The 72,089-nt window shown below is 42.8% G+C and overlaps 3 protein-coding genes, 1 long non-coding RNA gene and 2 pseudogenes across 4 annotated transcripts; 5 read left to right on the top strand and 1 right to left on the bottom strand.

The window, feature by feature from the left end:
* Window positions 1-936: 936 nt before the first annotated feature.
* Window positions 937-6,012, bottom strand: LOC133901058 (uncharacterized; annotated as a pseudogene).
* A 7,428-nt stretch (window positions 6,013-13,440) lies between these two features.
* Window positions 13,441-15,121, top strand: LOC133899897 (receptor-like protein EIX2). The gene has a single exon (XM_062340930.1). It carries the CDS (start codon window positions 13,885-13,887, stop codon window positions 15,118-15,120), a length of 1,236 nt encoding a protein of 411 aa, XP_062196914.1. The 5' UTR covers window positions 13,441-13,884; the 3' UTR covers window position 15,121.
* A 318-nt stretch (window positions 15,122-15,439) lies between these two features.
* Window positions 15,440-16,845, top strand: LOC133899895 (receptor-like protein EIX2). Its single transcript, XM_062340929.1, has one exon. It carries the CDS (start codon window positions 15,440-15,442, stop codon window positions 16,742-16,744), a length of 1,305 nt encoding a protein of 434 aa, XP_062196913.1. The 3' UTR covers window positions 16,745-16,845.
* A 5,410-nt stretch (window positions 16,846-22,255) lies between these two features.
* On the top strand, window positions 22,256-25,380 carry LOC133900735 (probable CoA ligase CCL6). The gene is made up of 6 exons (XM_062341959.1): window positions 22,256-24,101; window positions 24,201-24,308; window positions 24,410-24,549; window positions 24,649-24,831; window positions 24,936-25,055; window positions 25,157-25,380. Exons 1-6 carry the CDS (start codon window positions 23,921-23,923, stop codon window positions 25,208-25,210), a joined length of 786 nt encoding a protein of 261 aa, XP_062197943.1. The 5' UTR covers window positions 22,256-23,920; the 3' UTR covers window positions 25,211-25,380.
* Window positions 25,381-48,943: 23,563 nt separating this feature from the next.
* LOC133899904 (receptor-like protein EIX2) lies at window positions 48,944-52,063 on the top strand (annotated as a pseudogene).
* Window positions 52,064-55,923: 3,860 nt separating this feature from the next.
* On the top strand, window positions 55,924-57,939 carry LOC133900855 (uncharacterized). The gene is made up of 5 exons (XR_009906601.1): window positions 55,924-56,827; window positions 56,925-57,003; window positions 57,157-57,280; window positions 57,475-57,720; window positions 57,822-57,939. It is a non-coding gene; the product is annotated as an uncharacterized LOC133900855 (long non-coding RNA).
* Window positions 57,940-72,089: the final 14,150 nt, after the last annotated feature.

Raw genomic sequence — 72,089 nt, 5'->3', positions numbered from 1 at the left:
TCTACGTGCCAGGACATCTCCAGGACTTATATAGGCAGCGGTACCTTACTAGTAATGGCTGTAATTATCCTCAATAAACAGCCATAAACATCACTAGTAACCACTTAATAAACAGCTACAAATAGCACTAGAGACCACTGAAATAAAAAACAATTAACCTCATTAATTTCACTTATGGCTGACACAAATAGAAAGAGAAATAGCTTTGGAATTTTCAAAATTAGATCTCTTAATAAGCCAAATTCTAACAACTTCCACAGCAGCTCCGCCAGACCGCACATGCAGGATAGACAGAGTAAGTCAAGCGCGCATCCAGTGCAGCAACAAGCTTCGACTCCGCAACACAACTCAGATGGATTGTGTGTTTATCTATGAATACATGACCTGTCAATCAGTCATTGTGATTCAAACAGAAACTGCAACCAGCAACGTTGGGAAGAACAAGGAATGAAGAGTACAAGTGGATGCACGGGCAAACCAGTTTCTGCGGTCCATTGTTGTGACTCACGCAGAAAGTTCTCATAAACAGAGTACCTCACTTTTTTCGTGATTTATTACAAATTACTCTAATTGAGTTCTTGATAATGAAACAAAACTTATCTAGTACAAGTATGATTAAAGCATGCAGGATTTATATTCGTGTTACGTGGCAGTTTTATATTCGCGTTACGCAGCAGAAGCTAGCCTCTACTTTGCAGTGACATGAACTCCAGTGCATTGTTCTCTCTTTAATAAACTCCAGAGTACCAATGTGCTATGCATAGTCACTTTCTCGAGTACCAATATGCTATGCATAGTCCTCTAACTCTCGGCCATAACGACCGTTAAAATCATGCTGCTGTGTCATGAGCTTTGGTCGGATAAATATGAAAGGAACGCAGGGCACGCCATCAATATACATAACTGATAAAAAACAACAATTCACATTCAACCTCCTCATTGCTTCAATGTTATTGGTGTGAAGTGTCTGCTCCTTTCATCTGCCATTGTTGGCACGCTGGGAGGAAGAGAAACATACATTCCAGGCTGTATGGCGCGATCTTTCTTCGGTTCGATCAGGCCATTTCGTTCTTGTTGCAGATTAACCAGTGACTCAAAATTTTTCTTTCTGTTCATCTCTAACTCAGAATTAATGGAGCAATTCCTTTTCCTCTTCACCCAGGTCAATTGTTAATGATGCCTAAAGGTGAACGGGTAAAAGAGAAGAGTTATAGTGGGTCTAACTGAGGTAAGATAAGAATGACAATATGATAGAGGACAATGCTTAAGTGATTTAACCTCAAAATATCATGATCAAGACTTAGATGCAGTGAAATTAAACAGGTAATGTCTGAAACTGAAGAAATGGTTCATTTACGTGAATTATATCCGATACGTAGTTACGTACCAGCCGGGAAGTATTTGCACCCAACAGATCACGTACATGCTCAATATCCTTCTCATCGAACACTTTGCGGCAAACTGGACAAAATCCTTTGTGCTGATTCACATTATAATGCTTGTCTGAGCTGGACAAATCCAATCCTTTAGAAGCATCAATAACTAGTTGCAAAAGTCAAGATTAACAACGTTTACCCTATGGAACCAACGAACAAAAATGCCAACTACATGTATGGACGAATTTGCATTACTTATTTGGAGCCTTGAGGCCTTGATAGAATGCCATTTGTCATTGTCATCCAGAAATAAACAATCTCAAAATGTTGTAGGTTTAATATGCTTCATCGCAATAGTAAGTCAGTAAACTAATACCAACAGAATGTAACTAACCTTATTGTTTCAGAATGGACTAGAAGCCTAGAATCTAAGTGCAATTCACAAAAGGCAGCATACACTTGACTTTGTATCAGGCAAAAAGTGAATGAAAAACTGCCATGGTATAATATGAATAGCAGACATCAACCTAACTGATCTTTGTAACCATATTTAGTTCAGGAGTACATGAAACAGTTCTACGAAATATTCTCAAAAACTCAAATAGAAAGGGAATAATCGTCCATTGTCTGAGACAACAATTGTTACCATGCATACAAACAGACATTTATTACAAAAGTCATTGATTATAGAATTCATTGATACCAATTGACAAGTGGTTCTGGGGGCATGTGCGACATTAAGAGGGTGAGTTAGTGTGTTTTGCGAAAAATTGACACATAATTTTGTTTATAAGCACAAACCTAGCGTCATTTCTTACTCTTTCATCACTTAGTACAATTAAACTAAACCTACAAAATCATCTTATAACATTTCTCAAGCAGAAAATATCATCTGATAGTTGCTTAAAGATATCACTGTTTGAGGGGCACTAGTGCAGCATACAATTTGAAGGCATCAAGGCACTATATATTATCGCCTCCCTTCCCATGTAAATACTGAGTAAGCAGTAAAGCGAGCTATGTCTAATGCTACACATCAAGCACATCATTTCAAAATATATGTACAAATGCAAGTAGTGTTTCGACTAACATGTTATGAGTGTGAAAAATCTTTTGAACATTGTGATATGGAACAAATATTGCTCTGTATTGTACAAAAAGCAAAAGATAAAGAATACCTCGCACAATGTCACAAGCATTGGGTAGTTAGAAAGCTCTTATTCATTGTTCTTGATGCTGCTAATAAGATATGCTTGTCGATTCTCATCAAGGCTCTTACTTTGCACAGCATAAATATGAGGTGGTTCCTTTGGATACTGCAAACCCAATGCCATAAAAACATAGGGCATTAACATTTAACACTGAGCCAAAATATAACCAACTCCGAACTATTATGAGCAAGGTTGTTTCTGGGAGAATGGTAGCAGCATATAATGATACTGTATAATAAAGTTACAAGCATGCTAGATATCAATATTTAGCACTCATATGAGCTTTGTAATTTGATATGCTTACGACATAGGGTTACATGTGAAATTTAGTGTGTCCCTAAGTCAGAATAAGTGCTCCCTATTATTCATATTACATACATTTAATTCTAAACCTATAATACCACAAGCATTACAACATTGCTATCAAGTTTCAACATGCTGAAACCCTATTAGTACTTCCAAGACACTCAAAATTTCAGAGAAAAGATATTGTTGGGTGTTGACATTATTGCAAAACAAAGGTTATCAAAACAGCAAGTTATCCTTATGTATCACTGAAACATACCCTTTTACATGTAAAAGAAAAATGGTTAATGCTTTAAGCTAACATGGCATATTGTTGAACATTACTACCTGTATGGACGACGTTTACCATACGGAACCAACGAACAAAAATGCTAACTACATGTATGGACGAATTTACATTACTTATTTGGAGCCTTGAGGCCTTGATAGAATGCCATTTGTCATTGTCATCGAGAAATAAACAAGCTCAAAATGTTGTAGGTTTAATATGCTTCATCGCAATAGTAAGTCAGTAAACTAATGCCACCAGAATGTAACTAACCTTATTGTTTCAGAATGGACTAGAAGCCTAGAATCTAAGTGCAATTCACAAAAGGCAGCGTACACTTGACTTTGTATCAGGCAAAAAGTGAATGAAAAATTGCCATGGTATAATATGAATAGCAGACATCGACCTAACTGATCTTTGTAACCAGATTTAGTTCAGGAGTCCATGAAACAGTTCTACAAAATATGCTCAAAAACTCAAATAGAAAGGGAAAAGGGCAAAAGAAATAATTTCCGCACCACCAGTGGTTACTGCTGTATTACATTCCTTAAGGTTCGCATCATCCTGTTGGAGCCATTCCCACCATCTCATAATGCAGTCACTGCAATGTCAAAGTATAAGATACCCCTAGAAAGAATAAATTGCTTACAATATTGCACAATTCTGTAAATGCAAAAGATAAGTCATCAACCTATGGAAGGAGTGGTAGCATGACATCAACTTCATAAATGGCAATGCAGAACCATCCTTATCCTCTCCCACTAAAGGATATAGATACAGTGGACAATCCCCTGCTGGATGATTCATATTTGAGAGGATCTCTCCAGCTTCCTGCATGTGAAGTTACTTATCATGTGAAAAAAAGAAAAAGAGTAAATTTCACAAAACTACACTACAATTGGAAAAACTATCACAAAACTACACTTTAAAAAACAGTTTCACAAAACTACACTTTTATTGACATAAGTATCACAGAACTAAAGTTTTAGGAGTCAATTTAAAAAATCTACACTTATTTTGTCAGTTCATGTCACAAAACTACACATTTGTGCTCATTTTGTATCGCAAAACTACACTTTTTTTTAGGCTTTAAAGTGTAGTTTTGTGATACAAAATGACAATAAATGTGCAGTTTAGTGATATGGCATGGCAATAGTAGTGTAGCTTGGTGAACTTGATTCACAAAAATGTAGTTTTGCAATAAAGACTATCAATAAAAGTGTAGTTTTGTGAAACTAGTTTTTTAAAGTGTAGTTTTTCGATAGTTTTCCAATCTTGGTGTAGTTTTGTGAAAATTACTCAAAGAAAAATGGAATGATTGTCCATCATCTGAGACAACAATTGTTACCATTCATACAAACAAACTTTTACTACAAAATTCATTGATACCAACTGACAAGTGGTTTTGGGGGCATGTGGGACATTAAGAGGGTGAGTTAGTGTGTTTTGCGAAAAATTGACACATAATTTTGTTTATAAGCACAAGCCTGGCGTCATTTCTTACTCTTTCGTCACTTAGTACAATTAAACTAAACCTACAAAATCATGTTATAACATTTCTCAGGCAGAAAATATCATCTCATAGTTGCTTAAAGATATCACGGTTTGAGGGGCACTAGTGCAGCATACAATTTGAAGGCATCAAGGCACTATATCTTATTGCCTCCCTTCCCATGTAAATACTGAGTAAGCAGTAAAGCGAACTATGTCTAATGCTACACATCAAGCACGTCATTATAAAATATATGTGAAAATGCAATTAGTGTTTCGACTAACATGTTATGAGTGTGAAAAATCTTTTGAACATTGTGATATGGAACAAATCTTGCTCTGTATTGTACAGAAAGCAAAAGATAAAGAATACCTCACACAACGTCACAAGCATTGGGTAGTTAGAAAGCTCTTGTGCCTTGTTCTTGATGCTGCTAATAAGATATGCTTGTCGATTTTCATCAAGGCCCTTACTTTCCACAGCATAAATATAAGGTGGTTCCTTCGGATACTACAAAACCAATGCCATAAAAACATAGGGCATTAACCTTTAACACTGAGCCAAAATATAGCCAACTCCCAACTATTATGAGCAAGGTTGTCTGGGAGAATGGTAGCAAACTCCAGGGGGAAAAGGTACAAACTACATCCACCTAAGCATAGTGGCTCTTGTGCTTACAATCTCAGCCTTCCAGGTACAATTTCCCACATAGAGGTTCATACATTAATCATAACACAGTGTAAAGGTAACTCAACACCTAAGCAGAAACCCCTGTTTGCCTGCTAAGACAGCGGCATCAGGCCAATCATGGAAACACATTGCAACAACCTACCAGTTAACTAACATAATAGCATCAGGATCATGACATTATATATGCAATACACCCAAAAATGAATCGATCTGTAAGTCCACAAGCACTAACCATACAAAATTAAAATACCTCAACAGATCAATTCGTAAACGAAAGAGGCCTAAACTTCAACTACTCACTAATCCCCCCTCTTGTCCGACAGCTATGGTTTACCTCAGACCAGGCGGCGACTCCACCACCGGCTACTACCTACCAACTACTCCCTCCCGGGCACAGCAGAGGGCCGACCAGCCAGTCGGCCAGCCGATCAGTCGCGCGAGTCCTATGCGACCCGCGAAAATAAGACACAAGCAGGGATTGGGCGCCTTGCGGCCCGTGAGGAAGAGGATTAGTTGCGTGTGGGATGAGGCGAGGTGCTACGAGGAGTTGTCAGCGGTGCGAGGCCGTACGTGGACAACGAGGTGGGGAGGGAGGTCGCGGAGCACGCGGATGTCGTCTCCGTACACCGCCACCACCACCTCTAGCTCCTCCCGCACCTCCACCGCCATCGCCTTCAGTCGCCGAGGATATTTTTTCTTCCCCCTCCCTCTCTCTGAGAAAAAAACAGCTACGGAATTGGGCGTGTGTAAGAACAACGGTAGTGTCGGGGCCAGAACGCACCCAACCCGAAATCAGAAACATAAAATCCGATCCAACCCCAAAATTTATATCGAGTGCAAAATTATTCTCAGCTCCAACCCCAATGAGACCCGAAACACGATAGAAAACTCGAAACCCGATCTATTCTAGAGCGTTGCATACATCATTGGCAAGTGGGCCATGGCCGGTAGGCGTTGGGTGATGCACCATGAACATTGAACACCATATGTTGGGCTATATTCGGAATTTCAGGGCTCATAGGGCACCCATGGATGCAAAATTACATCTTTAATCTGAACCTAACCCGAATCAGGGTCCGGCCATATAGCCTCTCGGGATGATTTTGACACTCAACCCTGTCCTTGTTGGGTCTAAAACCCACAGGATCCAACCAGATCCGGCCCACTACCATTTTTACGTGTGTCGCGTTTGTGACTTGTGAGGCAAGGGGAGTTGGCCCAAGGCTAGTGAGGTGCGGAAGGGATTGGGTTGGGCTGATCTGGGCTCAGGTGAATTGGGCTTGAATGGGCCTTCGCCATCTAGGTTGAGCTAAGTAGTTATGCGCTTGTATCAGGCGCTGTTTGTTTTTTTATTCTGATTATAGATTGTAGCCTAAAAGTAAAAGTAAAAATAAATTGTCATAATTTAAAAGTTGATTCTTATAATTCATGATTTTTACAAAATTGTACTATTCATAATTTGATGGAGGAGCTTCTTCCCAGAATCTAGATTGTAACCTTCCTCAGCAAAAATAAACAGAGCCTCACTCCATCTTCATTACTAAATGAACTCAATCTTGAATGAGCATCGTGGCCGTGTTATTTTTTGCACAAAAGGTGTGTTTATTTTTTTAGATGAACATGCAGAAGGACTGCCTATTTTTTAAACGAACAGGGAGAGTTTAGTTTATATTTTGCCAGAACACAGTTGCGCGAGTTTGACTTATTATGCGAGTTATGAATTATTAATACTAGTGTTTGGTTTACTGCTGTAACAGTTTTAGCATGACACTCTTTTAGCGGCGAATGTTTTTCAGTAGCATGCACGCACTACGCAACTTGGTATAGTCAAGTCTTCAACAGAAGTTATCTTGAAAAAGGTCTTCAAAAGAAGGAAGGAAGGAAGTCGCGGGTCAATGTCGAGAGTATATGAAAGCCGAAAAGAAGCATGACCTGCGTTTGCCGCAGAAATTCAACACAAAAACGAAAATCTAAGCTACTATCAGACACTCTGCATTTGTTACACTAAGAACATGGCACAAAGCTTATACAGCAAGTGTATCCTCATACACTAAGAAAATATAGTATCCTCATTTGCCGCAGAAAAGATGCATGAACGGTATGCATATATTTAGCTACGCCTGCATTTTAACCCTCATTTCCTTTTTGAAGAAGTTTATCTCCATTTGATTTCATGAATGTTGTTGGCATCTTCTAGTCGCCAATCACCATATAAGATAGCGTTTGGTTGATTGAACGAAGTTGAATGGGATGAGATTATCCTGTATAGGATGGTCCTGAATGAGATGGTTCTGAATAAGATGGTACAAGTATGTTGTTTAGTTAGATGTATAAAATGGTACATGAATGTGTCTGGTTTGATATATGGAATGATACGAGAACGTGTTTAGTTGCTTAAAAGCTATGTATTATATCCATATATAACTTAATTATTTTACAATAATAATAATTTTTATATTTATTATTATCAATAAACTATACTAATTAGTATTAATTATGACTAATTTTAGTTAATCATAACTTAAGTTGTCAATGATTATCACTAAATAGCCACAGTAATAATTAGTTATGTTAATAATATCTAATTGTAACTAATGTTTAACTAAAATCCTTAATTATCACTAACCATAAATGATTAGCGGAGTTGACATAATCTGTACGGAATCGTTCGGCTGATTTTTTCGCACGAAAGCGTACAATATCTGAATAGAATCTTTCTGAAATCTATACCACTCCGTATAAAATGGTTTGGTTTGAACCAAACGCATGAACGAGGCCTCGTCCTCGACTATCACATCCAAGATGAGGCTCGTACCCCCAACCAAATATAACCTAAATTATATGGTAGGAGGTAGTCGTCGAACGACTCGGACCGAAGACTACACTACTGCACACTGGTACTCTCCCTGTTTTAAAATACATAACATATTATGATTAAAAAAGTGAAACTTAGTAAATTTTGATCAATAATTAGTCAAATTATACGCATATTTTAGTATACAAATGATGTATCAATAGATTTGTATTTGACATATCTTCTATTACAATATTAATTTCGTAGCAATTGATAATATATTGTAAGGAAAATTAATAGTCAAAATATATACTTTAGACTTTCTCGAATCCTAGTATCACACTATAAATACAGGGGTGGCCTGAGATAGAGCAACCCAGGGCATGACTTTTGGCATGGCCCAAAGCACGGCACGACACGAAATATTTTGGGCCGGGCCGGCACGACACGAACATGAGGGCCTTGCCATGCCTAGGACTTTGGCACGGTGGGCGTGCCAGCACGACACGATGGCTTGGGCACGGGACGAAAATGGCACGATACAATCTGTTTGGCTATTTTCCCGTACTTATCCTCTAATCTCTCTAATACAAAGCGTGAGACACTAAGACCCTATTTGTTTGGTGAGAGATGGTAAGAGATAACTATGTAAGAATAAGAGACACAAGTGTGAGATGGTATGTGAGATGGTAAGAGATAAGCATGTAAATATTGTCAGGCGATATGAAGCATGAGAGAGATGTGTGTGAGTATGAGAGACACAAGTGTGAGATGATAAAAGATAAATATGTAAGTATTGTCAGACGACATGAGACAGGGTCGTGCCTAGGTCGGTATGGTACGATAACGGCACGACGTGCCGAGGGCCGTGCTTAGACCTTCCTAGAGTTGACTCGTACTGACATGACACGGTATAATAAGCCGATCATGTCTAATGAGCATGTCTAATGAGCATGGCATAATGTGACACGAGGCACAATAGGACCGGACCATACTTGCACGGCACGGCTAAGTCCCAGCTCTAGCCTAAGCAGTACTGCTCTACTCATCAACAGACCATGCGTTAGCTACCGGCCATGCGTCCCAGCACCACGCTCCTGCTCCTCCTCCTCGTAGCAGCCGTTGTCACCTTCTCCCCGACCAGCCATGGGCTGGCTCATCATGCAACAGCACCAGCACCGTCGGCTGCTTGGCGCACGAGAGGGACGCCCAGTTAGAGTTCAAGGGAGGCATCGCTAGCGTGGTGGTGAGATGACCGTGAGTAGAACTGCTGCCGGTGGAGAGGCGTCCGGTGCAGCAACCGGAGCCAGAGCGATCACGCCCTTGAACTTTGACTCTGTAATCTGAATGGTGATAGTTTCAGTCAACTTTTTTATGAGGAAACGTCTTTGGTCGGTCAGATAAGTCCCTCCTTGCTATCCTTGCATCATCTTGAGTCACTTGATTTTGTAGCTATAAATTATATAATTATTTATAGTTACAAAATATATATATAGCGTGAAATCATTTTGAATTATAAATTCTAGTCAGATAATTTGATTAAATATTAATTAAAATACATAAAATTTATTTTTTAAAAAAATATGTCTATTATTTCTAAACGAATATAGTATCATTTTTTGTGAGGATGCCACCTCAGCTGGGCAATCTCTCAAAGTTGCAACTCATCTCAGTCCGTGAAATGCGCTCCACTGATACCTCTCGGTCGTCGCCGTACACCGCCTCCATCCCCAGCCGCACGCTCGCAGCTCCTCCACAGCCGCTCTTCTGCTTTAAGTGTGCAAGTTGAGCATGACCGGGTTGGGGCAGAGATTGGGCCCAGTCTAGGAAGATTGGGTTGGGTTGGGCCTTCGCAACCTAAGATGGGCCAGGGCCAAGTACAATTGCACACTTCTACTACAATTCCAACTAGGCAAAAGCCCAATCACCAAACCAATGAATGAATATAATCTAGGAATTCCTATAATCTAAGAGACAGTTAGGCCTTACCGCCCTCTGACAAGAGGTAAACCCCGTGCATGAACAGTATCCGGTGAACAGTAAAAATATTGATGTTCTGTTGCTACAAAATCCTAAAACTTTTTGTACGTGTTCCATAATCCATGTGCAACCTATTTTAATTGAATTTACCCAAAAATCATATGTAGAATTTAAACTAAAATTCTCCAAAAAGACTACTTTTATAACTTCTAACAATTATTAATGCCTCAAATAAATTTCTAAAAATCTGGTAAAATTCACTAATATTCTTCTTATGTGATGTGATAATTTCTAAAATTATCTTCAGCACTAGGTTTATATATGTTTGAATTCAAATTAAGTTAAAAGAAGAATATCATATGAAATTATAAAAATACATATAAATGGTGCATTACAAAGGAACTCACTTTTTTACCACATAATATAGGTCTGAAAATAATTTTATAAATTATCACATCACGTAAGAAGAATATTAGTGAATTTTAGAAATTTTTAGAAATTTATTTGAGGCACTAACAATTGTTAGAAGTTATAAAAGTAGCCTTTTTTGGAGAATTTTAGTTTAAATTCTACACATGATTTTTGGGTAAATTCAATTAAAATGGGTTGAACATGGATTATGGAACACATACAAAAAGTTTTAGGATTTTTGTAGCAACAGAACATCACTATTTTAAACAGATAATATATAAGAGAAATTGAAATTCGGAGTACTGTTCACCGCGTGCTGTTCGTAGCGCCTATTTTCGTATCCGAGGTATACTTATTTTCGTAAATCTTTTCATCCGAGGTATATTTAAATAAATTTTTATGTTAAAAAATATAAAAATAAAAAAAGCTCGTGAGACTTACAGGAACCAAAGGTCACACAACCATAAGAATTCAAGATAATAGACATGCTCACATGGACCAGTGTATCAGTCTACTTGACAAGTATAGCAATTTTAACACAGGCCCGGTCCAGATGGAGCCCGGTGCCGCGTGAAGCCGAATCGGTGGTTCCTCTTCTTCCGGAGGTGGCCTTCTTGTATTCATGAGCTCTTGCTCAAAGATTGTAAGACTCAGTACACACTTCACCATATCTAGGCTTGGATGGTGCATATGTTTAGGATTAGATGGTGTATAAAAAGATAAAATTGAATTGTTAATAACTAATATTTTATTTTTTCCGTGGTGCCAGTGCAGTGCTACTGTAGTTTCGTCCCTGATGGTAACAACTCTGGTGGTTAATTAATCAAACTCTCTCTTCCCCCCACACCCCCCCCCCCACACAAAAAAATTAACAGAGGCCGACTATAACAGAATACTTACGAACACACGGCACAAATTAAACATTTAGCTGATGATAAGCATATTGTTATTGATAAACGTCCACTGAACATCAGAAAAAGCAGGTCCACAGCCCACAGAAACACATTTGGCAGTCACCATTGTTTGAAGCTGATACACAGCTTTGCAAAGGACTAGCACCGCAATCATTCTACTACCACTTAATGACGACCGAACTCAAAATGCACCAGGAACTGCAAATGAGCCTACACACTATGTCAATAAGTCTGTTCTCCGTCGCAAAAGGAAATGAGCACACAGTCGGACAGGCAAAAGAAAAGGTTATGCTCATAAGATCAAGTGTTCATGGCTTGTTGGACCGAGAACGCAGCCTGCTTGCAACACAGTCGGGGCTTCTTCGTTCAACATACTTCCTCTTCCTTGGCAGCGCTGGCTTTGATGGAGTGGCAAAATCAGCATCCTTATTGGCTTGATCATCCTGAGAATCAGATGTCACCACAGACTCGCTTATGCTATCGTCCTTGTCACCATCAGAGTTCTTCACTTGGCGGTAAGTTGCTTTGTTTTGCTTAGCTTTGCTGCTTGTTTCTGCATCCTCTAGGCCCTCCTTGGCAACCGGGGAATCATGATCAGAAATGCATGAGGATTCTGATTTAGATGGCAACTTGTTCGAGGAGTCAGCAGAGCTTGAATCCTCCGAGTTAGCTGATGATCGCTTTGTTGCGATTAGATAGTGTGCCACAGATGGATTTGGATCAATAACAAATTGATATATGCATACTAACTACATGAAAATTCAGTCCATTATTTAGCTTTCTTCCTAGTTTTGTACCGCTATAAACTAACTGCAATGACAACAAGAAAGCATTTAGTCCCAATCAAGTTGGGGTGGGCTAGATATGAAAGCCAACAAGAACCACATGAACCAAAAAGGAAAGATATTAACACAATAAAAATAGCACAAACTAACTACAATGAATAGATAAATTTCAAATTACTTATGCTTCAAATGGCAGTTTGTGCTTTCCAATTGTAAAAGGGTATGTATGTTAGTATATATACCTTCCTATATTCTTATTATATAATTTACTAATTTCTAAAATTATTTTTATCCTTATTTTATATGGTGAAAAAGTTATTTCCTTTGTAATGCTCCATTTATATGCTCTATTTATATACTTACAAAAGAACTTACTTTTTCACCATATAACCTAGGGCTGAAAATAATTTGAGAAATTAGTCCATCATATAATAAAAATATTAGTGATTTTTTCCAGATTTTTGGAATTTTATTTGACGCCCTAACAATTGTTAGGAGTTATAAAAGTAGCTTTTTTGGATAATTTTAGTTTAAATTCTACAAATTCTTTTTAGGTGAATCCAATTAAATGGGTTTAACATGGATTATGGAACACGAACAGAAAGTTCTAGAATTTTTGGAATAATAGAAGACCACGTTGGATGAATCCAATTAAAATCTAATTTTGTGTGAAATTGATGTATAATAATTGTAGTTTTGTGTTACTAGTCACAATACTAGTAGTTTTATGTTACAAATAGTATAATACTTGTAAATTTATACAAATCACTTATTTAATTAACTAATTAATTATTTTGATCTAATCAAAATAACTAGTTAATTGATTGAGTTGAACTAAAATAAATGCACAAATTGCTCCACGCGGCAGTAGCCACGCACCTAATACCAGCACGAGGTTGGGGCCCTCGAAGTCCGAATTGCCACTGGCACGAGGTTGGGGCCCACCTTCTTACACCCAGCAGGGTCCAATAGGCCGCGCCCGGGAGAGTCGACGAGGCCGTTAGCCCAATGGGGAGATGCAGCTAAGGAGCACTTGGGCTACATAAAAGCGGCCACGGCTTCCTGCGTACGACGAACTCTCGTCCATCTCTCGTCGATTTCAGCACAATTGCTATGAACTTATCAATTCACAACATCGCTACATTAGACGTGACGACGACGACGACGAATGGAAACTGCACATTATACATATATCTGTCAATAAATCAATCAACGACTTTGATCACTTGAGCCAATTGTCTCTCGATCCTTCTCTCTGGACGAGACTAGAAGCTATCGCGCGTAGATGCATGGTCGAGTTTGTCCTGTATGTCGCGAGCGTGAGGCGACGTGCAATAAAATTCCTCCAACGAAGTTTCGACCAGTTAATTGGGGTAGGCAATCAACGACTGTACGCCCGACGTCTTCCACACACATATCAGTCACCAAATTTAATCGACGACGACTTTCCTGTCCATTATACTACTGTCAAAGTTGCATTCGAAATTAAGGTCATGCCGATGTCCAAAATAATCTGTATTTATTTGTGACTATCCAACTATGTATATCTCAGTCTTCACGCGCTGCAGTTCAACCTAACACACCCTTAATATAGCAGCGTGGTGCTGCGGTGCTGCCTACAAATCGCCGACGGCTGCAAAAACACCTGAAAATCGATATGATGCTAGCTTTCAGCATGTCCATCGCCGGTTTCCTGCTCCTCGTAGTCATCGTAGCAGCTGCTTCCTCTTCCTTCACCGGCGTCCACGCGGGCGCCGCCTGTGCGCCCAAGGAGAGGGACGCCCTCCTGGCGTTCAAGCAAGGCATCACCAGCGACCCCGGGGGCCTCCTGGCGTCATGGCAGCCAGAAGATGAGCATGACTGCTGCCAATGGGGAGGAGTCCAGTGCAGCAACCTTACGGGCCATGTCCTCGAGCTGCACCTCGGAGGCGGAGGTCTGACCAGAGAGATAAGTCGTTCTCTACTCTCCTTGCAGCATCTTGAATATGTCAATGTCAGCATGAACAGCCTCCAGGGGCCGACCGGCCAAGTCCCAGAGTTCCTGGGATCTTTCAAGAACCTAAGATATCTTAACCTCTCTAACATACCGTTTTCCGGTAGGGTGCCTCCTCAGCTTGGCAACCTCTCAAAGCTGCAGTATCTTGATCTTTCAAACACTGGTTTGCAGGAGCAGTACATGTACTCTACTGATCTCTCGTGGTTAACACACCTACCTTTGTTGCAGTACCTCAATATGGGGTCGGTAAATCTTGGCATGGTAACTGACTGGCCGTATGTGGTGAATATGTTGCCTTCTTTGAGGGTCCTTATTCTCGATGATTGCTCGCTAACAAGTGCAAACCAAAAGCTCCCACGCCTTAACCTTACAAACCTTGAGGAGCTCGATTTCTCCTGGAATAGCTTTCACCACCCAGTTGCATCTTGTTGGTATTGGAACCTAACAAGCCTAGTGTACCTCTCCCTCGCGGGAACTGAGCTGTACGGACAACTTCCAAGTACGCTGGGAGACATGGTATCCCTTCAAGTACTAGAGTTGTCATATAATAGTAATAATAACTTGAGCATGACGACGACAAACTTGAAGAACCTATGCAACTTGACTGTTCTAGCTCTTGATGCATCTCTTTCATATGGAAATATAACAGAGTTGATTGAGAGGTTGCCGCAGTGTTCATCAAACAAGTTGCAGGAGTTGCATCTACAGTCAAACTACCTGGTAGGGTTCCTACCAAGCAACATGGGGCACTTGGCCAGTATAGTCACTCTTGTTCTCAGTGGTAACAACATTACTGGACCTCTCCCAGCATTTATAGGGCATTTTGCACATTTGAGGACCCTTGACCTCTCTGCAAACCACCTCACTGGACATGTGCCATCTGAAACGAGGCAATGACTTGGATGGTTCGATCACAGAAGAACACTTGGACGGTTTACAAAGCTTAGAGTACATAGACTTATCTAAGAATCAATTGAAGATTGTGGTGGGTTCAAAATGGCTACCCACGTTTAGACTACAAGAAGCATATTTTGCATCGTGCCAGGTCGGTCCTCTATTTCCTGCATGGCTTAAATGGCAAGTGGATATTCTTCGGCTTGATATCTCAAACACAGGTATAATAGATAGGCTTCCAGATTGGTTTTGTAATACATTTTCAAAGGTCACATTCTTGGAAATCTCCAATAATCAAATCAGTGATGGCTTGCCAACAAATATGGATATCATGTCATTGGATGCACTATATTTCAGTTCAAACAACCTAACCGGTCAAATACCTCCATTGCCAAGAAACCTCAGCGTGTTGGATATCTCGAGAAATTCTTTATCAGGACCCTTGCCATCAAATTTTGGAGCGCCAAATCTAGATTTGATTGCATTGTATTCTAATTACATCAGTGGTCAGATACCAACATCTATCTGTGAATTGAGCTTGTATGGCTTGGATTTGGCCAATAATCTTTTTGAAGGAGAACTTCCTCAATGTTTAAATATGTCAAGAATGACATATCTATTATTAAGTAACAATATTAGCTTCTCTGGCAACTTCCCACCATTTCTAAGAAGCTGCACGAGTCTGTCGTTTCTGGATCTATCATGGAATAGATTCTCAGGAACATTGCCAATGTGGATCGGGAGCTGCAGTTCATTGCAGTTTTTACGACTGAATCACAACATGTTCTACGGGCATATTCCAAACAACATCACAAGTCTCACAAATATTTATCATCTGAATCTTGCAGCCAATTGGATATCAGGTGTCATACCTCCGCATCTATCAAATCTAACGTTTATGACAAGAAGATATATACTGGATCCTTACAAGGACGTTCCCGCCGGGTTCCAAGATATAATTGGTGAATTATTAATAGACACCAAGGGACAACAACTCAATTACCATGGTGCGGGTGTTTTGGAGATACTGAGCATTGACCTCTCATCGAACCATTTAACCGGTAAAATTCCAGACGGGATAACATCTCTCGATGGATTGGTAAATTTGAACTTATCTCGAAATCAACTGAATGGAGAAGTTCCTGACAAGATTGGGGCCATGCAGTCGTTGGAGTCACTTGACCTCTCCAACAACAATCTTTTTGGAGAAATCCCATCAAGCATATCAAATTTGACATTTTTAAGCATTTTGGACTTGTCTTATAATAATCTAACAGGAAGAATACCATCAGGACGTCAACTTGACACTCTCTACACAGGGAATCCCTCTATGTACGACGGAAACACCGGTCTATGTGGGCGTCCTCTTCAAAGGAATTGTGGAAGCAATAATACATCTGAGCATGGAGATGAAAAGAGAGATGAACATCATTCTGGGCCAATGTTCTTTTACTTTGGACTTGGCATCGGATATGTAGTTGGTCTATGGGTGGTGTTTTGTGCCCTACTATTCCAGAAAGCGTGGAGGATTGCTTATTTTCGCCTAGTCGGCAGGTTTTATGATAAAATTTATGTGTTTGTGGTTATAACATGGAAAAGCTTTACTAGGAAGGCAGACGTACGCTAAGTGCTAAAACACAACTAATGGTGATGTGGCTCCCACTGTAATGGAGTTCTACGAATACTTGGAAGGTGAACAGGTGAAGTGGCATTTAGCAACATCTATATTAGATTGTGTATCTTGTTTTGGGTGAAGCTGTAATAATTGGTGTTCATGTAATGCTTGTAAATATATATATATATATATATATATATATATATATATATGTGTGTGTGTGTGTGTGCAGATATTTATTTGTACTCATCGGTCATGATGAACCCAGTGATTTGGTTTTCTTCTCTTCCAGTTCTTATTCCATTTATGTTAGTTCAAAGACCTCTCTCCCTCTCCTCTGTATTAGATGTCAAAGAGAAGATTTGGTCCATATTATACCTTTTTAGATGGGAGATTACTCGGCTTTTATTGAAAACCAATAGAGAGATCCAACATTCATACATAATCCCAAACGCAAACGAAACAAAAACCAGAGCACAAAGCTGGGAAGACCAGCACACAGTTTAGAACATAAATCACACCACGTCTGAAACACCTGACAAAAAGAACTTTTAAACAACAAACGATCGCCCTGAGACCGTTTGAGCTTCAGACATGGGCAGCAGACCACCAGGGGCTAGATCTCCATCACATCAGTCATGCACATGGAGTTTCCATCAAAGGATTTGATCCACTGCATCATACTCGACAGCACAGCCTCCATGGTCATCTTATCATCAGTTTTGAGAAGGGCATTCCATTTCTACAAGTACAAATTATACCTCCTGTCTAAACAGGAAGTTATGCAAAACAAATTACTACTACTACTACACTAACATCAACTTTTTAAGGTTTGGTCAAACATGGCTCCAAGAAAACAAAAGTTAAAAGCACAATTAAGAAAAAATTACCTTATCATCAAGAACAGAGGATGTACACATTTGATCAAAGCTGCAAAAGTTAAGTATGTCAAATTTTGGCTCTCATGAGAACCAAACCAATATCCTCTTCAAATAGTTTCTGGCAAGTTCTCATCTTTTGTGCAGAATTTTCATAAGCTGTGATTCCTAGATTTTGCATGTAATAACTTCACTAAAAGACTGCAGGTATAGATCAATTCATTTTTCTCATTAAGTGATAGCTTAGTTGATAGAGCCTCCAATCGAGAGGTCGTCTATTCAGGTTCCAACTCGTGTGCTCGTAAAAAGTAGGTACCTCTTTGAAAATTAGTTTTAGCGAGTTTTCTGACTAGCTAGGGTTCAATATTCCACTCTTTTATGACGAAGCCAAGGGGTCTTTTTTCTGTGATCGAGTTTTTTTTCCCCATTTGTATTGTTGGTAGCCAATGAGGGGAAAAAGAGGGAGTCATCAGTACATCCACAGTACCAACTTTGGGAAGAAGGAATGAACAGACGGTTTCTGCAGAAAGCATTCTGCTTTCGCATGGGCCTTTTGTCGGGTAAGTATGAAGAACACAAGGAATGGCACAACATCAATATACATGACTGATAGAACGAACGTCCCAGAAATCTACTCTGCAATTGCTACCTAGCAGATTGCTCATGTAATTGCCTTATTGATGCAAAACGTCGGTCCGCCCAAGAAAGAACAGATACATCGGATAGTTAGGTGGTAATTGTCCTAAGAGCCATTTTTTTTAAGATTAATGCCACCGGACTATTGGGTGACCTCACCTGATCCTCCGGTGCAACTTTCTGAGCCATTGGGATTTGAAGCCATGGACTGTCCGGTGACCCAACCATTGTTCGGTGCTTCTTTTACAGACCAACGGCTAGTTTCTCCTCTCCAACAGCTAATTTTAGGGTTGGCCCTATGTATTATACCCTATTGCCCTGTCATTTGAAGGTGCTCTCACTTGTTGGAAAGCTTAGACACATATTGGAGAGGTTGCAGATCACTGTGGTAATAATATTAGAGATCAAGACAATTAGTATAAGATTAATGATTGATTAGTGCTAGTTTAGGTCTAGTCTGAATCTAGCTAGGTAATTAGACTAAATGAATCAAGTGAGTAATCCACATGTGTTATTTTTGGTGCTTGTCAGCACCTAGACAGCTTGGGAGCGATGTAGTCTTGTGAGACCCTCCAGTCCAGTTTTGTGGAGCGGTTGCAAGCCTTGTGAGCGGAAGGAGTGGTCCGTGCCAGAGCGGTGAATCACGACCATAGTGAAGACGAGCGGTGGGCATCCAGGGTGAGGCCTAGTAGGAGACCTACCGCTGTGTGAGGAGCTCTAATGATTACAATATTTGGAGTAGCCGAGCGGAGAGCTTGGCATTTGCAAGGGGCTCCAACATGGACTAGGGGTGAGCGCTAAAACCGATACTATAGGAAAAAATCATCATGTCGAGTTTGCGCTCTCTAACTCATTTACATTGTGTACTTATTTATTGCACCGTTTAATTTCCGTATTTACCTTTCTTAGAATTGCCATGTGTAGCTATAGGATTGGAACCTAGGGTGCAAAACTTTATTACGTTAGAGTAGCCGCACTAAATAAACCTAGATTATATTTATATAGAAATTGATTTATGTTTATCTTATTGATTTGAGCCAATTAATTTTAGAAACCCTAATTCATCCTACCTCTTAGGCCTTCACTGGTCCTTATAGACGTTTTTTGCGGTGCCAAATTTTCAAGTCCAGCTTCTTGTTACACTTTTTCTACATAGAAGTTTTTTAGGGCCCTTATGAATAAAAATGTTTGTAAGACCATGAGATTTGTAACACCATAAAGTTTGTACGGGTTTTCTAGTTAATAGTCGCAAGATTTTTCACCGCAAATTCATTCATTTTTGTTACCGTCAGATGTATATCCAACCATCTGCCTTCATCTGGCTCAACCTTATACAAGTCATTGTCTTCCACAAAGCAGATCCATCCACTCTAGTCCCAATCCAGTGCATCGCCTCCTGTCGGTGATATACTCAAGAGGTAATCTCTAAATTGGATTGGATCCGTAGTAGGCCTTGCGGGTAATGATTTGTGAAGAATTAGAACTCTAATAGATCTTTTAACATGGCAACCTATTAGCGGGGTTTATATAAGTGGAGGCATGGGGCTGTGGGTGAACAAATCCCACCACTCCGAAACCTTAGCCACCTCCACGTGACCTCCCCACAAATCCCTAGCCAGGTGCACGGTGTCAGTATACTGGCGCACGACGTTTCACCCATAGACATATGGATACTGTTGTGGCGCTACTGCTACTGTTGCGGTACTGATCAACGACAAGGATGTGAGGAGGAGATGATCAATTCGTGACGAGAATGACTACTTCCTTTACACCGACGCGCATGATGTTGGACCGGCCTTCTCCAACTCTTCTTCTGCTGCACTGTGCATCTAGTGATAACGATCCATGATCATCTACTCACATAATTTCCTAAATAAACGTGTCTTGAAAAATTGGCTGGCTAAATATTTTCTATAGCAAAGCTAGATAAGATTTTAGCATCTAAAATGGCCGCTTCGATTTTTGGCCACCCAAATTTTGACTTAGGCCTCATTTGGATAGGTTGCGGCTTCGGAGCTTCTAGCTAGCTGAGGAAGTGGTTGTGGCTGTTGAATTTTAGTTGTTGGCTTTTACAATAAACTTTTAGTTTCTTAGCACACCAAAAGACACCAGAAGCTGGTTCAAAAGTCAGCCGCTTGGATAGCTTCTGGCTCTTTTCAGGAAAAAGCCGCTTTTAAGCCCATCAAAATAGACGGATAGCCTCAGACCAAACACTACTTGACATGGCCAAATTTTAGCATGACCCCAATTTTTGCATGGCTTCCTAGGGGCAAAAACCAAACAACCCCTTAAAGCCTCTGGTGACCCACCGATTGTCCTTGGTGCTCCCATTTTACAGACCAACGACTAGTTTCTCCCCTTCAACGGCTAATTTTTTAGGTTATCCCTATGTATTATACCATATTGCTCTATCATTTGAAGGTGTTCTCACTCGTTGGAAAGCTTAGACACATATTGGAGAGATTGAGGCACTTTGGTAATAATATTAAAGATCAAGACAATTAGCATAAGATTAAGGCTGAATAGTGTTAGTTTAGGTCTAGTCTGAATCTAGCTAGGTAATTAGAATAGAATGAATCAAGTGAGTGATCCACACTTATTACTCTTGGTGCTTGCTGGTACCTAGACGGTTTGGTAGCGGTATATTCTTGTGAGACCCTCCAATTGAGTTTGTGGAGCGGTCGCAAGCTTTGTAAGAAGAAGGAGTGGCCTGTGCCAGAGTGGTGAAGCACTACCATAGTGAAGACAAGCAGTGGGAATCAGGGGTGGGACCTAGTAGGAGACCCACTGGCGTGAGGGGAGCTCTAACGGCTAGAATCATTGGAGTAGCCGAGCAGGGAGCTTGGCACTTGTGAGAGACTCCAACGTGGATTAGAGGTGAGCGGCAAAACCGATATCAAGGGAAAAAATCATCATGCTAAGTTTGCGCTCTCTAACTCATTTATATTTTGCACTTATTTATTGCATCATTTAATTTTCACATTTACCTTTTCTAGAATTGCTATGTGTAGCTGTAGGATTGGAACCTAGGGTGAAAACTTATTACAATGGAGTGCCGCACTAAATAAATCTAAATTATAATTAGATAGAAATTGATTTAGATTTATCTTATTGATTTAAGCTAATTAATTTTAGAAACCCTAATTCACTCTCCCTCTTAGACTATCACCAGTCCTTATAGACGTTTTTTGCAGTGCAGTGCCAAAATCGCAAGTCCAACTTCTTGTTACACTTTCTATATAGAAGTTTTTTACACCCTTGTGAACAAAAATGTTTGTACAGATTTTCTAGTTAACATTCGTAGGATTTTTTTCACCGCAAATTCATTCATCTGGCTCAACCTTGTATAAGTCATTGTCTTCCACAAGCAGATCGATCCACTCCAGTCCCAATCCACTACATGGCCTCCTGTTGACGGTATATCCTAAGGTAATCTTTAATTCAGATTGGATCCGTGTGTGAGCCTTGCGGATAATGATATACGAGGGATTAGAACTATAATAGACTTCCAACATATGGCAGTCTATTAGTGGGGTCTATATAAGTGAAGTCGCGGGGCTATGGGCGAAACAAATTCCATCACCCCGAAACTCTAGCCGTCTCCACGTGACCTCCCCACAAATCCCTAGCTAGGTGCACGGTGCCATCACACCAGCGTACAGTGTTCCACCCCTGGACATGTGGATATCGTTGTGGCGTTGCTACTGCTGCTGCTGTTGTTGCTGTAGTGATCGGCGACAAGGACGCGAGGAGGAGCTGATCAGTTTGTAACGAGATTGACTACTTTCTCTACACTAATGCGCACGACGTTAGACCGGCCTTCTCCAACTCTTTTTTCGCTGCAATGTGCATCTAGGGATAACGATACATGATCACCTACTCACATGGTTTCCTAGATGAACATGATAGAACTTTTGTTTTACGCTAGCGTAGCGTACCCGTTTCCCAACACCTCCACTGTTTTGCTTCTGCCGTCAACCTCACCCATTGGCGATCCTCTGTGACTGTGGTGGGTGGTGCCCCTGCTGCCTCGCCATCCCACGCGCTGCCTTCCACCATCGCTAGATTATCCAACTTCTGTTGGAAATATACGAATTATTCTAATTTTATCATATTCTACTCGGAGGCATAATTCATAGTTGTTTACTAATGCAAAGTGATCTACCGCTAGCAGCATGCTATAACACATAATCGATAAGAATGACATGAACTCATAGTCAAGATTGATGAATAAAACGACTAGATACAGTTACGACTTGTAGTCATGCAGACCGAAGAGGAAGTTGTTGGGTTGATGAAGTCGAGCTTCCGCAAGGGTGATCTGATCAATGTCGAGGAAGCAACTCCTTAGATGTAGTCAAAGTAAAGTCGAAGTGGCAGTGCACGAGCAGTCGTACAGTTGCGCTGTCCAGAAACCTCATTGCCACCCCTCGTACAGGCTTCACGACAGCAACGGTTCAGAGATACCACTCACCCTCAACCTCGGTGCACACCAAGGAGAGGGTCGGCGAGGTTCAGTAGCTCAACAAAAAACATAGCAAATTTTGATGAGAGAAAGATGAATAGGATTGATTTGCTCGCTGCCTTGTTGCCTCACAAAAAACTCTACGTGCCAGGACATCTCCAGGACTTATATAGGCAGCGGTACCTTACCAGTAATGGCTGTAATTATCCTCAATAAACAGCCATAAACATCACTAGTAACCACTTAATAAACAGCTACAAATAGCACTAGAGACCACTGAAATAAAAAACAATTAACCTCATTAATTTCACTTATGGCTGACACAAATAGAAAGAGAAATAGCTTTGGAATTTTCAAAATTAGATCTCTTAATAAGCCAAATTCTAACAACTTCCACAGCAGCGGCCACCAAATCCCCAAAAATCCTGACCCCTGACCCTTACCTAAACCGAGATAGCCGGAGTTGCAAACCTCCCTGGAGAAAAAGGTCAGACCACGAATCTTCAAGCGCGTCTCACGATACAAAATTCACATTATTTCAGCCCCAAAAATCATTCGAACGATGTTTAGCAATTCCGAAGTTTTAATCCTCATGATTCGTTAGGCTCTATGTTATGAAATTGTGGTAGTGTCACGTACATTGCTTTTGATAGATATCCTAGTATCCCTTACGGCAAATACGGTGTATAAATAGAAAGCATCGAGGCGACTTGCTCCGCCAGACCGCACATGCAGGATAGACAGAGTAAGTCAAGCGCGCATGTACTGAAGAATAACTGCACGGGAACGCGTCCACCAGTATGGCTACCGCCACCGCCGCCAGCTTCTTGCACCGGTGCCTCGTCGTGCTCGTCATCCTCACAACCGCCGTTCACTCGCTCCTGCAAATCATGCCGGGCAACGCGGCCGGCGACGGATTGTGCATACCGCGCGAGAGGGACGCCTTGCTGGCCTTCAAGCAAGGTATCGCCAGCGACCAGGCAGGCCGCCTCAACTCATGGCGGCGAGATGACCGTGAGCAGGACTGTTGCCGGTGGAGAGGCGTCCGGTGCAGCAACCGGACTGGCCACGTCTGCGAGCTTCAACTCCGCAACACAACTCAGATGGATTGTGTGTTTATCTATGAATACATGACCTGTCAATCAGTCATTGTGATTCACACAGAAATTGCAAGCAGCAACGTTGGGAAGACGTCCATTGTTGTGACTCATGCAGAAAGTTTTTATAAACAGAGTATCTCACCTTTTTCGTGATTTATTGTTGCTGGAACAGCTAAAGGAAGGACTTGAAGGCCGTATACATCTCATGCTAGCAGGAGCAGCACCTTTGCCAAGGCAAATCGAAGAGTTCATGCGGGTAACCAGCTGCAGTGTCTTTGTACAAGGATATGGTAAGAGCTTCAGACCATATTAGCATTTTAGCACGATTCAGTTCGGTTCTTATGGATGGCAATATGCCGTCCCTGAAATGGGCTACGGCGCGCTATCAGACACGCCCCGGGGTGAGATCTGCTTGAGGGACCACACCTTGTTCTCTGGGTACTACAAGCGCCCTGACCTCACTGAAGAAGTGTTCTCAGATGGCTGGTTCCATACAGGTGCAGAATTATTTCTCACTTCCTTCTAGCTTACTGAATGATCAGTTAGTGAAGGTGATTAATTTGTCAGAAACTTGCCATCACCTTAATTATGTATGCAGGTGATATTGGAGAGTGGCAACCCGATGGGACGATGAAGATCATCGACAGAAAGAAGAACATCTTCAAGCTATCCCAGGGAGAGTATGTAGCAGTTGCGGTCCTGGAAAGCGCATACACACAGTCCCGTCTCGTCGCATCGGTACGCCAATTGAAGCCAACAAAAACTAAACCAAAGTACTTGAGCACGTAATTATGCTCCGATTCAACTAACCTTGAGGCTGGCTCCTCTCTGAACCAGGTTTGGGTCTATGGGAACAGCTTCGAGTCATTCCTTGTTGCTGTGGTTGTCCCTGAGAGGCAAGCTCTTGAGGAATGGGCGGCAGCAAACAAGAAGCCCGGTGACTTTGCAGAGCTGTGCAATGATCCGAAAGCAAGAGCGTACATTCAGGATGAGCTGAACAAAACTGGAAAGAAACTCGGGGTAAGTCGATACTCGATATCCGAGCGATCATATGTAGCCAACTTTCATGTTTAATGCTCAGTTCTTCAGAACAGAAAAATAACAATCTTGTGCCATGCTTGCAGTTGAGAGGCTTTGAGATGCTGAAGGCAGTTCACCTAGAGCCGGTACCATTCAGCATAGAGAAGAACCTGATCACACCAACTTTTAAGCTCAAGAGACCCCAGCTGCTCAAATATTACAAGGTTTGAGGGAACGTCTCTTTCTTCACTCTGTTCTGATGATTTCGTTAAGAATGCGATAATGTTCATAGTTTTATTCATAAAAGGAAGAAAACTTTTCGCAGGATCGCATTGATCAGCTGTACAAGGATGCCAAGGAGGGAAGAACTACAGTGTGAAATAATATCAGCAAGTGGTTATGAGCATTGTGATTCTTCAGAAGCGTGTACATATCAATAATACGATTCAAGAGTTAACGCCTTTTTGTGGCATGTTTCGAGGTGTAAGAACAGAGAGTTACTTGGCTAAGGAGCTGTGTGATAGCTCATACTGCTGTAAATTTACTCCCATCTGTCATTCAAGACCTGAACCCGACATAAAATTTGCGTTAAAAAAGAAAACAGATGAGATGAACGTGACGGAGCGCCATGAGATCTTTGCTCGATTTGGATAGCAGTTTAGACTCCGCGTTTAAGCCTAAGCAGCATAATCTGAGCAGAGGAGAAGTGTTTTTATTTGATTAGACATTTCCGTATTTTATGTCTCATATACCGGGTTCATGTTTCTTAGATAGCGGCTGTGCGCATCTTAGTTATATAGCGGCTAAAATTTTATTTTATACGGTTGTATTAGTTTGATGTAACTATAAGAATTAATAAAGTTTAAAAAAAAACAGATATGGGAAATAGTGCTGCATGAAGCTTCGAAGACAAAAATCATATCCTTATCCGAGAATGGTTTGCGCGGGTGATGTTTGTACTACAAAATTTGCATGTAAAGCTATTATTATTTATTATTACCAGATATACTATGTAAAGAAGTCGCCTGTCTTCTTTTATGCATGGGAAATAGTGCTCTATGTAAAGAAGTCGCCAGTCTTCTTTTCCTTGAAGTCGGGGTCACTTTTTTTTTGTGACCATTGAAATGAAATGTATCTATGACGCGAGTATCCTCAGACTGTTTTTCTTCTGCTGCTTTTTAAAATTGAACGAACGAAGAAAAATGATAAAGGCTGACCCGCAAATCACGCCGTGGAAAGGACTCGGTTAAAGGTCCTCGCGATTGGCCCGCTGCAGGGAAGCATGGAGCCCTCTGTCTTGCCACGAGTTTTTTTTATTTTTATATTTTTTTGAGTTTAAATTTAAATAAATAGATTTCCGGCGAAAAGATTTACAAAAGTAGGTGCCCACCGCCCTCTCAGAGGGCGGGTACGGGTGCTAACCGCCCCCTAAGAGGGCGGTAGGCCTAACCGCCCCCTCAGAGGGCGGCAAGAGGGGCTAACCGCCCTCTCAGAGGGCGGCTAGGCCCTACCGCCCCCTGAGAGGGCGGTTAGGGGATTTTTTCATGTAAAATTAATTTTTTTCTATTTTATCCTATAAAAATATATTATTTTTTAATTGAAGGGAAAAAAAGAAGAGGTGTAAGGAAATTAAGAAATTAAATTTGGAGTAGGTTATGTAATAACGGGAGGAAAAAATCAGTAATTAGTAGTTGCAGCATTTTACGTGGGTATGGGGTGTGAACGAGGACAAACATAGTATTGAACACATGGTGAAAACATTACAATACACTGTAACCGCGATGACACGATGAGAAAACAAAGGTGGCATGTACGGTTCGCACTAAGACCTTATTAGTGCGCCGATCCTAATCATAACATGCCTTAGGGAAGGAAAGTATGTCGGGTTACATTAGGTACTCTCTACTGCGTGCATCTAGGATACTTTCCCTTTCGGAGGGCATCGGGACCTGCCGCCTTAGCACGGCGGGCTCTCTCCCGCTTCCTTTCCCTCTCAGCCTCTCGAGCCTGAGCCACGGTACGGTCGTGCGCCACCTTCCTCATGCGCTCTTCTTCCTCCCGCTTGAGACGAAGTTCCTCTTGCTGTTGCTCGTACTCCCGACGTGCGTACGCTTCCCTTCTCCACCTCATGTTCATGTCGACCCACAGCTTCTGTGAGTCATTTTGCTTATTGTTGAGCCACTGAATAAAATCACAGAGCGGTGGAGGGGACTGAACAAATGGAACAAGATGAGCGGTTAGTAAAAGAGGGTGCGTAATCAGAAGAGATGAGGCGGACATCTGTTACCGTACCGGTCGATAACCAGTTGTTGCATTGCGAGGCTTGTCATACTCGTAGTTGGCACACATGAAGAAGCGTAGTCCATAGGTGTATGAGATGTCCCGCGACTCGCGGAGCTTACAAAGGTCACCACAGAAGCACATTGGTGGTTCGAGACCTTCAGGTACGGTAGTCCCCCAATGTTTCTTTGGTGGGCTCGATGGAGCTGAGGAAGACATTGCACTTGAGAGATATGAGAAATGAGCGATGCTTCTCCGTAAGGAGGTTTGGCTACTTATAGTTGGGGGAGGCAGGAGAATTGGATTCGCTCTTAAAGAAAGGAATTAGGGCATGGGCGTAGCTGGCGGGAGGAGCATCGGATTCCATCTTGAAGAATAGGACAGTTTTGTCGTTGCCCATGGTCAGAGATTCCACGTTTATTGGTACCCGTGTTGTCATTTACTGATTTGAAAAAGCTGGGTAGTGTTGTCACATTGTGTTATCAAGTCATGGTTAAAGTTTAGTGGTGTGGTCACTTGTTCATTGAACGTGTCTGAATATGAAATGCATTTACGAAATGCTAAGTCGACCATACAAAGTGAACGTGTCTTAATACATATGAGCACATCACGAAGCGAATACGCATATGTTAGTTACAAAAAATGTAAAATGCTACTCATGCCTCCCTCGTTGCCGTCGTCCGTGCGCCCCATCGTGGTCCCGATGCCGCTGGTTAACCCTCACGTGACCCCTGGAGTAGGTGAGGGGGTCAGGTGGGCCGACGTGTCTGCTAGGCCTAGTAGGGACCACCGGTGTCGAGGGCTCGTCATGCGTGGGCTAGGTCCGAAGCGGTGCACTGGAAACCTGGGACCGCTGAAGGACGTCGTAGTCAGGTGTGCCCCCGAAGAAGTCACGGACGATGTCGTATGCGGTGTCGGGGCCAGCCTCATCCTCCTGACTAGGGTAGGAGGACTGTGAAGGCTCGGCAGGCATCCATGTGTACTGGCTGGAGGGGCCTGTGAACAAATAATCACATTAGATACGAACAATATGGTATTGAAAGTAGTAGTAAAAAATGTATAATTGTACCTGCGTGGTACGACGGTGCAGCAGAAGAAGGCCACGCTGACGTGCCGTAGTACGTTGCGGGGGGGAGGGGGTAGGGTGTGGGGCCGCCGAAGACGGACCGGCCTCGTCACCGAAGTAACCTGAGCACAGTTCTAACTTATTTTGCTGAAAGTACTAGAAATTAGGAAGAAGGGTTCCCGGAGTACCTGACTGTAGACGTACAGGGCTCAATCTGCGAGGCTGCGTCGAGACTTGTGCAGACAGACCTAATGAATGTTTAATAACAATAAGTAAAGGATATTGATCAATACTTTTCAAAAGTATAATTCGTACCATGTTGCTCGGACCCTCCAAGACGTGATAGGAGGGGTCGTGTGGGTGCCGACACTGAAGAACGTCGGTGCACGTCTGACGGCCGAGACGACTCGGTGTGTGCACCACTCGTCCTGGGAGGCGGCCCTGCTGCATCTGTGGTAGATCGGCAGGAGGTGAGTTTCAGGGCGCGCGTCGTCTTATCGAAAACCCGTCTAATGAAGCTCGCAACATCCGACGCACTTAGGTGATGCCCTTGCCGGACGCGGTCCATGGCAGCAGCTGCATCCCTATTTACATCATAAATGATATCTGTCTGCGGATACGAACAATAGTAAACAATTAAAGTATACGGTTATGTTCATTCAATATGTAGTACGGACTTCAGAAAATGACTTACTGCTAAAGCGGCGTCCTCGTCCTAATGCACCGGGTATGTCTCCGTTGTCGATGCGACGTGGCCCCGGACATCATCAGGGGTGTAGGTGACACGAGTCCGCGTACGAGGTACGTACCACCGTAGGTACTCCGTAAAGTTTCCCTCGGTGTGGGGACGCGCCTCATCAACGACGTCCTGTAGCGCTTGGGCCCATGTTGCCACGTAAGGGGCCAAGCGGTCCGCCCAGAGGTGGCCAGCTGGCTGGCCTTTCCGCGTGTACCTGCATTGAAACCATGGTAAATGTAAGGCAAACTGAAACGAAGGTTGCTCAAACAAAAATTTATCAAATGTACCTGTGGACATGCAAGGGGACTGTACGGATGGGGACGAGCGGGAATGCCTGGTGACGGCCAAACTGCCGCATGACGCGCTGCGGTGAGTACTCTTCGACGTAGATGTCGAAGACAAGGGGCGCCTTGGTGAGCCAGTACTCCTCGTCACGGGTGCACAAGGGTGACAATCCCGACCCTACACGTGTATGAACGGCCCGAACGTTGTATGGCTCCCATACCACATCGTTAGGACGTAGCCTGTCAAACTGGGTACGAAAATGCTCGTACGCGCTGCGAGGCTGCTCGTGGGCCCAGTGTGGCTGAGTGACAAACATCAATACAGATATTTAGAGAGTAACATAGTACGAACGAAACTGTTAATGTAAATTATGTACCCATCGACGACACCACAGTGAAGCCATTATCGGTGCGTCCTCTTCCTTCTCGCCGTACCACTCCTCTGGGTACGGGGAGCGATCCACCACCGGCCTACCTATGGCGAAATGCTCGTACGACCATAGCTGAAGAAGAAGTGGACACCTGGCAAAAGTGGCTAGCGCCTCCTTCTTCATGCATGCGTCGCATAGCGCCCGATACGTCGCAGCAAGAACAGCTGATGCCCAGCTGAACTGCGGTACATCCTCTGCATGCGCGTCCGCTATCGACTGGGCGTACGGCACAAGGGTCCTCGTAACCAGGTGGACTTGTCCACTAGTGAACATCACCCACCCAAACAACCAAAGGAGGTAGGCCTCCAAATGTCTCGAGACCGCGTATGCGTTGGCTTGTGGGTGGATGTACGTCGGCTGCATATATGGCTGGTGTCAGAAATAATCATTACGACATAATTTGTTAGGAATCGATAGGTTGCATGTTACCATACCTGGAATTGTAGGATCCACTTCTTCGTTGGCCCTCGTGCATCGGCTAAGAACTCAGGCACGTACGGGGGTGCATCCTCCTTTCGCTCCACCGGCCCAAATCGCTGATGCATGTCGTTCATCCAGTCAGCCTGCATATCGATCACCCTAACCGCAGCTCCCGCGCAAGGAAGGCCTAAGAGGTAGGAGACGTCCTGCAGGGTCGGGGTCATCTCTTCGCACGGTAGGTGGAACGTATGTGTCTCCAGCCTCCAACGGTCGACCAGTGCTGCTATCAGCAACCGATCGAAGTAGAAACGACGGGCTGCAACCTCGGGGTCCTCCGTCGTTCGGGCCTCGACCAACCGGCAAAGCGGTACGAGTCCGGCCGCTCCCAACCTATAAGTATTGCAGTACATCAATAATATGTAACAACAACAGCGAAATGATATGTAACACCATCAGCTTTTCTAAGTACCTGTGGGTCCAGCGCTCGTCTACCGTCAGCAGCTCTCGAGGGCCTCGTGGGCGAAACACTCCTAGGTCCGTCTGGTGCTCGGCGGATAAGAAGCTGCGATGCTTCTTGTCCACGGCAGGGTCCAAAAGCTCTGGGGTCGAAGGCTGAGCCATCTCTGCATTTGAAAGACATGTACATTAGTACATTGAGAAATAAATACAAGAACAACAAACTTCGAATGCAAATTAACCGTACACGAAATTAACACATATTAATACAAAGTACAAAACTAGCTGACCTACACAACAGGTGCATCACCGCTTGCACTTCTGGGACAATATTTGTAAGTGTGACCTACTTCATTGCACTGACTGCATCGCTGCATCCTAGGGCCAGCCTCGGATTCATCCATATCGTTACGAATCCGCCGAGATTGTCTTCGGCCCGGTGCATTCTTCATCTTTCCCAAATCAGGCACATATATTCTTGAAGGCCCTGGGTTACTTGTAAAAGTGTCAACAATGCCGTAACCATACAGCTCCTGGTTCCAGGTGTTCAGTACTTGATCTTTCATGAAATATTGTGACATATATTGCCTTGGAAGCATATGGTGCTCCGCGCACGCAGCTGTGACATGTGTACAAGGTTTGTGGAGTAATTGTGGCTTCTGACAACTACATATGCATGTCCCACTCCTTAGCACACACTCTTGAACATGCCGCTCACGTCTACCCCCCCTCCGACCCTTATCCTGACACAGGACACTGAACCTGTACTCTGCTGTGCCCTCTTGATTTGCGCGATGCATGTGGGCCTTCCTATTTGCCTTCTCCATGTACTCACATAGCATCCGGCCATAAAGCATACGATTGTCCTCCATTACAACCTTAGCAACTGCAAACCGATCAATGAAGTACTTGCAGGTGCCATGCAAAATGCCTTCTACAATTCCAACTAGTGGTAGGGACCTCATTCCTCTCATGACCCAGTTATAAACCTCTGCAAGGTTTGTAGTCATCACTCCATACCTGGCACCACCACTGTCGTACAGCAGAGCCCATTTTTCATTGGGCTCATTGCGTATCCACTGTGAAAAGCTCCTAATAGATGAGCCAGATCTCCGTACAATCTGCGGAGTATCGGTTGGGAGCCGACCGAGAGCTATTGGTTCCTCACGGTTAGGTGCGGCCTCCGCAGTTTGTTTAAGAGTTAGTTCATCAAGTCTTGCCCATAATGCTTTGAACTTACGTTGTTGGTTCTGACTGCACAACTTCTTGAAGAGCTTCATTAACTCTTTGTTTTTAAACTGTCTGTAGAAGTTCGCACCCATATGGCGCATGCACCACCTGCTTTTGAGATCTGGCCACTGTACTGGTACACCCCGTCGCACGCTACCGTGTTGCATATCCAGCAAAGCTTGCAACAATCCTGCATGTCTATCATGAATGAGACACACAGCTGGTCGGTCAAGAACAATTGCATGCTTCACCCACTCTAGGAACCAATACCAGTTGTCCCCATTCTCACTCTCCACGAACGCAAACCCTAGTGGCAGCACTTGGTTGTTACCATCGACCCCTATTGCAGACAATATCTGCCCTTTGTACTTCCCAGTTAGGAATGTTCTATCTAGGCATATGATGGGTCAGCAATATCTAAATGCTTTGATAGTTGCACCGAATGCAAAGAAAGCACGCTGCAACACTCTTTTTCCGTTGTACTCCACATCAGTAGAGGGGTAATGCTTGATATCATAGTAGCTGCCTGGATTTCTTGCACAAATTGTGGCTAATTGACGAGGTAGATTGTGATACGAATCTTCATATGTACCGAACCTAATCTCAATAGCCTTTTGTTTCGCCCTCCATGCCTTCGCATAATTTATTGTGTACTGGAACCTTTGCTCAATAGCACGGATTATTGATCGTGGCTCATACCTTAGGTTGTCCACAATCTCTCCGTACATAACATTTGCAATGAAAGCAGAAGACAGGTTCCGATGGGCGAACTCTATTTCCTCAATATGACAATTATGTTCCATAACTATTGAGCATTGCCAGTAGTCTGCCCATTTCCCTCTAAATGCGTGCACCCGCCAAGGGCACTCAGGAACCAAGCACTTCACATCGTACTCTCTTTTACTTGATTTAACAACCTTGAATTGCCTACGAAGAGACAACGACCAGAATTTCACAGCATCAATAACTGCCTCTTTTGTAGGGTACATAGCACCCTGTGACACCTCATTCTCATGGTATGGCCACGGTGTCTGGTCAGCCTCGCTAACCACCAACTTCAAAAATTCTTGATCCCGCCACTCCGCAGGAACTGCAGCATTACCCTCCTCATCAGAAGAATCCCCATCGGCAAGGCCTTCCTCCAACTCTTCATCCTTCAAATCCATATCTTCAATGATGCTAGGGATGTGCTCCCCTTCATCAGCTACACCCATCGGCTCCAGGTCTGGAACATCACCAACCTCCTCTCTGGACCCTACATTAGCCGCCTCTGACTCATCTTCCACTGCCTCACTTGGTCCTGCTACTGCTTCTTCAGAGTTCACCTCATTTTGATCTTTCAGGTACGCCGCAGCTAATAAAACAAGCGGCATACCACGTTCACAGCATATATCTACATACTGCCTCCAAGTTGATGTGGCTTCGATGGGAACAAACTCACCAAAGTATCCATGACTAGCACGGCTCAGAACACCTTTCAACTTCAGCTCATATTGCTACGGATCCAGTTGGAAAAACCGCATGAGCCATTTGCACACCCCCACAATAGTCCTCTCATTAGCCTTACTAAGCCCCTTCATAACATGGCGAAATCCAGAGAGATCTACACCGTTGAGACCGTACATAATTTCACCCTCACCATAATATATCTGAAAAATTAATTTATCTCCCATTCCTGGAAACACCCGCAAACATAACACATGTTAAGACAACAAACTATATTTCTGATTATCGGATAAAATAGTTTTTAAATGCTACCCTAGGTTCACAAATTATCATCTACTGTTGACTCATACGTCTGCATGTACAAGTAATATACTATAAACTATATACTACAAACAACATACTGAAAATAATATACTACAAATAATATACTACAGGTAACAAATTGAAAATAATGTACTAATTTTCTAACTAAATTTTACAATTTTCTAAACCCTAGATCTAACTATCTAAAATCTATGTCATATACTACTACTGCACTAATTAACAACAATAAAAAGGATAAAAAGATTGACCTAAAATTTTTTTCCAAATCCGTAGCCCAAATGCAGCAGGGCTTCGCCGATCTCTCTTCCACCCCTCTCCTCTCCTCTCTTCTCCTCTCTCTTCTCAATTTTTTTTTACTAATTTTCTGGTTCTTTCTCCAATTTTCGGGGTTTATATAGACTCAGGGCGCAGGGGGCCGGCGCGGGGCGGCGGGCGGGAGGCACCCTTACCGCCCTCTCAGGGGGCGGTAAGGACCTCTACCCGCCCCCTGAGGGAGCGGTTAGCTGTGGGGCCCGGGCGGGAAGGCCTACCGCCCTCTCAGGGGGCGGTTAGCACCCGTACCCGCCCTCTGAGAGGGCCGCAGCCCTCTGAGAGGGCGGTGGGCGCCTACTTTTGCAAATCTTTTCGCCGGGAATCTATTTATTTAAATTTAAACTCGAAAAAATATAAAAATAAAAAAAACTCGTCTTGCCACCGGCGATCACGGCCGGGGAGAAGACTCAAGTGAAGACCCCGGCCATGGAAACGAGACCCACGAGCCACCATTAGGCGTGGATCCACCGTAGGCGCGAAGGGGACTCAAATCTATTTATCCTGGGTGTATTTGAGAGTCTCTTTTCGACTTTTAGGTATGGAAGTGAAAGAAAAAAAGAAAAAGGAAAAAGAAGTCCGCCACTTGCCATGATCGTTTCAAACACGTGCAAAGCTATGTACTGAATCACTCAGAGCAGGCGTGTCGGAACCCGCCTTTTGCTTAAAGCATCGATAAGTTATAAAGCAATCTGACTCTTGAGTCAACGACAGAAGATGCTTGACATGTACAATGAAACATGGGATAGCTAATGACAGAAAAGCCCCTAGATGAGCACGCGTATAACACACAAAGATGAGTACTCTAATAATTTCCTTGTCTCAAACTCACTGTGGATCTACAACACCGATATGCCCTAGTAAAAGAGACACTATGAAGATGTCATCTACAGCTGGAGTTTCGAAGGTACTTACGGAAGATAGACGTACAATTTCCTTGGTCTCCTTCTTAATGAGTATGCCAAGCCACCACTCGACTCAAACCTAGCACCCGGATGGAAAACTGCAATCTCCTTAGTGTTTTAGGCAATCAGAGCCAAGGTCACCAGGATTGGATAAGCCAATCCTCGGAAAAGATGAGAGGGAAGACACTATGCAAGGCATGCTAAGTATTGGAACTGGTGGCTATAAATATTTTCACCAAGAATAGATAGAGGTTTAATAATAATAGTGTCGAAGGTTAATCCCTGATAATGATTCCGGGGTATGCTGGATAGTAGGTGCGTGAATGAAGTTTCAGGAACTGGTCGTATGTGTCGATAGCGAACTCAAGGACACATGGAGTTATACAGGTTTGGACCTCCCGGAGGATAATAGCCCTACATGCTGTGTGTGTATGATCTCAGTTGATTACAGATGATGTTCTAGCTGGTTCCTAGACTCGATATGCCATGTCTTACAAACAGGGTCCTCATCCCTTTATAGAGTAGGGAGGAGGAGAACTTACATGTGGGTCCAAACAAAAAGCCTCTGTTTATCCTAATATCTAACCCAGACCATCATTTCGGAAGATATGGCGTGCCCACTTGCTCTGAAGGCACCGTATAGCCTGACACCATGCGCCGCCATGTTAGCCTGCCAAGTCCTTCTCCGGAGCATTCAATGCTACGGGACGGAACAATGCCCCACTGCACCGTCTTCGTCCACTTGCCTGGTCAGGCTGCTGATGATAGACATACAATTTCCTTAGTCTCCTTCTTAATGAGTATGCCAGGCCACCACTCGACTCAAACCTAGCACCTGGATGGAAAACTGCAATTTCCTTATTCTTTTAGGCAATCAGAGCTAAGGTCACGAGGATTGGTTTATCCAATCCTCGTGACTATAGATTTTGGATATTATTACAAAAGGAGGAGAGGAAGACACTCTGCAAAGCATGTCAAGTATTGGAATCGGTGACTATAGATATTTTCACCAAGAATAGATAGGGGTTTAGTAATAATAGGCTATGTGATTATGATATTTCTTTTATGTGGCTTGTTATCTTATTTTTATGAATTTCCGCCTATGAGCTAAGACAATATAAATGATCAGGCTTTGTGCAGTGGAGGGGCCCGAACCTTATCCTTTTATCTAAAAATATCAATCCTAGGGAGAGATGTGCTGCAGGGACGTCAGATGCACTGGCTGGAGTGAGAAATGGGCCAGACAAAGCATTAAGGAGAAATTGGTGTGGCTAGTTTCTTTTCCTTTATGCTGTATGGGTAGGACAGGAGGTTGACGACGACTTGACCTAAAGGCATAGACTGGAGCCGCTTATAATCATCACCAAACGGAACGATCACGGCCGGAGATAAGATACATGGGATAGCTAATGACGGAAAAACCCCTAGATGAGCACACGTATAATACAAGAAGATAAGATACTCTAATAATTTCCTTGTCTCAAATTCATGGTGGATCTACAACACCGATATGCCCTAGTAAACGAGACACTGCGAAGATGCCATCTACAGCTGGAGTTCCGAAGGTACTTACGAAAGACGGACTTAAAATTTCCTTAGTTTCTGAGAAATCAAGTTGAAATGTGCTTTGATTTATTTGTGATGAGTGATTGATATTGATATTTATTTGGCTTGATGATCTTCGGTTTTGCATGAACTTTGATATGATTTGAATTGATTTGGTATTTTATTTGAGTATATTGATTATGGACTAACTAAAATTGGACTTGGAGATATGTGTTTGCTTATCTCATAGTGTGCAGGTGATGGATGCAACTTGACGGTCACCAGCGGGATGATCAGGGCCAAACAGAGTGCTTGGTGCCAGACGATCAAGGTGAAAGTGCATCTAACCCTTATGTGTGGTTTTGGTAATTAATGATAATACTTATGGACTAACAATTATGTTGAGAATTGTTAGTAGGTTGTTCCATAAGCGATGCATGGAGAAGAGATATGCATCAAGATGAATGAGCTCTAAGTGATGCTCGGGTAAGTTAATGATAATAATGATAATACCTATAGACTAATAATTATGTTGAGAATTGTTATTAGGTTATTCATTAGGAGATGCATAAATGAAGAAGTATGGATTCGTTGGGAATTGCCATGAGTTCAAAGAATTACATCAAAGTCATTAAGATCTTAATGATGCTCATAAGAAGAAAAAAAAGCTCATAGAAGATTGACGATAAGTGTGAAAGGCTAAGTTACTTGTGGAAATCAAGTAACTAAAGGTATGCCATTGTTAATTAAGTTTTATGGAATAACTCATGTGTTTTATGCTTGAGAGTGAGTTAGGGTTAGGATCCATAAGAAGACATAAGTTGAATTGAAATCATATATGTCAAGAGTGAAGAACAAGATTAGACTTTATATATGATAAATTGAATTTATTGAAGATGTCGGATACAAAATGGTTTTCTATGACGAGGGGGTGAAGGGCAAGCAAGACTTTGCTGCGATGGACCATTCATTGGTGAAGGGTAAGCAAATAGCTTAGCGTCGAAAGACCAAGGCGGTGGTGAAGAGCGAGTGAAGGCTTTGCGCCAATGGACCATGTGAGGCCATGGGAAGCTATAAGTGATTCACATAAATCATATAAAGAATCAAGAAGAGATGGAGTGAACATTATATGGAAGTTGGCAACCCTCAAGGTTTGAAAGATAGAAGTGGTACTTGAAGGTATTCAAAGGCTCAAATTGGTTCAAACAACTTTTATCTTTGAATTTGAGTATATGTATGCCGCACTATTAAGAGGGATGCAACGTAGAGCTAATTGTTGTGTCTTAGTGCTCAAGAGTTTGTAACCAAACCCAAAGTGAGAGTTTGCTTTAGGAGCCTGGTGCGGAAAGTGTGGAAGTGTCCGAATTGGGTTTCGGAGAGTTCCTAGTTTGATCCTATGGATTTAAGATCATGAATTCAGTTGAGATGTGTAGTCCTTTGAATAAGCTTTTCATAGAGTCCGAATTCGTCGAAATCGAACTTAGGGATCAAAAGTTATTGCCATTTTTCAGAAGGTAAGCTGTGCTGTTTTGTTAGACTACGAAGACTCCGCACATTTTTGCGGAGAGTCCGCATATTTTTTGTGGAGAGTCCTTATTTTTGCGGAAGGTCTGCAAATTCCAAGTCTAATGGCTAGTTTTTCAACCAACGGTGTTAAAATCCGAAGTGTCTGCAAACTTTTGCGGAGTGTTCGCATTTTTGCAGAGTTTTCGCATTTCTCAGGTGTAATAGCTAGTTTTTAGGGCTTGGGTATAAATACCCCCCTCACCCTCTCTTTGAGCTGCTGCTGGTGCTCCCTACGAAGATACATAAAGCCAAAGTCAAATAGAGCTCTTCCCACTCCAATTTTTAGTGTGAAATTTGAGAGGTGAAGTGAGTTGGGTTGAGAGATTGGAAGATTGAGAGCAAGTGAGCATAACTCCCACCTTGAGCACTCGAGTTCATTGGTAAGAAGTTCGTGAAGCATTTGTTACTCTTGGAGGTGAAGCCTCATAGACGGCTAGACGTCGCCCGGCGAGCTCCTGTGCTTGTGGTGAGCCATGGGAAAGTTGCTGAAGGTCTATCTCGCCTCCGCACGGGAAGAGATCAAGCTAGTGAATCGAGGAAAGCGGTTCAAATAGACCTGGCTCGTTGGAGCTTCCTCAACGGAGACGTAGGATTCATGGTAGTGAATCCGAACTTCGGGAAAACAAATCTTTATATCTCCACTTTGGTTTGTTTACTTTTGAGTTCTTGCTTTGATTTGTGCTTTCCACTAGAACTACTTCGTTGTGCGTACTTGTGAGTGCAGGTGCTTAGTGGATCTACTAGTGAACACCTCCAGATGCATATCTCCAAGTTTGGTTTGAGCTAGATCTCATTAGACGTAGTTTGCATTCGAGCTTCCTTTGTTTTTTGCGGAAGGTCCGCAAAAGTGCGGAGACTCCGCTTTTTACTAATCCGCTGCAAGTTTGTTTGCATTTTAAGGAAGCGGCTATTCACCCCCCCCCCCCTCTAGGCAACATCGTTGTCCTTTCACAAGGAGGTTGGACAGAGTCAAGGGTGATCCTAGCTGAACACGTGGAGGTCAAGCAAAGTATGGAAGACGGATGGAGATGGCGTGTTGATAAAGTCGAGCGAAGAGGATGCCGGTGCAAGTGACAAGGTGACCCGATGAATCGGGAGCGGGAGAGACTTGCCGGCGATCAGGATCGTATGACGGAGTACACACGTCGACATCGAAGCACTTGCTTAAGGTGTAAGCAAGGCGGCGAGTCACACTTTGAGAAGCGTGCTGGTGGACTGGAGGAGTACGTGGCACCATCGTGAAGCTTGCGTCGATACGAAGCTAAGTCATGAAGGCACCACAGCCGTCCAATGAATGGAGAAGAAAATTGATCACAATGCTCTCGGTGATAGGTAGAAGTGTACTACAAGAGAGGTGTGTTTTGGGAAAAAGCTAGGAAACTTAGAGGTAAAGTTTCCCAGGCCTATAAATAGAGGGGTAGGGCTATAGGAGAATTTGAACTAGCCACTTGAACCCCCTTGTGCCACCCATTTGAGAGCTTAGAGATAGGGTTTTAGAGGAGAATGATGAGTGCTTCACCTATGTAATAGGTGATAGTTTTGAGAGATAAATCTTTGTAATTCACTTAAAATAGGGCTGATCTCTTTGAGTAATGAAGTTTATGTTTTTGCATTTGCTTGAATTCCCCTCCTTCTAGTTTCCCTCTATTGGTTCTCTTACAAGTTTGTAAGTTTTTTGGTTTCCGGTTTTGATTTTCGTTTTGGTTTTTGGGCTGAAATTTCAGCTCCTTGTGAGGTCATTCTTCTTATTGCTAGAGGCATAAAATTCGCATACACATGCTTATATGATGGGGTCTTGAATTCCCTTGCCTTTAGACAATCAACTTGGAGAGTTTTGTTGCTCGGTGTTCGTCTTTTCTTATTTCTTTGCAAGTTGTAATCTTTCGAGTGCTAATACACATGGATTGATCTTAAATGAAACATATGGTTTAGATCCCATAGGTACCAAATGGGTTTTCAAAAACAAATAGGGGAGGATGGGTCTATAGTAAGAAACAAGGCTAGACTGTAGCTTAGGGTATCACTCAGGTAAAGGGGATAGACTTTAGAGAGACCTTTGCACCAGTAGCTAGGCTAGAAGCTATTAGGATCCTCCTTGCATTTGCGACATTTCGAGGTTTTAAGTTGTATCAAATGGATATCAAGAGTGCTTTCCTAAATAGTTTCATAGAAGAAGAGGTCTATGTCAAGCAACCCTCAAGCTTTGAACATTCCAAATACCCTCATAGAGTATACAAGCTTCAGAAAGCTTTGTATGAGCTTAAGCAGGCACCTAGGGCTTGGTATTATAGGCTTAGGTCTTTCTTGCTATGGCATGGGCATGCGACGGGGACAGCTGATAAAACTTTGTTCACTCTCAAGCATATGAATGATTTCTTGTTCAGATTTACGTGGATGATATCATTTTTTTGGGCTCTGCTCATGCACTTGTGGCCAAGTTTGCAGAAACTATGAGCAGGGAGTTCAAGATGTCGATGATGGGCGAGCTCAACTTCTTCCTTGGGCTGCAAATCAAGCAATGCAAGCAAGATACATTCGTCCACCAAACGAAGTACACCAAGGATTTGTTGAAGAAGTTCGACATGAGCGATGCAAAGCTATTGGCGACACCGATGGCTACCTCGGCCATGCTTGATGCAGATGAAGATGGCGAGGAGGTGGACCAGCGGGAGTACAGGAGCATGATCGGCTCCTTCGTGTACCTGACGGTGACAAGACCCGACATCCACTTCGCCGTCTGCTTCTGTACTTGCTTCTAGGCTTCACTGAGGATATCTCACCGCCAAGCGGTGAAACGCATTCTGATGTATCTCAAGCACACTCTTGAGTATGGCATTTGGTTTTCTGCATCCTCTTTGCTTTCTCTTTGTGGCTTTTCGGATGCGGGTTTTACTGGTTGTAGAATTGACAGGAAGAGTACCTCTGGTACCTGTCATTTCTTGGATACTTCTCTTGTGTGTTGGTCTTCTCGCAAAACAGTCTAGCGTTGCGTAGTCTACTGCTGAAGCTGAATATGTAGCTGCTGCTAGCTGTTGCTCACAGATTTTGTGGATGGTTTCTACCTTGAGATATTATGGGTTGGAATTCAAGAGTGTCACTTCTTTGTGATAACACTAGTGCCATAAGCCTTGCCAATAACCCGATTCAACATTTCAGAACCAAACACATAGATGTGAGATTCCACTTCCTAACAGACCACAATGAGAAGGGAGATTCCACTTCCTATCAGGATCGCATGACGGAGTACACGCGTCGATATCGAAACTCTTGCTTAAGGTGTAAGTAAGGCGGTGAGTCACGCTTTGAGAAGTGTGCAGACGGTTTCGAGGTTTGGTCAATGGAGGAGTATGTGGCACCATCGTGAAGCTTGTGTCGAGACAAAGCTAAGTCGTGAAGGCGCCGCGGCCGTCCGATGAATAGAGAAGAAAATGGACTAAAATACCCTCGGTGGTAGGTAAGAGCGTATTACAAGAGAGGGGTATTTTAGGAAAGAACTAGGAAACCTAGAGGTCAAGTTTTCTAGGCTTATAAATAGAGGCGTAGGGCTATAGAAGAACTTTAACCAGACACTTGAGCCCCCTTGTCGTACCCATTTGAGAGCTTAAAGATAGAGTTTTAGAGGAGAGAATGATAAGTGCTTAGCCTATGTAATATGTGAGAGTTTTAGAGATAAATCTTTATAATTCGTCTAAAATAGGGCTAACCAATTTGAGTAATGAAGTTTATATTTTGCATTTGCTTGAATTCCCCTCCTTCTAGTTTTCCTCTATTGGTTCCCTTGCAAGTTTGCAAGTTTTTTAGTTTCTGGTTTTGATTTTTGTTTTGGTTTTTGGGCTGAAATTTCAGCAACTTGTGAGGTCATTCTTCTTATTGCTAGAGGCATAAAATTCGCATTCACACGCTTGTGTGATGGGGTCTTGAATTCCTTTGCTTCTAGACAATTAACTTGAAGAGTTTCATTGCTCAGTGTTCATCTTTTCTTATTTCTTTGCAAGTTATAATCTTTCGAGTACTAAGACATATGGATTGATCTTATATGGAACCTATGGTTTATATACCATCTGTGGAGTCGTGTTGCCTCGATTTTCTCCTGTTAAAACTTCTCTCTATTTTTGCTTCCGTTTGAGTTTGAGGTGCTATCGGAGGGTTAACTCCTATCGCAGGGATCCTGAGGGACCCCTTTTTAGAGATTCGGCCGGGGGATGATTCTGAATATGTTTGCTGGAGAAAAAGGAAAAGATTCTAGCTGGGTGGCAGCTTTATTTTGGGCTATACGGAATGTTTCACTCATTCGAAACATGTCGTTGTTCAAATTGCTGTATATGTATATTGCAGGTGTATCAATTGCAGACGTGCTAGTATACAAACATATATGAAAGAACAGGAGACAAGTGTAACTGAAACACATAAACTTTATTCATTCATTATTAAAATCATAAAGTACAGTTTTATCGATTACATTGTTCCACACACACATACGCACACGCTATTTGACTATTCTGCTTCTGGCGACTGCGTCTTCTGGTTCCGTGGCCTCGCGAGGCCGCTGGTTAATTACGTCCGCCCACCCGAATAACCTCCGATTAAGCTACTATACTAGTCGTCATTAAGTCATCTCCGAGTCTACAAAGCTGTAGTCACACGCATCAAAACAGATCAAAGTAAGCGTTAGAAAAAAATAATTAAAAGGAAAAGACGGGACAAACAGTCTAGTAAAAGCTTTATGGACTGTTTATATACCCTGGGTCATCATCGGCCACGTAGAGCTCAGAATCTGTAATCCCTCATCATCGGCCTCGACCTCAGGTGACATAAGAAAGTAGAGGGAGAGAGTCTGGCTACACTGCAGGTCACTAGCTGCAACCTCGCGAGAGCCCGATGAACTGCAATGTTTCTAAACTTCTATCTACGACCTCTAACCTCAGCACTATCCCACAGGCAACAGAGACACGAAGGCAACCTATTATCGGGCCTCAATGTACATCATTGGCCACGAAACCACCCAACAGCCGGCCATTATCCCACTAGAAGGGGAAAACCAGCATCACCAGCCCACACAGCCATCAAATAACAGGATCAGCACCACCATCATTGGCTATCGACATCAGAACCCCAAGGCTAATCATCATCAGTCCATCAGCAGCATCTTACCAAAACAGAGGGACTCAAAGCAAGGCCACTGATAACAGAAGTTTGGGAGACAGAAAGGACAGGACCATGCAAACTCATCGCCAAGCAGTAGAGAGGCCAGCAACATGCAAACAAAGGCAGAGATATGGCTAGGGTGTACTCCGGCAACAGAGATCGCCCACAGCAACCCAGCAACAGGAGACCTCAGCACCACCAGCAGCATCTTAACAACTAAGAGGCTGACAACCAAACGGCATCGGCAACAGAGACCGACAACAACTCAGGGGGCAAGAGAACAAGCCACAGAACCAAGCTGCAACCAGTGAGTGATCAAATAATAGAAAGACCCATCACCATATCCTATGCCGCCATATAACAAAGAAGCACGACAACAGGCGTCCCTAAAACACAAACTTCCAATGACAAAGCAAGCTAACACGTATCAGGCCAACAGAACAGGTTGCACAGGCCAATATACCACAAAGGCAGGGCGATCCCAAATAGCCACGTCTCTAATTGGCGACAGAGAATACTTCTCAATCACTGGACATCAAGGATACATGCCTAGCTTTAACCATCACCAACATAGAAAAGCTAAACCATCCGAGCCATGGCAAGACAGACAATAACAGCCTGTGATGAATAAAGCACTGACCAAACGTGCCACGCGAAGCAACATGTCCAATCCGACCAAACTAAACCCATCTATGCAAGACTTATTTGGCATGAACCACAACATCTATTGAAGAGCATAACCATCTGGGCCGACAAAGGGGAGGAGTACCAAATTAGCCGAACGAATTGATATCAAAGCAATGAACTGCAACACTAAACTACGAGCACGCCGGCTAATCAACAGAACACAGTCGAGCATACAGACGCATCAGCCAACAGAGGGGCGACCAAGCCTCTCAACTATAAGCAATGAGGCCATCAACAGGCAAGCACGAACACAGAAACGTGAAGCAAGAGCACATGCACGCGCCGCAAGCTCTCGGACACCCTGCCGGCCATTGGAGGCACTCCAACTCCCACCCGGCGTGTGACAAGCCGGCTGCACATCTCCACACCCGCGGCAACAAGGCCGGCTGGATCCCACCACAAAGCAAAAGAGCAGACGACGGCCAAATTAAACAGCACGGCACCATCTCCACGGCTACGGCAACAAGGCCGGCCGGATTCCAACACAAAGCAAAAGAACAGCAGGCGACCAAATCATACAACACATCTCCATCTCCACGGCAATGGCAACAAGGCCTGTCGGATTTTACCACAGCAAAAGAACAGCCATCCAAAACAACACCTCTCCATCTCCACGGTCGCGGGCATGAAGCACCGGCCGGATCACATAAAGCAGCCGGCCACTAGAGCAAAAAACAACCCATCTCCAAGACCACGGTGACAAGGCACCAGCCGGATTCATCCTGACACAAAGAACAACCGGGTTCAATTACGAACACCTCGGCACAAAAGCTAGCACAAATCACCACTTCCATCTTCTCATCGTGCGGGCACGAAGGCACCGACCAACACACGCACAGACGCGGCAATCAAGCCGGCCGACCACCTGTTTGCACGGACATGGCACGAACGCTAGCCGGCCACCACACCTTCTCACTGCACAGACGTGGCGCGAACGCCGGCCGGCCACCTGTAACATACATGGAAGGGGGAAAATAGATCACCGCAGAGACCCACCAGCAAGGGCGACAACAGCCATGGCACTCTGGCGAAAAAGAACGGCGACGACAAAGGCAAAGGTCTCTCTTTACTCTTCTCTCCCCTCTTTTTTCTCGGATCTGGCCTCCCTCATGCCTTTATAGCCGACGGCGGGGGTTTCCGCTGCGGAGAAATCGGATCAAAGTCGTTTGGGAAGGGATAAGGAGGGAGATGATAAGGATGGATGAGCGGCTCGGGAGAGAGGCAGCAGCGGCCCGAGCGCAGAGGAGAGGCTACGTGCGCGAGAGAGGCCGTTGGGAGAAGAAGAACAGGCGCGGGGCGCCTTAGGGCAGAAGCGACCGGGCGTGTGAGGGGATAAGGCGAGGGGGAGTCAGCCGGGCCGGCCTGGCCGAGAGGAAGGAGGCGCGGTCGGGCTGGGCCGACCCGGCTGGGAAAAGGGAAAAAGGACCTGCCGAATCCCTCTGTTTTTTCTTTTCTTTTTTTATGTATATGTGTATGTATATAGGAAATTGCGAATACATACGGTAAAATTCCATCGTACAAGGAAATGCTATAATGATATTGTTTTTGACCAAAAAAAAAACAATCACTTCTTTTATGTATGTATTTTTTAGACATGTATTGGCTGAGATTTTGAATTTTGTTGCAAAAGGAGGAGAAGGAAGGAAATCTGCATGCATGCCAAGTATTGGAACTTGTGGCTATGGATATTTTCACCAAGAATAGATTGCAGTTTAGTAATAATAGGCTATGTGATTATGATATTTCTTTTATTTTCATGAATTTCCAGCTATGAGCTAAGACAATATAAATGAGCAGATAACAATATAAATGAGCCGGAACCTTAGCGAACGAACAGTACTTGAAAATCAGTGCTGTTCCAAAAATTGGTATTTTGTGTTGCTCTAAAAATTCTATAACTTTTTATGTGTTTTATAATCCATGTACAACTCATTTTAATTGGATCCATCCAAAAAACTTATGTAGGACTTAAACTAAGATTTTAACAAATTCTACTTTTATAATTTCTAACAATTGTTAGAGCCTCAAATAAAGTCCCAAAAATCTGATAAAATTCATTAATATTTTTCGTATGTGATAAAATAATTTGTAAAATTATTTTAGCCCTACGTTATTTAGTGAAAAAATGAGTTCCTTTATAATACTCTATTTATATGCTTTTTTCATTTCATGAGATAATAACAAATAAAAAAATTATTATTTCTGTAAAATAATTAAGTTAGACAGATGTGGGGATGTCAGATGCACTGGCTAGAGTGAGAAATGGGCCAGACAAAGCATTAAGGAGAAATTGGTGTGGCTAGTTTCTTTTCCTTCACGTTGTATGGGTAGGACAGGAGGTTGACGACGACTTGACCGTAAAGGCATAGACTGGAGCCGCTTATATTCACCACCAAACCGAACGGCAACATCCCACACACTACGCACTAAACTGGGACAGAAATAATCACTAGCTTTCACGCTGTATGGGTAGGACAGGAGGTTGCCGACGTAAAGGTGTAGACTGGAGCATCAAGTGGAAGGAAAGGATGGCTAAATTAAGCCGTATGTGTAAAAGTACATGCAGTTTTGCATTTCTGGACTTACCAGACACGGTAGACAATCGACGTGGACGACCAGACGAAGACAACGAACGAAAACAACCACACGCAATGATCAATCAACTGCGTACTTTGATTACGTGAGAGTCAATTGCATGCCTCTCGCGATCGCTCCCTCTCGGTGGCAGTGTAAATCAAATGCAAGTTGCCTCTCAGTGGCAGTGTAACAGGTTAGCTAGCATACTAGAATTATTGTGTGTGGAAAGGACTCGATTATTAGCCGCTTGTGTTCCAGTATGCTTGGATTATTCCAGTATAGCCCAAGTGATCCTTAGCCACTTGATCGTAAGAGTGACAATTACCCTATGAAGACTCCTTTTCACTACGTCTCCGATGGGTATAGAGAAATAAAATTGAAAATATTTAAAGATGACAAATATTCCGAGATGACTATGAAAACACTTTTACTGGAATAATTATTGAGGAGATGCATCAATATAGCTAAGAGCATCTCCAAAAGACTCTAAAACTCACTTCCAGCCCGAATACAGGAGAAACCAGCAGCAGCCTCACCGCCTCCCCTTCCACCTCCCCTTCCAGCCCGACAGCCATGGGAGGCGGATTCGATTTGGGCTGGGGATCAAGACGGCTTGCGTACTCTCCGCCGGCGATGGTGTTCCCGAGGATGGCAGTATGGCACGGGAGATGAGAACGAAACCTCCTTTGATTAGCTTCTAGAGCTGACGTTGACGTGCACCAGCGATCGCCTACGGATTCGACCGCGCTTTTTTCCTGTGGTTTGCGAGCAATGTGGCCAGGCGGATAGGGAACGAGAGCTGCTCACCCAAAAATAGCTAGGATGGAGAGGAGTTTTGGGGATTCCTAAAAATTAGAAATAAGATAGGGGAGTTGTTGGAGAGGCATTTTAGACCCAAAATCTTTAAAAATAGCTATATTGGGCATCTCTTGAAGATACTCTAAGGAGCACTTGGGGCTACATAGCGATCATGGCGGCGTGCGTACGGTGAACCACTACTAAAAAACTATTTTTCGAGATACTTAGGATGCCTTTCTACATGCGGTTCATTTGAAAAACCGTCTGAGTAATTGACGAGAGTTTGCTGAGGTTATGGACCGCCTGTGGAAACAAATCTTCACAGACGATTCCTTATGTAAATCACATGTGATAATAGATGATTATCATATGCGGTTTCTTACGTGAACCGTATTTATTAAAAAATTATAATTATATGAAGTCGGATGAGAAAAAATTCTATATGAAAATTGTAGCCCTCAACGAGATTTACAACTTTTTAGTTGAAAACTTTTTCATTTGAAGTCATTTAGGTGTCTAAATAATTATTTTAATTTTTAAATAATTATTTAGATATCTAAAAGACTTTATATGAAAAAGTTATCAACTACAAAGTTGTATATCTTATCGAGGGCTACAATTTTACTATAAAGTTTGTACTAATCCGAGTTAATATAAAAAACTTATAAATTTTTTAAGATAAGCTAATATATATTTTTATAGGCATGAAAAATTCATTTTTACAAATGGTTCACATAAAGAATTGTCTGTGAAAATAGATATCAGTTTATCTTAAAAAAATTAATAACATTTTCATATAAAGTTAGATGAGGATAAACTTTATATAAAAATTGTATCCCTCGACGTGATCTACAACTTTGTAGTTGAAATATTTTTCATTTAAAATCAATTAGATGGTAAAATAATTATTGCTATGAACTTTGAAAATTATAACCCTCCACCATCTCTCGTCGATTTTGGCACAATTGCTATGAACTTATCCATTCAATACAACCCTACATTATACTGCCACACATATATATCTGTCAGTATATAAATCAAACAACGACTTTGATCACTTGATCCAATTGTCTCTCAATCCCTCCTCTCTGGATGAGACTAAAGGTTTATTTGGTAAAAATCTTAGAGTAAAATTAATTGGAATTTTGTCAAACGGTATTTTGCAGTCTAAACTCTTAAAATGACTTTGTGAACTAAATGTTAAGCTGAAAAAATCAGTTTTCTCTGATTTACTTTCCCTACAAAATCATTTTTCATAAAATTTATCATAATAATCATTAGAGAATCAATTTTAATTATAAAATCATTTTCTCTATAAAATTTAGATCAGATAAACTTTACCAAAAAGGTTCTAGAAGCACGCGTGGATACAAGTTGCACAGGCGCACAGGTACATTATACATGGTCGAGTCTTTCTTGTGCGATATCACCATGTTGGTAGCGTGAGGTGACGTGCAATAAAATTCCTCCAACAACGTATGGATCAGTTAATTGGTGTAGGCAATCAACGACTGTACGACTGGCGTCTTCCACACACATATCAGTCACCAAATTTAATCGACAATGACTTTCCTGTCCATTATATTACTGTCAAAGTTGGGGTAGGCACAGTCAAAGTTGTATTCGAAATTAAGGCCATGCCGGTGTCCAAAATAATCTGTATTTATTTGCGACTATCCAACTATCTATGTCTCAGTCTTCACGTGCTGCAGTTCAGTCAAACCTCCACGACGCGGCCGCCGGGTTCGTCGGTCACACAGGCCGTCACCCTCGTTGCAATGCCAACGCTGACGACCACGTCAGCATCGGCGAGACGGCGACTATCAAATCATCACTGACGGACGACTCGACCATACGCTTAATATCGCAGCGTGCTGCTGTGCTGCTGCCTATAAATCGCCGACGGCTGCAAAATCACTCGAAAATCGACATGATGCTAGCTTTCAGCATGGCCACCGCCGATTTCCTGCTCCTCGTAGTCATCGTAGCAGCTGCTTCCTCTTCCTTCACCGGCGTCCACGCGGGCGCCGCCTGTGCGCCCAAGGAGAGGGACGCCCTCCTGGCGTTCAAGCAAGGCATCACCAGCGACCCCGGGGGCCTCCTGGCGTCATGGCAGCCAGAAGATGAGCATGACTGCTGCTAGTGGGAAGGAGTCCAGTGCAGCAACCTGACGGGCCATGTCCTCGAGCTGCACCTCGGAGGCGGAGATCTGACCGGCGGAGGTCTGACCGGAGAGATAAGTCGTTCTCTGCTCTCCTTGCAGCATCTTGAATATGTCGATGTCAGCTTCAACAAACTCCAGGGGCCGACCGGCCAAGTCCCAGAGTTCCTGGGATCTTTCAAGAACCTAAGATATCTTAACCTCTCTAGCATACCGTTTTCCGGTAGGGTGCCTCCTCAACTTGGCAACCTCTCAAAGCTGCACTATCTTGATCTTTCAAACACTGGTTCGCAGCAGCAGTACATGTACTCCACTGATCTCTCGTGGTTAACACACCTACCTTTGTTGCAGTATCTCAACATGGAGTCAGTAAATCTTAGCATGGTAACTGACTGGCCGTATGTGGTGAATACGTTGCCTTCTTTGAGGGTCCTTATTCTTGATAATTGCTCGCTAACAAGTGCAAACCAATCGCTCCCACACCTTAACCTTACAAACCTTGAGGAGCTCCATCTCTCCTTGAATAGCTTTCACCACCCAGTTGCATCCTGTTGGTTTTGGAACCTAACAAGCCTAGTGCACCTCTCCCTCGGGGAAACTGCGCTGTACGGACAACTTCCAAGTACGCTGGGAGACATGGTATTCCTTCAAGTACTAGACTTGTCAGATAATAGTAATAACTTGAGCATGACGACGACAAACTTGAAGAACCTATGCAACTTGACTGTTCTAGATCTTGATGCATCTCTTTCGTATGGAAATATAACAGAGTTGATTGAGAGGTTGCCGCAGTGTTCATCAAACAAGTTGCAGGAGTTGCATCTATTCTCAAACTACCTGGTAGGGTTCCTACCAAGCATCATGGGGCACTTGACCAGTATAGTCACTCTTGATCTCAGTCGGAACAACATTACTGGACCTCTCCCAGCATTTATATGGCATTTTGCACATTTGAGGATTCTTGACCTCTCTTTCAACCACCTCACTGGACATGTGCCATCTGAAATAGGTATGCTAGCTAATTTGACTGCATTGGATCTAAGCGGCAATGACTTGGATGGTTCGATCACAGAAGAACACTTGGACGGTTTACGAAGCTTAGAGTACATATACTTATCTAAGAATCAATTGAAGATTGTGCTGGGTTCAAAATGGCAACCCACATTTAGACTACAAGAAGCATATTTTGCATCGTGCCAGGTCGGTCCTCTATTTCCTGCATGGCTTAAATGGCAAGTGGATATTCTTCAGCTTGATATCTCAAACACAGGTATAATTGATAGGCTTCCAGATTGGTTTTGTAATACATTTTCAAAGGTCACATACTTGGACATCTCCAATAATCAAATCAGTGATGGCTTGCCAACAAATATGGATATCATGTCATTGGAAGAACTATATTTGAGTTCAAACAACCTAACCGGTCAAATACCTCCATTGCCAAGAAACCTCAGCCTGTTGGATATCTCAAGAAATTCTTTATCAGGACCCTTGCCATCAAATATTGGGGTGCCAAATCTAGCTTTTATTATATTGTATTCTAATTACATCAGTGGTCAGATACCAACATCTATTTGTGAATTGACCTTGTATGCCTTGGATTTGACCAATAATCTTTTTGAAGGAGAACTTCCCCAATGTTTAGATATGTCAGGAATGACTTATCTATTTTTAAGTAACAATAGCTTCTCTGGCAACTTCCCACCATTTCTACGAAGCTGCACGAGTCTGTCTTTTCTGGATCTATCATGGAATAGATTCTCCGGAACATTGCCAATGTGGATCGGGAGCTGCAGTTCATTGAAGTTTTTAAGACTGAATCACAACATGTTCTATGGGCATATTCCAAACACCATCACAAGTCTCGCAAATCTTTGTCATCTGAATCTTGCAGCCAATCGGATATCAGGTGTCATACCTCCGCATCTATCAAATCTAACATTTATGACAAGAATATATAAATTGGATCCTTACGAGGACATGCTCTCCGAGATCCAAGTTGTAATTGATGACTTGATAGTAGAGATCAAGGGGCAACAACTCATTTACCAGGGTCCGCCTGTTTTGGAGATACTGAGCATTGACCTCTCATCCAACCATTTAACCGGTAAAATTCCAGACGGGATAACATCTCTTGATGGATTGGTAAATCTGAACTTATCTTGGAATCAACTGAATGGAGAAGTTCCTGACAAGATTGGGACCATGCAGTCGTTGGAGTCACTTGACCTCTCCAACAACAATCTTTTTGGAGAAATCCCATCAAGCATATCAAATTTGACATTTTTAAGCATTTTGGACTTGTCTTACAATAATCTAACAGGAAGAATACCATCAGGGCGTCAACTTGACACTCTCTACATGGAGAACCCCTCTATGTACGACGGAAACACCGGTCTATGTGGGCGTCCTCTTCAAAGGAATTGTGGAAGCAATAATACATCTGAGCATGGAGATGAAAAGAGAGATGAACACAATTCTGGGCCAATGTTCTTTTACTTTGGACTTGGCATCGGATATGTAGTTGGTCTATGGGTGGTGTTTTGTGCCCTACTATTCCTGAAAGCGTGGAGGATTGCTTATTTTCGCCTAGTCGACAGGTTTTATGATAAAATTTATGTGTTTGTGGTTGTAATATGGAAAAGCTTTACTAGAAAGGCAGATGTACGCTAAGTGGTAAAAAAGAACTAATGGTGACGTAGCTTCCATTGGAATGAAGTTTTACGAATACTTGGAAGGTGAACAGGTGAAGTGGCATTTAGCAACATCTATATTATATTGTGTATTTTTGGGTGAAGTTGTAATAATGGATGTTCGAGTTAAGCCCCTAATGCTCATATATATGCAATGATATTTATTTGTACTCGTCGGCCACGATGAACCCAGTGATTTGCTTTTCTTTTGTTCCAGTTCTTATTCTATTTGTCAGTTCAAAGCGCGCGCTCTCTCTCTTTCTCCTCTATACTGGATGTCAAAGAGAAGATTCAGTCCATATTATACCTCCTGTCTAAGCAGGAAGTTATGCAAAACAAATTACTACTACACTAACATCAACTTTTTAAGATTTGGTCAAAGATGGCTTCAAGAAAACAAAAGTTGAAAGCACAGTTAAGAAAAATTACCTTATCATCAAGAACAGAGGATGTACACATTTTATCAAAGTTGCGAAAGTTAAGTATGTCTAATTTTGGCTCTCATGGGAACCAAAACAAATAGCCTCTTCAAATAGTTTCTGGCAAGTTCCCATCTTCTGTGCAGAATTTTCATAAGCTACACTTCTTAGATTTTGCATGTAACAACTTCACTAAAAGACTGCAGATATAGATGATTCATTTTTTCTCATTGAGTGATAGCTCAGTTGATAGAGTCTCCAGCTGAGAGTCTGTCTATCTAAACTCCTAACTCGTGTGCTAGTAAAAAGTGGGTACCTCTTTGAAAATTGGTTTCAACGAGTTTTCTAATTAACTAAGGTTCGGTACTCCCCTCTTTAAGACGAAGCCAAGGGGTTTCTTCCCGTGATCGAGTTTTTTTTTTCAGTTGTATTGTTGATAGCCAATGAGGGAAAAAAGAGGGAGTCATCAGTACATCTACAGTACCAACTTTGGGAAGAAGGAATAAACAGCTAGTTTTTGCAGAAAGCGTTCTGCTTTCGCATGAGCCTTTGGTCGGGTAAGTATGAAGAAAACAGAGCATGGCACAACATCAATATACACGACTGATAGAACGAACTTCCCAGAAATCTCCTCTACAATTGCTACCTAGCAGATTGCTCGTGTACGCCCAAGGAAAAACAGATGCAGCAGACAGTAAGGTGGTAATTGTCCTGAGAGCCATTTTTTAAAGATTAATGCTACCGTACTATCCGACGACCTCACCTGATAGTTTGGTGCAACTTTCTAAGTTGATTTGGAATTAGGGGCTGTTTGGTTCTTGCTCCTAAGAAGCCAAGTAAAACTTTGATCACATCTCAAAAATTTAGCTTTTGTTTGGATCAAGGCCAAAATTTAGCCGTGTCTTGAAAAATTGGCTGGCTAAATATTTTCTATAGCAAAGCTAGATAAGATTTTAGCATCTAAAATGGCCACTTCGATTTTTGGCCAGCCAAAATTTTGACTTAGGCCTCATTTGGATAGGTTGCGGCTTCGGAGCTTCTAGCTAGCTGAGGAAGTGGTTGTGGCTGTTGAATTTTAGTTGTTGGCTTTTACAATAAACTTTTATCTTCTTAGCACACCAAAAGACACCAGAAGCTGGTTCAAAAGTCAGCTGCTTGGATAGCTTCTGGCTCTTTTCAGGAAAAAGCCGCTTTTAAGCCCATCAAAATAGACGGATAGCCTCAAACCAAACACTACATGACATGGCCAAATTTTAGCATGACCCCAATTTTTGCATGGCTTCCTAGGGGCGAAAACCAAACAACCCCTTAAAGCCTCTGGTGACCCACCGATTGTCCTTGGTGCTCCCGTTTTACAGACCAACGACTAGTTTCTCCCCTTCAACGGCTAATTTTTTAGGTTATCCCTATGTATTATACCATATTGCTCTGTCATTTGAAGGTGCTCTCACTCGTTGGAAAGCTTACACACATATTAGAGAGATTGAGGCACTTTGGTAATAATATTAAAGATCAAGATAATTAGCATAAGATTAAGGATGAATAGTGTTAGTTTAGGCCTAGTCTGAATCTAGCTAGGTAATTAGAATAGAATGAATCAAGTGAGTGATCCACACTTATTACTCTTGGTGCTTGCTAGTACCTAGATGGTTTGGTAGCGGTATAGTCTTGTGAGACCCTCCAATTGAGTTTGTGGAGCGGTCGCAAGCCTTGTAAGAAGAAGGAGTGGCCTGTGCCAGAGTGGTGAAGCACTACCATAGTGAAGACGAGCAGTGGGAATCAAGGGTGAGACCTAGTAGGAGACCCACCGGCGTGAGGGGAGCTCTAACGGCTAGAATCATTGGAGTAGCCGAGCAGGGAGCTTGGCACTTGTGAGGGACTCCAACGTGGATTAGAGGTGAGCGGCAAAACCGATACCAAGGAAAAAATCATCATGCTGAGTTTGCGCTCTCTAACTCATTTATATTTTGCACTTATTTATTGCATCATTTAATTTTCACATTTACCTTTTCTAGAATTTCTATGTGTAGCTGTAGGATTGGAACCTAGGGTGAAAACTTATTACGATGGAGTACCGCACTAAATAAATCTAAATTATAATTAGATAGAAATTGATTTAGATTTATCTTATTGATTTAAGCTAATTAATTTTAGAAACCCTAATTCACTCTCCCTCTTAGACTATCACCGTTCCTTATAGACGTTTTTTGCAGTGCAGTGCCAAAATTGCAAGTCCAGCTTCTTGTTACACTTTCTATATAGAAGTTTTTTACACCCTTGTGAACAAAAATGTTTGTAAGACTATTAGATTTGTAACACCATAAAGTTTGTACAGATTTTCTAGTTAACATTCGCAGGATTTTTTTCACCGCAAATTCATTCATTTTTGTGACCATCGGATGTAGATCCAACCGTCTGCCTGCATCTGGCTCAACCTTGTATAAGTCATTATCTTCCACAAGCAGATCGATCTACTCCAGTCCCAATCCACTACATGGCCTCCTGTTGATGATATACCCTAAGGTAATCTTTAATTCAGATTGGATCCGTGTGTGAGCCTTGCGGATAATGATATACGAGGGATTAGAACTATAATAGACTTCCAACATATGGCAGTCTATTAGTGAGGTCTATATAAGTGAAGTCGCGGGGCTATGGGAGAAACAAATTCCATCACCCCGAAACTCTAGCCGTCTCCACATGACCTCCCCACAAATCCCTAGCTAGGTGCACGGTGCCAGCACACCAGCGTACAGTGTTCCACCCCTGGACATGTGGATATCGTTGTGGCGTTGCTGCTGCTGCTGTTGTTGTTGCTGTACTGATCGGCGACAAGGACGCAAGGAGGAGCCGACCAGTTCGTAAAGAGATTGACTACTTTCTCTACACTCATGCGCACGACATTAGACCAGTCTTCTCCAACTCTTTTTTCGCTGCAATGTGCATCTAGTGATAACGATACATGATCGCCTACTCACATGGTTTCCTAGATGAACATGATAGAACTTTTGTTTTACGCTAGCGTAGCGTACCCGTTTCCCAACACCTTCACTGTTTTGCTTCTGCCGTCAACCTCACCCATTGGCGATCCTCTGTGACTGTGGTGGGTGGTGCCCCCGCTGCCTCGCCATCCCACGCACTGCCTTCCACCATCGCTAGATTATCCGACTTCTGTTGGAAATATACGAATTATTCTAGGATGAAATTAATCCTCATGATGCGTTAGGCTCTATGTTATGAAATTGTGGTAGTGTCACGTACATTGCTTTTGATAGATATCCTAGTATCCCTTACGGCAAATACGGTGTATAAATAGAGAGCATCGAGGCGACTTGCTCCGCCAGACCGCACATGCAGGATAGACAGAGTAAGTCAAGCGCGCATGTACTGAAGAGTAACTGCGCGGGAACGCGTCCACCAGTATGGCTACCGCCACCGCCGCCAGCTTCTTGCACCGGTGCCTCGTCGTGCTCGTCATCCTCACAACCACCGTTCACTTGCTCCTGCAAATCCGGCCGGGCAACACGGCCGGCGACGGCTTGTGCACACCGCGCGAGAGGGACGCCTTGCTGGCCTTCAAGCAAGGTATCGCCAGCGACCAGGCAGGCCGCCTCAACTCATGGCGGCGAGATGACCGTGAGCAGGACTGTTGCCGGTGGAGAGGCGTCCGGTGCAGCAACCGGACTGGCCACGTCCGCGAGCTTCAACTCCGCAACACAACCCAGATGGATTGTGTGTTTATCTATGAATACATGAACTGTCAATCAGTCATTGTGATTCAAACAGAAATTGCAAGCAGCAACGTTGGGAAGACGTCCATTGTTGTGACTCATGCAGAAAGTTTTTATAAACAGAGTATCTCACCTTTTTCGTGATTTATTACAAATTACTCCAATTGAGTTCTTGATAATGAATGAAACAAAACTTGTCTAGTACAAGTAAGATTAAAGCATGCAAGATTTATATTCGTGTTACGTGGCAGTTTTATATTCGCGTTACGCAGCAGAAGCTAGCCTCAACTTTGCATTGACATTAACTCCAGTGCATTGTTCTCTCTTTAATAAACTCCAGAGTACCAATATGCTATGCATAGTCCTCTAACTCTCGGTCACAACGACAGCGTTAAAATCATGCTGCTGAATCAAGAGCTTTGGTTGGATAAAATATGAAAGGAAGGCAGGGCACACCATCAATATACATAACTGATAAAAAAAACAACAATTCACATTCAACCTCTTCATTGCTTCAATGTTATTGGTGTGAAGTGTCTGCTCCTTTCATCTGCCATTGTTGCGTAGAAGCCTGGCTGTGAGGTTGTCTTCTAGAAGCGTTAGCTCGGTTTCTCCTTCGATGACCTGAATTATTGTGCTTATTGCTACTGGTGTTGTTTGTCAGGCTGCGTTGCCCTGTTTCTGAGGTTGAAGTAGTGGTGTCTTCGCAGGGATCATTGTCTCCTGCAACTGTAGCTGGCACGCTGGGAGGAAGCGAAACATACATTCCAGGCTGTATGGCGAGGTCTTTCTTCGGTTCGATCAGGCCATTTCGTTCTTGTTGCAGATTAACCAGTGACTCAATTTTTTTTCCTTCTATACATCTCTAACTCAGAATGCAGCAACTCCTTTTTCTCTTCACCCAGGTCAATTGTTAATGATGCCTAAAGGTGAACGGGTAAAAGAGAAGAGTTATAGTGGGTAAGATAAGAATGACAATATGATAGAGGACAATGCTTAAGTGATTTAGCCTCAAAATATCATGATCGAGACTTAGATGCAGTGAAATTAAACAGGTAATGTCTGAAACTGAAGAAATGGTTCATTTACGTGAATTATATCTGATGCTAGCAGGAGCAGATAAAGGAAGGACTTGGAGGCCGTATACATCTCATGCTAGCAGGAGCAGCACCTTTGCCAAGGCACATCGAAGAGTTCATGCGGGTAACCAGCTACAGTGTCTTACTACAAGGATACGGTAAGAGCTTCAGACCATATTAGCATCTTAGCACGATTTAGTTCAGTTCTTATGGATGGCAATATGCCAACCAATGTTTCTTCATCTGTCCAAATCAGTATTGGATTTCTTAAATTCTTAACAGAACTCTAGTAGTCTAGTTACAGGTCTGGTCTTGAGAACCATGTGGCCTCACTTGTCATATTGATATGCAGGGCTCACAGAGAGTTGTGCAGGATGCTTCACGTCTATTGCCAATGTTTTCTCAATGATTGGAACAGTTGGCCCTCCTGTCACGACGATCGAGGCATGACTGGAGTCCGTCCCTGAAATGGGCTACGACGCGCTGTCAGACACGCCCCGGGGTGAGATCTGCTTGAGGGGCCACACCTTGTTCTCTGGGTACTACAAGCGCCCCGACCTCACTGAAGAAGTGTTCTCAGATGGCTGGTTCCATACAGGTGCAGGATTATTTCTCACTTCCTTGTAGCTTACTGAATGATCAGTTAGTGAAGATGATTAATTTGTCAGAAACTTGCCATCACCTTAATTATGTATGCAGGTGATATTGGAGAGTGGCAACCCGATGGGACGATGAAGATCATCGACAGAAAGAAGAACATCTTCAAGCTATCCTAGGGAGAGTATGTAGCAGTTGAGGTCCTGGAAAGCGCATACACGCAGTCCCCTCTCGTTGCATCGGTACGCCAATTGAAGCCAACAAAAACTAAACCTAAGTACTTGAGCACTTAATTATGCTCCGATTCAACTAACCTTGAGGCTGGCTCCTTTCTGATGTAACTATAAGAGTTAATAAAGTTTTAAAAAAAAACAGATATGGGAAATAGTGCTGCATGAAGCTTCGAAGACAAAAATCATATCCTTATCCGAGAATGGTTTGCGTGGGTGATGTTTGTACTACAAAATTTGCATGTAAAGCTATTATTATTTATTATTACCAGATATACTATGTAAAGAAGTCGCCTGTCTTCTTTTATGCATGGGAAATAGTGCTCTATGTAAAGAAGTCGCCAGTCTTCTTTTCCCTGAAGTCGGGCTTACTTTTTTTTTTTTGACCATTGAAATGAAATGTATCTATGACGCGAGTGTCCTCAGGCTGTTTTTCTTCTGCTGCTTTTTTAAATTGAACGAACGAAGAAAAATGATAAAGGCTGACCCGCAAATCACGCCGTGGAAAGGACTCGGTTAAAGGTCCTCGCGATTGGCCCGCTAGCTGCAGGGAAGCATGGAGCCCTCTGTCTGTCCTGTCTTGCCACCGGCGATCACGGCCGGGGAGAAGACTCAAGTGAAGACCCCGGCCATGGAAACGAGACCCACGAGCCACCATTAGGCGTGGATCCACCGTAGGAGCAAAGGAGACTCAAATCTATTTATCCTGGGTGTATTTGAGAGTCTCTTTTCGACTTTTAGGTATGGAAGTGAAAGAAAAAAAAAGAAAAAGGAAAAAGAAGTCCGCCACTTGCCATGATCGTTTCAAACACGTGCAAAGCTATGTACTGAATCACTCAGAGCAGGCGTGTCGGAACCCGCCTTTTGCTTAAAGCATTGATATGTTATAAAGCAATTTGACTCTTGAGTCAACGACAGAAGATGCTTGACATGTACAATGATACATGGGATAGCTAATGACGGAAAAGCCCCTAGATGAGCACGCGTATAACACACAAAGATGAGTACTCTAATAATTTCCTTGTCTCAAACTCACTGTGGATCTACAACACCGATATGCCCTAGTAAAAGAGACACTATGAAGATGTCATCTACAACTGGAGTTTCAAAGGTACTTACGGAAGATAGACGTACAATTTCCTTAGTCTCCTTCTTAATGAGTATGCCAGGCCACCACTCGACTCAAACCTAGCACCTGGATGGAAAACTGCAATCTCCTTAGTGTTTTTAGGCAATCAGAGCCAAGGTCACCAGGATTGGATAAGCCAATCCTTGGAAAAGATGAGAGGGAAGACACTATGCAAGGCATGCTAAATATTGGAACCGGTGGCTATAAATATTTTCACCAAGAATAGATAGAGGTTTAATAATAATAGTGTCGAAGGTTAATCTCTGATAATGATTCCGAGGTATGCTGGATAGTAGGTGCGTGAATGAAGTTTCAGGAACTAGTCGTATGTGTCGATAGCGAACTCAAGGACACATGGAGTTATACAGGTTCGGGTCTCCCGGAGGATAATAGCCCTACATGCTGTGTGTGTATGATCTCAGTTGATTACAGATGATGTTCTAGCTGGTTCCTAGACTCGATATGCCATGTCTTACAAACGGGGTCCTCATCCCTTTATAGAGTAGGGAGGAGGAGAACTTACATGTGGGCCCAAACAGAAAGCCTCTGTTTATCCTAATATCTTACCCAGACCATCATTTCGGAAGATATGGCGTGCCCACTTGCTCTGAAGGCACCGTATAGCCTGACACCATGCGCCGCCATGTTAGCCTGCCAAGTCCTTCTCCGGAGCATTCAATACTACGGGACGGAACAATGCCCCACTGCACCGTCTTCGTCCACTTGCCTGATCGGGCTGCTGATGACAGACGTACAATTTCCTTAGTCTCCTTCTTAATGAGTATGCCAGGCCACCACTCGACTCAAACCTAGCACCTGGATGGAAAACTGCAATCTCCTTATTCTTTTAGGCAATCAGAGCTAAGGTCACGAGGATTGGTTTATCCAATCCTCGTGACTATAGATTTTGGATATTATTACAAAAGGAGGAGAGGAAGACACTCTGCAAAGCATGTTAAGTATTGGAATCGGTGACTATAGATATTTTCACCAAGAATAGATAGGGGTTTAGTAATAATAGGCTATGTGATTATGATATTTCTTTTATGTGGCTTGTTATCTTATTTTTATGAATTTCCGCCTATGAGATAAGACAATATAAATGATCAGGCTTTGTGCAGTGGAGGGGCCGGAACATTATCCTTTTATCTAAAATATCAATCCCAGGGAGAGATGTGCTGCAGGGACGTCAGATGCACTGGCTGGAGTGAGAAATGGGCCAGACAAAGCATTAAGGAGAAATTGGTGTGGCTAGTTTCTTTTCCTTCATGCTGTATGGGTAGGACAGGAGGTTGACGACGACTTGACCGTAAAGGCATAGACTGGAGCCGCTTATAATCACCACCAAATGGAACGATCACGGCCGGAGATAAGATACATGGGATAGCTAATGACAGAAAAGCCCCTAGATGAGCACGCGTATAATACAAGAAGATAAGATACTCTAATAATTTCCTTGTCTCAAATTCATGGTGGATCTACAACACCAATATGCCCTAGTAAAAGAGACACTGTGAAGATGCCATCTACAGCTGGAGTTCCGAAGGTACTTACGAAAGACAGACTTAAATTTTTCTTAGTCTCTGAGAAACTAAGTTGAAATGTGCTTTGATTTATTTGTGATGAGTGATTGATATTGATATTTATTTGGCTTGATGATCTTCGGTTTTGCATGAACTTTGATATGATTTGAATTGATTTGGTATTTTATTTGAGTATATTGATTATGGACTAACTAAAATTGGAGTTGGAGATATGTGTTTGCTTATCTCATAGTGTGCAGGTGATGGATGCAACTTGACGGTCACCAGCGGGATGATCAGGGCCAAACAGAGTGCTTGGTGCCAGAGGATCAAGGTGAAAGTGCATCTAGCCCTTATGTGTGATTTTGGTAATTAATGACAATACTTATAGACTAACAATTATGTTGAGAATTGTTAGTAGGTTGTTCCATAGGCGATGCATGGAGAAGAGATATGCATCAAGATGAATGAGCTCTAAGTGATGCTCGGGTAAGTTAATGATAATACCTATAGACTAATAATTTTGTTGAGAATTGTTATTAGGTTATTCATTAGGAGATACATAAATGAAGAAGTATGGATTCGTTGGGAATTGCCATGAGTTCAAAGAATTACATCAAAGTCATTAAGATCTTAGTGATGCTCATAAGAAGAAAGAAAAGCTCATAGAAGATTGACGATAAGTATGAAAGGCTAAGTTACTTGTGGAAATCAAGTAACTAAAGGTATGTCATTGTCAATTAGGTTTTATGGACTAACTCATGTGTTTTATGCTTGAGAGTGAGTTAGGGTTAGGATCCATAAGAAGACATAAGTTGAATTGAAATCATATATGCCAAGAGTGAAGAACAAGATTAGACTCTATATATGATAAATTGAATTTATTGAAGATGTCGGATACAAAATGGTTTTCTATGACAAGAGGGTGAAGGGCAAGCAAGACTTTGCTGCGATGGACCATTCATTGGTGAAGGGCAAGCAAATGGCTTAGCGTCGAAGGACCAAGGCGGTGGTGAAGAGCGAGTGAAGGCTTTGCGCCAATGGACCATGTGAGGCCATGGGAAGCTATAAATGATTCACATAAATCATATAAAGAATCAAGAAGAGATGGATTGAACATTATATGGAAGTTGGCAACCCTCAAGGTTTGAAAGATAGAAGTGGTACTTGAAGGTATTCAAAGGCTCAAATTGGTTCAAACGAGTTTTATCTTTGAATTAGAGTATATGTATGCCGCACTATTAAGAGGGATGCAACGTAGAGCTAATTATCGTGTCTTAGTGCTCAAGAGTTTGTAACCAAACCCAAAGTGAGAGTTTGCTTTAGGAGCCTGGTGCGGAAAGTGTGGAAGTGTTCGAATTGGGTTTCGGAGAGTTCCTAGTTTGATCCTATGGGTTTAAGATCATGAATTCAGTTGAGATGTGTAGTCCTTTGAATAAGCTTTTCATAGAGTCCGAATTCGTCAAAATCGAACTTAGGGATCAAAAGTTATTACCATTTTTCATAAGGTAAGCTGTGCTGTTTTGTTAGACTACGAAGACTCCGCACATTTTTGCGGAGAGTCCGCATATTTTTTGTGGAGAGTCCTTATTTTTGCGGAAGGTTCACAAATTCCAAGTCTAATGGCTAGTTTTTCAACCAACGGTGTTAAAATCCAAAGTGTCCGCAAACTTTTGCCGAGTGTTCGCATTTTTGCGGAGTTTTCGTATTTCTCAGGTGTAACAGCTAGTTTTTAGGGGTTGGGTATAAATACCCCCCTCACCCTCTCTTTGAGCTGCTGCTGGTGCTCCCTACGAAGATACATAAAGCCAAAGTCAAATAGAGCTCTTCCCACTCCAATTTTTAGTGTGAAATTTGAGAGGTGAAGTGAGTCGGGTTGAGAGATTGGAAGATTGAGAGCAAGTGAGCATAACTCCCATCTTGAGCACTCGAGTTCAATGGCAAGAAGTTCGTGAAGCATTTGTTACTCTTGGAGGTGAAGCCTCATAGACGGCTAGACGTCGCCCGGCGAGCTCCTGTGCTTGTGGTGAGCCACGGGAAAGTTGCTGAAGGTCTATCTCGCCTCCGCACGGGAAGAGATCGAGCTAGTGAATTGAGGAAAGCAGTTCAAATAGACCTGGCTCGTTGGAGCTTCCTCAACGGAGACGTAGGATTCATGGTAGTGAATCCGAACTTCGGGAAAACAAATGTTTATATCTCCACTTTGGTTTGTTTACTTTTGAGTTCTTGCTTTGATTTGTGCTTTCCACTAGAACTACTTGGTTGTGCATACTTGTGAGTGCAGGTGCTTAGTGGACCTACTAGTGAACACCTCCAGACGCATATCTCCAAGTTTGGTTTGAGCTAGATCTCATTAGACGTAGTTTGCATTCGAGCTTCCTTTGTTTTTTGCGGAAGGTCTGCAAAAGTGCGGAGACTCCGCTTTTTACTAATCCGCTGCAAGTTTGTTTGAATTTTAAGGAAGCGCCTATTCACCCCCCCCCCCTCTAGGCGACATCGTTGTCCTTTCACAAGGAGGTTGGACGGAGTCAAGGGTGATCCTAGCTGAACACGTGGAGGTCAAGCAGAGTATGGAAGATGGATGGAGACGGCGTGTTGATAAAGTCGAGCGAAGAGGATACCGGTGCAAGTGACAAGGTGACCCGATGGATCGGTAGCGGGAGAGACTTACCGGCGGTCAGGATCGTATGACGGAGTACACGCGTCGACATCGAAGCACTTGCTTAAGGTGTAAGCAAGGCGGCGAGTCACGCTTTGAGAAACGTGATGGCGGACTGGAGGATTACGTGGCACCATCGTGAAGCTTGCGTCGATACGAAGCTAAGTCGTGAAGGCACCACAGCCGTCCAATGAATGGAGAAGAAAATTGATCACAATGCTCTCAGTGGTAGGTAGAAGTGTACTACAAGAGAGGTGTGTTTTGGGGAAAAGCTAGGAAACTTAGAGGTAAAGTTTCCTAGGCCTATAAATAGAGGGGTAGGGCTATAGGAGAATTTGAACTAGCCACTTAAACCCCCTTATGCCACCCATTTGAGAGCTTAGAGATAGGGTTTTAGAGGAGAATGATGAGTGCTTCACCTATGTAATAGGTGAGAGTTTTGAGAGATAAATCTTTGTAATTCGCTTAAAATAGGGCTGATCTCTTTGGGTAATAAAGTTTATGTTTTTGCATTTGCTTGAATTCCCCTCCTTCTAGTTTCCCTCTATTGGTTTTCTTACAAGTTTGCAAGTTTTTTGGTTTCCGGTTTTGATTTTCGTTTTGGTTTTTGGGCTGAAATTTCAGCTCCTTGTGAGGTCATTCTTCTTATTGCTAGAGGCATAAAATTCGCATACACACGCTTATGTGATGGTGTCTTGAATTCCCTTGACTTTAGACAATCAACTTGGAGAGTTTCGTTGCTCGGTGCTCGTCTTTTCTTGTTTCTTTGCAAGTTGTAATCTTTCGAGTGCTAATACACATGGATTGATCTTAAATGAAACATATGGTTCATATACCATCCTTGGAGTCGTGTTACCTCGATTTTCTTCTGTTAAAACTTCTCTCTCTCTTTTGCTTCCATTTGAGTTTGAGGTGCGTTGGGTGATCCAAATAGGAGAAGACCATCAATTTCGCAAGAAATTTGTTGAGACGCCTATTCACCCCCCTCTAGTCGCCAATCTCATTCCTACAATTGGTATCAGGGCCAGTTTGATCACTTGTTGATCTTAACCAGCTTTGTGATTCGTAGGCGACATGGAGAGAAGTGGGAAGATTCCGCTGTTTGATGGCTGTAATTTTTTGTACTAGAAGGTGCGCATGGAAGCTTATCTCTTAAGCCAAGGAAGTGCAATTTAGGAGGTAGTTGATTCCAACTACGAGATCCTTACTGCTCGCACGACTCAGGTTCAAATCGAACAGTATGAGGCCAACAACAAGACTAGAAATATTTTGTTCACAAACCTGAGTCGGAATGAGTTTGATAGGGATCAGCACCTCCATACTGCCTGGGAGATCTGGACTACTCTGAGTGTCTTTCATGAAGGTACTAATTAGATTAAGGCTAGACGCCAATGCACTTACAACCAAGAATATCAAATGTTTGTGCAAGGCCCCGGAGAGTCTCTGGATGCTATGTTTGCTCGCTTTGATGGAATTGTTAGCAATCTTCGATCAACTGGTGTTTTGCCCTATTCTGATCACGAGAGAGCGATCAAGCTTCTCTATACTATGGATCGTAGCATATGAGAAATGAAGATCTCGAGCATTGAAGAGTCATCAAGTTATGACACGTTAACTTGTGATGAACTCTTCAGGAAGCTCAAGTCCACCGAGATAGCCAAGGCAGCTCGGATTGGTCTCGGAAACCCCCTGTCTTAGAACATGGCGTTAGTTTTTAGACCTAACGGTAGTAACCAGTCTGGAGTTGGTGTTTCTAGTGCTAACACTTAATCTGGTGGTTTTTCTTTGTCTTCCTTGGTCTCTATCACAGAGGAGCAGGTGGATGTGCTTGATGATGAGGATCTTACACTGACCGTGAAGAAATTCACCCGCTTCAACAACAACCGCCGAGACCGGAGGAGGGGCAATTCCCGTGCCTACTTTGAGTGTGGTGACACCACCCACTTCAAGGCGGTCTGCCCTAAGCTCAAGAATAAGGAAGACCGCGACCACGACTATGACAAGCACAAGAAGAAGAACAAGAAGCCCTTCTTCAAGAAGAACCGCGACAAGATGGCCAAGAAGGCAGCCAAGGCGGCTTCTAGGACGTTCGTGACAGCTCTCAGCGACATTGACACCTCTTCAAGTGAGGAGGAGAGCTCATAGGAGGATGAACCGCAAGTGAAGAGCAAGAAAAGGCTAAGGACCTCACCGGCCTCTGCTTCATGGCGAACGACAACAACGACAGCGATCTCGAGCTTGATCCCTCCAAGGTATTACCTTTCTATGACTAGCTTTGCATTCAAGTTGATACCTTCAATGACGCTCTCGTTAGCCAGGATAGGTTATTTAAGAAAGATGTGCGTGAGTTGAATGAGCTTAGGCCTAATTATGAGTTTGTTTCATCTGAGCTTGTATTGCTTAGGTCTAGACGTAATGATAAGGAGTGTGAGAGTTGTTTGGTGGTTGTGATAGAACTTGTTGAGCTTCAGGCTTTGCATGCTCAAGTTGCCAGTCGACTTGAGACTGCTGAGAAGAAGCTCTATGAGGAGGAGTTTAGATCCACTCTCTTAAGCGCCTGCATAAATTGCCCTTTGCTTGCAAAGGATGTTGAACTGAAAGCAATGTGCATCAAGGAGTTGGAATCTAGATTGGAGAGTGCTGGGAGTTCGAAGGATGTGCAGCCGAATTGTCCTACCTGCATCATCTTTCAGAACAAACTCAGCTGGGTTAGAGGATAAGTTGAGATGCTTTTAGCCGAGAATGAGTATCTCCTTTCTCTAGTGGAGAAATGCTCAGAAGGCAAGGAAAAAAATAAATTTGATCTTGGCCAAAACCAAGATGTGTGCTGATAAGGCGGGTTTGGTTCTTGGGTTGGGTTTTGAGAGGGTGGCTTACAATAGGGAGAGTAAGATTATTTTCACCACACCTACTACCCTAGAAGATGAGAAATCCAAAAGCAATGTCACACCACAACTCAACAAGAAGAAACCCACACCACAGCTTACCAAGAAGAAGCCCGCACCACAACCCAAAAGAGCTTCACAGTCTCAAATGAGAGCCCCTGTGAGAGAGCCTAGAGTGACCGGCAGTCGAGTTACCAAGAGACGCTACCACTTCACCTATTTCCAGAGAGAGGGTCACTTGGTTGGGTTTTGCTTTCGTCGTAGGAGGGATGAGCGGCGTGAATGGGAGTGGAGTACTCAGGACATGTACCGCCCCTCTGCTGGTGTACATGAGCCTTTTCCTCGCTCCTACCCACGAGTCTCTAGCGTTTTTCAGTCTCTTCTTAGAGGTGGTGCTCGGCGTAGATTTTACCATGACTCATATGGTTTTGATCCACGTGTAAGAGGAATTAAGTTCCAGCGCTTTGGCGGACCACATTTTTCTCTTCGTGGTTCTCGCCCCCAGCGTACTAGTGTTGATTTGTATGCACCTGCTTCACGGCGGATGACCCAATATTGGATTCCCAAGAAGTTTATGACTAACCCCAGTATTGAGTCATCTATCGACTACTCTTCTCGCATGTAGGTAGCAGGTGGAGGCCTGGAGAATAAGTGGCTCGTTGACTCCGATTGTTCGCACCATATGACCGGAGATACATCATGGTTCTCTAGTCTCACCCCGACAAAGTGGCACGAGTACATCACTTTCGAGAATGATCGGAAACGAAAGGTGAAAGCCAGAGGTATGGTAAGGGTCAATGAGAGTTTTACTCTCAAGGATGTGGCTTTGGTGGAGCATCTAGGATACAATTTGCTTTTTGTATCTCAGTTGCTGGATGAGGACTTGGAAGTGCTTTTCAAACGCAATACTTCTCGAGTTCTTGATTCTTCAGGCACTTTGATTTGCCGGATTTCCAGAGTTGGGAGAGTTTTTTGAGCTAATTTTTTTGAGTCTCTTGGTTCTTCTCGTTATTTGATTGCTCAACCTTCTTCTGAGCTTTGGATGTGGCATAGGAGACTGGGGTATATGAGCTTTGACTTGCTTACTCGTTTGAGTACCCTAGGCTTGATCCGAGGATTGCCTAAGCTTAAGTTTGAGAAGAACATCATTTGTGCTCCTTGTCGGTATAGCAAGATGATTGTCGCCTCTCACTCACCAATCAATCTAGTGATGACTGAACGATCAGGAGAACTTCTCCATATGGACACTGTTGGTCCTTCCTGGGTTCATTCGGTAGGTGGGAAGTGGTATGTATTTGTCATTGTTGATTATTTCTCTCGCTACTCTTGGGTTTTCTTTCTTGTGAGCAAGGATGAAGTGTTTTCACACTTTTGGAGCTTGGATTTGAGATTGTTCAAAGAACTCCCTAGTGCATTGAAAGCAATTCATAGTGATAATGGCACCGAGTTCAAGAACTATCTCCTTGATGCTTTCTGTCTTGAGCATGGCATTGAGCACTAATTTTCTGCCCCACGCGTTCCTCAGCAGAATGACGTGGTTGAGAGGAAGAATCGCACTTTGATGGAGATGGCTAGGACGATGCTCGATAAGCATAGAACTCCTAGGAAGTTTTGGGCTGAGGCCATTAGCACGACGTGTTACATCTCCAATCAAATTTTCTTACGCTCGATCTTGAATTTGACTTCTTATGAGTTGCTTTTTGGGAGCAAGCCGAAAGTTTCGCATTTGAGAGTTTTTGGGTGTCGGTGCTTCATCCTAAAGCGTGCAATGTTGACAAGTTTGAGTCGCATTCTTTTGATGGCATTTTCTTGGGGTATTCTCTTCATGGTCATTCTTACAAGGTCTTTAATCTTGACACTAACACCATCTTGGACTTCTATGATGTGACCTTTGATGAATCAACCCCTTGTGGTAGCCCTGTATTTGAGTGTGCAGGTGATCAGAAGATGAGCGAAAGCATTTTTGTAGACAGTGATCATCCAGCTTTCGGGGATGACGAGGATGATCCACTACTTTCTACTACTACACTCTCTCCTGAGCTGGTTTTTGCTTCCTCGACACTGGCAGAGGGTCCTGCAGCCTCTAGTTCCACTTCAGCTGCTTTCGAGCCTGCACCAGCAGTGTTTGAGGGGGAGGTCATCTCGCAGCGCAAAGCCCCTCAATACATTCAGCGACGACATCCCCCGCAGCTGATGATCGGCAACCTTGGTGAGAGGGTAACGAGGTCCAAAGCTGTTTCTCATGCTCATTTCACTGATTCTGCATTTGTTGCTTCTTTTCAGTCTCATGATGTTGGACATGCTTTATCTGATTCGAGTTGGGTCAATGCCATGCATGAAGATCTTGAAAACTCTGAGAGAAACCAAGTTTGGGTTCTAGTAGAGCCACCCCAAATGTTCACACCATAGGCACCAAATGGGTTTTCAAAAACAAATAGGGGATGATGGGTCTATAGTAAGAGACAAGGCTAGACTAGTAGCTTAGGGTTTCACTCAGGTAAAGGGGATAGACTTTGGAGAGACCTTTGCACCAGTAGCTATGCTAGAAGCTATTAGGATCCTCCTTACATTTGCGACATTTCGAGGTTTTAAGTTGTATCAAATAGATATCAAGAGTGCTTTCCTAAATAGTTTCATAGAAGAAGAGGTCTATGTCAAGCAACCCCTAAGCTTTGAACATTCCAAATACCCTCATAGAGTATACAAGCTTCAGAAAGTTTTGTATGAGCTTAAGCAGGCACCTAGGGATTGGTATTATAGGCTTAGTTCTTTCTTGCTATGGCATGGGTATGCGATGGGGACAACTGATAAAACTTTGTTCACTCTCAAGCATATGAATGATTTCTTGTTCAGATTTACGTGGATGATATCATTTTTTTGGGCTCTGCTCATGCACTTGTGGCCAAGTTTGCAGAAACTATGACCAGGGAGTTTGAGATGTCGATGATGGGCGAGCTCAACTTCTTCCTTGGGCTGCAAATCAAGTAATGCAAGTAAGGTACATTCGTCCACCAAACGAAGTACACCAAGGATTTGTTGAAGAAGTTCGACATGAGCAATGCAAAGCTATTAGAGACACCGATGGCTACCTCAACCATGCTTGATCCGGATGAAGATGGCGAGGAGGTGGACAAGCGGGAGTACAGGAGCATGATCGGCTCCTTTCTGTACCTGACAGCGACAAGACCCGACATCCACTTCGCCATCTGCTTCTGTACTTGCTTCCAGGCTTCACCGAGGACATCTCACCGCCAAGCGGTGAAACACATTCTGATGTATCTCAAGCACACTCTCGAGTATGGCATTTGGTTTTCTGCATCCTCTTCGCTTTCTCTTCGTGGCTTTTCGGATGCGGGTTTTACTAGTTGTAGAATTGACAGGAAGAGTACCTCTGGTACCTGTCATTTCTTGGGTACTTCTCTTGTGTGTTGGTCTTCTCGCAAAACAGTCTAGCGTTGTGTAGTCTACTGCTGAAGCTGAATATGTAGCTGCTGCTAGTTGTTGCTCACAGATTTTTTGGATGATTTCTACCTTGAGATATTATGGGTTGGAATTCAAGAGTGTCACTTCTTTGTGACAACACCAGTGCCATAAGCCTTGCCAACAACCCGATTCAACATTCCAAAACCAAACACATAGATGTGAAATTCCACTTCCTAACAGACCACAATGAGAAGGGAGATATTAAGTTGAGCTACATTGATACCCAACACCAGCTAGCCGACATATTCACTAAGCCTCTAGATGCTACAAGATTTGCTTATTTGAGGGGAGAGCTTGGTGTATGCCATCCCTATAAAATTATGTGAGGGGGAGCTATCCTTGTACATACTCTATCTTACTTTTGTTGCATCTGTATTGCATAGCATTTTTGTAAGATAATCATGTTAGCAAGCTTCACTTATATTTTCTTTGCACTTTCTTGTACTAGTTGTGAATTTATGTTAAGTGTAGTGGATGTATAACAATTTGTGAAAGCTTAGGCTCTTATTGAAACATGACATAAAATTTGTTGAGCAAACTTGTCTTTTCTAATAATGAACTTGAAATGTGAACATAATCTCTTGTCACCTTTGAGTATTTGCTTTAGCTTGATCAATGCTTAAATTAGGGCTAGTTCTGTGAAAAGCTTGTGCTAGGCCGCTTTGTTCAGTTCAGCGGATATGGGGTCTTTGACCTTTGTCTATGTAAATGTTTAGCCCATGATTAACCCTTGGGAGAGCATATGCTCTTTTGTGTCGCAAAGACACAACTTGTTTTGGCTTTATGAAAAATTGCATATCTTGAATCCTATGTTGAGTTAATAAAATAAATGATCAAGTTTTGAGCTAAAATTGAATCCAATATGGTGGCTTAAGGCTTTATGTGGTTTGCCAAAAAAGTGAACCCATGATTGCTTAAAACTCACTTGAGGATAGTTAAATGATCAAATGAGAAAGTTAACTTGTGCTTTTTAATGTGCTAAGAATGTTCTTTTTCATGTTATCAAACTAAGGCTTGGATTGATATGTGGGTGTTTGCATAGTTCATTGGGTTGAACTTGGTTGTCTAGTTTGAACTTGACATAGCACTACTTTCTCTAATCTTTGCACTGATCATGAAACTGTGGATGCTTTTGTGGTGACATCTTTTGGATAATTGAACAACATGATCAACACTTCGAGACTTTGTGCGCCTTTGAGTTATATTATTTACTCCTTATAGTGCTTTGACATCTCTGGTCCTTGCAAGTGCTTTATGATCTATATGTGAAGCTTTGTAGGCTTGCATTTCATTTGCACATGTTTTGCATATTCTTGTATCCTTGATGTTTGCATTGCCATAGAGGGAGAAAATATTCCCAAAGATATTATGCACAAATATTCAACAAAGGGGGAGAAAATTGCATTTATCTAGAAATTAAAAGAAAAAAATGGAAAATGTGCAATCATCAAGGAGGAGCATGTGTTTTTGGGTTTTTGAGTTTTTCTTGCTCTTTTGAGGTTTTTGGCTCATTTTTGCCTCTCTTAAGGCTTTTGCAACTTTTTTTACGCCAAGTGACATATTTTGCTCTTTCTCGAGTCTTTGGTCACTTGGATGAGCTTATCTTGTTTTAATTTTTTCAAACCAAAATTTTTATGCTTTGAGGGATGTCAATGCACTCATCAAGGGGGAGATTGAGAAACAAAGTTGAAATATGTCTTGATTTACTTGTGATGAGTGATTGACATTGGTATTTATTTAGCTTGATGTTTTTCAGTTTTGCATGAACTTTGATGTGATTTGAATTGATTTGGGATTTCATTTGAGCATATTGATTATGGACTAACTGAAATTGGAGTTGGAGATATGTGTTTGCTTGTCTCATAGTGTGCAGGTAATGGATGCAACTTGACGGTCGACGGTGGGATGATCGGGGCCAAGCGGAGTGTTTGGTGCCGGACGATCAAGGAGGTCTGACAGAGTCAATGGTGATCCTAGCTGAACACGTGGAGGTCAAGCAAAGCATGGAAGACGGATGGAGACGACGTGTTGACAAAGTCGAGCGAAGGGGATGCGGGTGCAAGTGACAAGGCGGCCCGAGGGATTGGGAGAGACTTACCAGCGATCAGGATCGCATGACGGAGTACGCACGTCGACATCGAAACTCTTGCTTAAGGTGTAAGTAAGGCGGTGAGTCACGCTTTGAGAAGCATGCAGACGGTTTCGAGGTTTGGCCTCAAAGCCGTGGGAGGAATGGTGGAGTATGTGGCACCATCGCGAAGCTTGCGTCGAGGCAAAGCTAAGTCGTGAAGGCGCCGCGACCGTTCGATGAATAGAAAAGAAAATGGACCAAAATACCCTCGGTGGTAGGTAAGAATGTATTACAAGAGAGGGGTATTTTAGGAAAAAGCTAGGAAATTTAGAGGTCAAGTTTTCTAGGCTTATAAATAGAGGCGTAGGGCTATAGAAGAACTTTAACTAG

The sequence above is a fragment of the Phragmites australis genome, chromosome 19 (genome assembly GCF_958298935.1).
Source record: "Phragmites australis chromosome 19, lpPhrAust1.1, whole genome shotgun sequence".
NCBI lineage: Eukaryota > Viridiplantae > Streptophyta > Magnoliopsida > Poales > Poaceae > Phragmites > Phragmites australis.
This window is presented reverse-complemented; position numbering and strand designations above follow the sequence as displayed.

What these genes read in the sequence shown, in the direction of transcription:
- LOC133900735 (XM_062341959.1), top strand. Translation starts at nt 23,921, where the DNA reads ATGCAGAAAGTTTTTATAAACAGAGTATCTCACCTTTTTCGTGATTTA. An exon ending in AGTCCCGTCTCGTCGCATCG is followed by an intron (nt 24,550 to 24,648) that starts GTACGCCAATTG and finishes TCTCTGAACCAG; the next exon opens with GTTTGGGTCTATGGGAACAG. An exon ending in AAACTGGAAAGAAACTCGGG is followed by an intron (nt 24,832 to 24,935) that starts GTAAGTCGATAC and finishes CCATGCTTGCAG; the next exon opens with TTGAGAGGCTTTGAGATGCT.
- LOC133899897 (XM_062340930.1), top strand. Translation starts at nt 13,885, where the DNA reads ATGATGCTAGCTTTCAGCATGTCCATCGCCGGTTTCCTGCTCCTCGTA.
- LOC133899895 (XM_062340929.1), top strand. Translation starts at nt 15,440, where the DNA reads ATGGATATCATGTCATTGGATGCACTATATTTCAGTTCAAACAACCTA.